We start from the raw sequence: 60,948 nt of genomic DNA on the forward strand, positions 1-60,948 counted from the left end.
TCACTGGGCGAATAACTTAACCTGTGTTTTAAGTTAGGGATGTACAGTTAGGGATACAGTACTTGCTTAGCATGTGCAAAGCCTTAGGTCTAATCCACAGCATAACCAATCACTAAATAATGTGTATTTATACACAAAGAATCACATTTCAGTGTGGTTGTGGGTACACATGTGCATGCTAGTGTGCACACTTACATGAGGAAGTGAGAGGAGGGTGTCAGGTCTCCCTGTTCCATTGACTCAGGGCCTCCCTGAGCCTGGAGCTCTTTCTTTCTTTCTTTCTTTCTTTCTTTCTTTCTTTCTTTCTTTCTTTATTTATTTATTTATTTATTTATTTTATGCCGGCTGTGGTAGCGCATGCCTTTAATCCCAGCACTTGGGAGACAGCTGTATCGCAGTGAGTTCGAGGTCAGCCTGGTCTACACAGCAAGTCCAGGACAGCCAAGGCTACACAGAGAAACCCTATCTCGAGCGTGCCCCCCCTCAATTTTTATTGTGTGTATATGAGTGCTGTATCTGCTTGTATACCTGCATGTCAGAAGAGGGCATCAGATCCCAGTATAGATGCTTATGCACCACCATGTGGTTGCCTGGATTTGAACTCAGGACCTCTGGAAGAACAGACCACGCTTTAACGACTGGGCTATTTCTCCAGCCCTGGAGCTCTTGTTTTTCTGCTATATTAGTAGCCAGCAAGCCCCAGTAATCCATTTGTCTCCATCACTTTTATTGTTGGAGCTGCAGGCATGCATGGAGCCGTATCTATCTTGTTAACCCTGACTTCATGCTTAGCCAGCTCTTAATTAATTGCTGATCCGGCTCTCTAGCCCTCAGTTATGTGTTCTTTAGTGCAAGTAGTCACTGACGTCCAGTAGCTTGTTTTCTTATCTAAATTTGTGTTATGCTATGTGTCGTATAGATTCCTCTTGACCAAGCTCATTTCTGACATTCATTCTTGTGACCCTTTTCTCTGAAATGCAAGTGGGTGCTTCCTATTTTTCATCCCTGCAGAGAAATGCTGGTGCTAGGAACCAAGTGAAGTAGTGGAGGGGACAGGGATCCATAGCAAGCTGTCTTCTGACCACTTGGTTCTCTGTAAGGAAGGAACATGAAGAGTTGGGAGAGAAGAGGGGTGTTTTGTGGCTGTAGTGGGGCAAGCAATAGTTACAGACTGCTGTGGGCATGGGCGTAATAGATAAGGAGGCGGGCTGAGGTGTTGGAGTAGCATGGACCCTGGAGAATAACGTCAGTAGTGGGCTAAGCTTGTGAGCCAGCATAGGAGCAGGCAGGAGACACCATCCATGGGCTTCGGAAGCCAGCTGGAAGCGGTAAGGCTGGTAGGAGTTGGGAAGCGATTGCACCGGGTGTTGACAAGGCTAATAAGACTATTTCTTTTCATGTAGGTGGCTATTATCATGGAAAACTAATTTTTCCCAGAGAATTTCCATTTAAGCCTCCTAGTATTTACATGATAACCCCCAATGGAAGATTTAAGTGCAACACAAGGTAAGCTTCCAGGGCAACACTTTGAGTTGTCTCTGGTCATGGGAAATGTGCATTCTTGCTCACAAAATCGCTTTTCTTTCAGGCTGTGTCTCTCCATCACAGATTTCCACCCAGACACATGGAATCCAGCGTGGTCTGTCTCCACCATTCTAACAGGGCTCCTGAGCTTCATGGTGGAGAAGGGCCCCACCCTAGGCAGCATAGAGACGTCAGACTTCACGGTGAGGTGTGGCAGCGCCTCGCCTGGGGCTTTGTGGCACCGCAGCCTCCAACCTTTCATCCTGGGCTCATTCTGTCCTGAGACATGAGACAGCTTTTCTCTTGAGCAGGTGGAGGCTGTGTGGGTCTCCCACCAACCAGTTCCCTGTCCCTGGCCACATTGTAGAACTCTCTCTGCTTCGGCCGCCTCAGAACATGGCTCTTGGCCTCACTGTCCACCTCTGTCTCCAGCTCTGCTCCTGTCCTTGCCAAGCATCACTGACACCCCTGTACTCATCCTGACACCCTGTACTCATCCTGACACCCCTGTACTCATCCTGACACCCCTGTACTCATCCTGACACCCCTGTACTCGTGACACCCCTGTACTCACCGTGACACCCCTGTACTCATCCTGACACCCCTGTACTCATCCTGACACCCCTGTACTCATCCTGACACCCCTGTACTCATCGTGACACCCCTGTACTCATCCTGACACCCTGTACTCATCCTGACACCCTGTACTCATCCTGACACCCCTGTACTCATCCTGACACCCCTGTACTCATCCTGACACCCCTGTACTCATCCTGACACCCCTGTACTCATCCTGACACCCCTGTACTCACCGTGACACCCCTGTACTCATCCTGACACCCCTGTACTCATCCTGACACCCCTGTACTCATCGTGACACCCTGTACTCATCCTGACACCCTGTACTCATCCTGACACCCCTGTACTCACCGTGACACCCCTGTACTCATCCTGACACCCCTGTACTCATCCTGACACCCCTGTACTCATCCTGACACCCCTGTACTCATCCTGACACCCTGTACTCATCCTGACACCCCTGTACTCACCGTGACACCCCTGTACTCACCGTGACACCCCTGTACTCACCGTGACACCCCTGTACTCATCCTGACACCCCTGTACTCACCGTGACACCCCTGTACTCATCCTGACACCCCTGTACTCATCCTGACACCCCTGTACTCATCATGACACCCCTGTACTCATCCTGACACCCCTGTACTCACCGTGACACCCCTGTACTCATCCTGACACCCCTGTACTCATCCTGACACCCCTGTGTACTCATCCTGACACCCTGTACTCATCCTGACACCCTGTACTCATCCGTGACACCCCTGTACTCATCCTGACACCCCTGTTACTCATCCTGACACCCCTGTACTCATCCTACACCCCTGATCATCCTGGAACCCCTTGTACTCATCCTGACACCCCTGTACTCATCCTGACACCCCTGTACTCACCGTGACACCCCTGTACTCATCCTGACACCCCTGTACTCATCCTGACACCCCTGTACTCATCGTGACACCCCTGTACTCATCGTGACACCCTGTACTCATCGTGACACCCCTGTACTCATCCTGACACCCCTGTACTCATCCTGACACCCCTGTACTCATCCTGACACCCCTGTACTCATCCTGACACCCCTGTACTCATCCTGACACCCTGTACTCATCCTGACACCCCTGTACTCATCCTGACACCCCTGTACTCACCGTGACACCCCTGTACTCATCCTGACACCCCTGTACTCATCCTGACACCCCTGTACTCATCCTGACACCCCTGTACTCATCCTGACACCCCTGTACTCATCCTGACACCCTGTACTCATCCTGACACCCCTGTACTCATCCTGACACCCCTGTACTCATCCTGACACCCCTGTACTCATCCTGACACCCCTGTACTCATCCTGACACCCCTGTACTCATCCTGACACCCCTGTACTCATCCTGACACCCTGTACTCATCCTGACACCCTGTACTCATCCTGACACCCCTGTACTCATCCTGACACCCCTGTACTCACCGTGACACCCCTGTACTCATCCTGACACCCCTGTACTCATCCTGACACCCCTGTACTCATCCTGACACCCTGTACTCATCCTGACACCCTGTACTCATCGTGACACCCTGTACTCATCCTGACACCCCTGTACTCACCGTGACACCCCTGTACTCACCGTGACACCCCTGTACTCATCCTGACACCCCTGTACTCATCGTGACACCCCTGTACTCATCCTGACACCCCTGTACTCATCCTGACACCCCTGTACTCATCCTGACACCCCTGTACTCGTGACACCCCTGTACTCACCGTGACACCCCTGTACTCATCCTGACACCCCTGTACTCGTGACACCCCTGTACTCATCCTGACACCCTGTACTCATCCTGACACCCCTGTACTCATCCTGACACCCCTGTACTCACCGTGACACCCCTGTACTCACCGTGACACCCCTGTACTCATCCTGACACCCTGTACTCACCGTGAGACCTTGAAAGGACACCAACACCTGGTCCCTGCTTGTTTTATTTTTCTGGCATTTAGCCAGCAGTCGTGTTTGATAACAAAAACGTGAATAAGCCCTCATAAGACTAATTTTTGAGAAGAGGAAGCATTTTAGGTGCTTTCTATGATCATTGACTTCATAGTAGTCTGTTTTGAGATTTTGTTTTGCCATTAGGATCTCATTATTAGCATAGAGTAGTCTGGAACTCACTATGTAGGGTGGGCTGACATTGAATCCCACCTCAGCCTCCTGCCTGCTGGGATTACAGTTGTGTTGATCACCATATCTAGCTTTTTTTTTTTTTTAAGTTTTTCGAGACAAGGTCTCTCTGTGTTAGTCTTGGCTGTCCTCGAACTCACAGCGATCCGCCTGCCTCTGCCTCCCGAGTGCTGGGATTACAGAAAAAAAAAATTTTTTTTAAATTAAAATTAGCCAGGCGGTTGTGGCATATTCTTTTAATCCCAGCACCCAGGAGGCAGAGGCAGGCGGATCTCTGAGGCCAGCCTGGTGTACAGAGTGAGTTCCAGGGCAGCTAGGAATACACAGAGAAACCCTGTCTCAAAAAACAAAACAAAACAAAACAAAAATTAAAGTTAGCTTTCTGGCTGATACCTCCCTTTTCTTTCTTCCTAGAAAAGACAGCTGGCAGCACAGAGCTTAGTGTTTAATTTAAAAGATAAAGTCTTTTGTGAATTATTCCCTGAAGTTGTGGAGGTAAGAAAGCAAAAGTCGGAACTTAGTTTTTGTCTTCCCTTATGTTAATACACTTTCAAATCTGATTGTTTCCAAGGAGAAACTGTGTATGCGTGCGTGCGTGCGTGCGTGCGTGCGTGCGCGCACCTCCTACTGTGTTCTGTGGGTGTTGTAGAGGGATTGCCAGCCCTCCTGGTTGTTGCAGGACATAGAGGGGTCTGTGCTGAGCATGCCTCTACGTGCACACACACTGATGTTGGGTGGCAGAGATGGCTCTTCTTCAGGAGCCTACAGTGCAGGAAAGACAGAGCCCAGGGGTGGGGGAGACCCTGGGAACATATGCACACATGAGGGACCGAGACTGTTCCCTCAGAGGCATGAAGCTTGCCAATCCCTGGCCATCCCTCAAGGGATCCACCAGCAGTGGCCTCCTACGGCAAGAGGTGGGCGCATACTGTGCCACAAATGTTCCCTCCTCTGGCTGGAGTTGAGGCCATGACAGCAGCAGCTGGACAGTGGTGTCCTGCATGGCTAATCGCTGCTCAGCATAGCCGCCTCGAGGCGCAGGCACAGCATAGTGACCCTGATGTCTTGCTTGGTTCTTCGCCTGTCAAGTGGGATGAAGAGCTATTGGACTAGGGTCTGACGCAGGGGAGTGGAGAGCTGTGTTCTGGGTGGTAGCTCTGCAGTTATAAAATCTTGAGTTCTGCTCCCAAAGGAACAGGTTTATTAAGACAACTGAGGGTTTTTGTGTTTCTCTCTCAGGAAATTAAACAGAAACAGAAAGCACAAGATGAACTAAGTAACAGGCCCCAGAATCTTCCCTTGCCAGACGTGGTTCCTGATGGGGAGATGCACCGTGGCCAGCATGGAATCCAGCTCCTCAATGGGCACGCACCTGCTGCCGGCCCAAACCTTGCTGGGCTCCCACAGGCCAACAGGCATCATGGACTCCTGGGCGGCGCTTTGGCGAACTTGTTTGTTATAGTTGGGTTTGCGGCCTTTGCCTACACGGTCAAGTACGTGCTGAGAAGCATAGCGCAGGAGTGAGGCTCAGGAGCCACAGCCTACGGCTGCTGCTGAGGGACGCAGGGGCCAGAGCACGGTGCAGGCACGATGGACACGCTGCTGACCGCTGGGTGGCCTGCCGGACTCCTAGGCTTCGCTTTTTAAAAACCTTAAAAAGAAAGCAAAAACCAAAATGTGGTTTGGAGAAGATTAGAGGTTCTTGTCCACGTCAGCCTCAAGACGGAGTTAAGGCCACTCACACTTTGGTTTTATTGCTTATCTCCTGTGTTGTCTTTTCGACCTGTTTAGTAAACCTTCCCCCACCCCCCTTTTTTTTTTCCATTTTATTAGATTTGGTCACTTAAAAATATAAAACTTTAATCCCTATCAAATACTCTGTGTGTGTTCTTAGTGGAGGAGCTGAAGGCCTCATGGTGGGGGGGGGTGGCCAGTGCTGTAGACCTCTAGTGGGGCGAACAGAGCTGGGTGGCTGGTTAACACCTGTAGATGGGGCATCTGGAAGAGGACTGCTTTGGCCTCGTTGTAAACCTGCTTATGAATGAGAGAAAATACTTAGAGAAAGTGCTTGGTTTTTTGTTCGAGTAGAAAAGTGAACTTGCTCCCTGACCACAAGGTGTCACACTTAGAACAGGGCTGAGGACTGCAGTGAGGGCTGCGGGCGTTGGCTCTGGAGTTGCTGTCACTCTTAATGTTTCTTCCTTCTTTCTGCTCCCTTGAGTGATGGAGAAGTAGGACCCCTGGGTGCCTTACATCTAGATGGCCAGAAGCCTGTAGTCATCCTATATTGGTGGACAGTGGAGAACTCAAGTCCCTGTGGACTGGGTCTGTGTGTTTGGGGGTTTCTCCAACTTCTTTGGTTTATCTTAAGGTAGACTACACCATTCTTCCCGGGGGACCTATGTTAGGTGTTGATTTCTACAGATTATGGAAAAGGCAGTTGCCCAGAAAACACATCAGGCTTAAGAGTCTGAGCTGGCAAGTTCTCAGTCTTTACATGCTCCTAACCCTTAGGCCATCATCTTACCTTGTAGTATTTGTGTTTAATGGGATCTGCAGTAGTTGTTTGTCGTTGTCTGGGTTGGGCAAGAGGCTAAACTAGCCTCCTCACTTCAGAGCCCAATGGGAAAGCTGTAGTGCAGTGTGTGGTCATCTTTCGTTTAGCTCTGTGATTGACAACTAGTAAATACCGTGTAGCCTCTCCTGAAAAGTCTTTAGCTGCATACACCTTTGTTCTTAAATGGTATGCAGTCTATGTTAGTGTCCTTCCCTGGTAGGCTGTGCTTGCTTGGGGGTAGGAAATGCTGCTGACGAGGTCGGTTGACAGCCCCTAGCTGGGCCTGGGCCTGTGCATGGTCCTAGTGATGGAGCCCTGCAGACTTGTGCTTCCCCCTAGCACCACACGTTAGTTCTTCCCTGGTCCTGAGCGCTCTACTGCACTTAGGTAAGTAACTTTCTTGTTCCCTGGCGTTCTTATAAGACAGACAGTTGGCAGATGTGCACAAGTCTGTAATCCCAGCACTCAGGCAGAGGCAGAAGATTGCAGTGAGTTTGATGTCAGCCTGGTCTACAGAGTGAGTCCAGAACAGCCAAGGTTAAGTAGAGACCCTGTCTCGAAAAACAAAAAATAAATAATAAATAGAATGTTACCACATTTAGAGTGCTCTCTGTATGTGAAATTTCAGCTCATCTCCCTCTCCCTACTTTGGGGGAAGTTGGGGGTTTCAAGACAGGGTTTCTCCATGTAGCCTTGGCTGTCCTGGACCTGCTTTGTAGACCAGGCTGGCCTGGAACTCAGATCCGCCGGCGTCTGCCTCCCCTAAGTGCTGGCATCACAGGTGTGAAATCTCAACTCCTACAGCCCAGAATGAAAATCTTAGAAAGTAAAAATCTTAGAAAGAAAATCTTAGAAACCTGCACTCTGACCACACACTGTCAGACTTGGTGGTGTAGTTGGAGACTGCTGAGAAGGCTCCCTTCTTGCAGCTCCTTTGAGTGCTACAGGACCCTGTAGTGTCCCCTGTGTGTTGCTTGCACTGACCCCAAATAAAAGGTGACCTTTTTTTGATCAAGCATGTCTGACTTTGTGTGTTTCCCTTCTTGGGAGAAGTCACTGACAGGCAGTTGGCACCCTGGACTGGCCTCCGTTAGACCTCCCTTCCCAAAGCTTACATCCTATTGTTACCTGTTTGTTTTGGTTTTGCAAGACAGGGTTTCTCTGTGTAGTCCTGGCTGTCCTGGAACTTGCTCTGTAGACCAGGCTGGCCTCAAACTCCATCTGCCTCTGCCTCTGCCTCTGGAGTGTTGGGATTAAAGGTGTACGCCACCACCGCCTGGTTTCTACTGTTATTTAAAAAGAGGAGTCCCTTGGAAGGAAATGTCCCTATCTCTGCCAACTCTTGTTCCTCCCCTGAGACAAAACAACTCCCAGGCAGCCTTTGGGAATTTCTCTTTTAATAGCCTCATGTAGCTCAGGCTGGCCTGAACTTACTATGTACCTGAGGCTGGCCTTGAATTCTCCTCTGTCTGCTTCCTAGGTGCTGGGATTTTAGGCCTGACTGGCCTTTGGGAATTTGATTCTTAAGGAGTGAGAGGAAGGGTCTTCCTTGCATAGTGAGCCAATACAGTCCTGCAGAGCTGTTTTCTCCAGGGTGTGGGGTCTGAGAGCCAGAAGCTGGACCTGATCCTTCTGGAGGTTAGCCTGGTCAGGGTTCTTGTGAACCAGAGTAGGGTCCTTTTGGTTATTTCCCAAGTTTTTTGTGACAGGGAGATGTTGAAGCTGGAAAACTGGTAACTTGAGTCCATCTCTAGCCAAACAAGGTGCCCCACTGTGCTGTCTCTGTGGCAGGCTGAGACTAGCCTCCTACTCTGCTTGCTTAAATAAAACTGCCTGCAAGACAGAGCTGGGAAATCCCATTACCAATAAGGTCAGGCCACCAGGATATAGGTGGACTGCATCTGCAAGAGGAGGTCTTTGGGCTGAGGTACTTGGCCCTCCCCCAACCCTGAGCCTTGAACTTGCGGCATAGACGTTGTCTGTCTTGACCTATCTGCGCTGGGTACAGGTCACCACCACACATCAAATGCTGGTGCCCCCTCATCCAGTGTGGCGTCCCCAGTAACATAAGGACCAAAGACACTTGAGGCTCTGCTGTTCCTGGAGCTGACAGTGCCTGGGAGCCAGGAACAGGAGAGATGGGCACTTTCCTTACATTCTCCCCCACTCCAGCTTTGTTAGGCTTCTGATTGGGTGTGGCCTGGAGCTGGGATGGCTTGCTTGGTGTGGGAGTTTAGGGGGCTCCATTCTAGAACACTCTGTTTATCAAAGACCCACACTCACTGGAGCTGGTGTGTGTCGGGGATGCTGCTCTAGTTGGAGGTCATCTGGCTATTGGGAATCTTGGCCTTGTCTTACAAAGGCCCCCCGTCTTATAGTCGCTGAGCCCCAGGCACTCAAAGGCTTGGCTGGGAGGGGCAAGCAACCAGATGATGGAGATGTTCTAGGATGGGGGCTGTTTCTGGGCTTCTGGGCCTGAATGAGGTGTGTGGGAAGGTCTGGGAGATTTGTACACAGCTTCCTAAAGTGAACTAATCACATGGGACTCTGTCCTGAAGGTGTGGGTATGAAAGATGCCACAGAGTTGATGTTAACAGCCCCCCACCCCCACCTCCAGCTTAACTAAATAGAAATCCTGCTGCAAAGAGGCCAGGGACTGTTTGGACAGGGGAGATGCAGTCCAGCTCCTCCCTACTCCTTAGAAAGAGGTGATGGAATCATAGGGGTCCCGCCCCCGTCCCGCCCCACCCCGCCCCGCCCCACCTCACCTCGCCGTGGAAGGTCTCTGGAGCCCTAGGAGCCTCACAGGCCTGGGAAGGAGGGAGGGCTCATTTGGTGGTGGGGACGCCTGCATGGGCACTGAGCAGGAGGGGAGGCCGCCAAGACATTAGCTCTCTGCCGCGCTCTGGCTCGTCCTGTAGACAAGCACCAGCGGCAGCTGGGCTCACCCCTGAGCCTCACCCTGCGCAGGGGCTCTGAATGTCGCCGCCCCCATGAGAACACTGGCCTGGCCTCCTATCCTTGAGCCTCTGCTTGCGGAGACTGAGCCATGTGGGTCTGGGCCTGGGCTGCTGGAGCCCTGCTCTGGCTACAGACCGCAGGAGTCCGGGCGCGGCAGGAACCCAAGAAGCCTCGGCAGCTGGCTGTGCGTGTGGAGTCCCCCAATATTACCACATCCAACCACGAGGGATTGCCAGGCTCCTTCAAGGTAGGCGCCAGCGGGGAAGCATGCGGCTCCACCCAGACAGCTCTGCTCCCCCATTTCCAGGCTGCACTGCCGGAGACCTTGACCACTTATGGGTTTGCTTCAGGCAGGACAGGGCCTGACCTGTGGGGGAGCCTCCCTCTGCCTATGCCTAGTGGGGCAACAGTTTACCGTTCGAGGCCTCAGTGTGCCTTTCAGCAGCCTGGTGCCATTAGGTTTAATTGCTGTTTCAGGTGAGGGTCGGGAAGGACTTCGGGCAGGCTAATGAATATGTCATTTTACTTACCGTAACTCCTGAAGTAGGCAGTAGACTGACTGGCCTGCCCCTGTGCTTTCCAGGGGTCTCAAAGCTCCAGCTGCTGCCATCCTAGGTGCCCCCAGGGCAGGAAGGGAAACAACCGTTACCCACACATAAGCCCCCTGCCTCTCTCCTTCGTAGGGTGTCTCTGTGTCAGCCAGCTTGGCTGCCTCTCAGCCATATCAGTCTACATCAAGCCTGAGGCCCCATTTCCTGACAGGCAGGCTGAGGCAGTGTAAGCTGTGGGCTGCATTCTGAGTGACCCTCATTAGGTGCTAGGGAAGGGAGGATGGTGGTGGCAGTGCTCTCTGCCCTGCCCAGGGTGGCCTTTTCAGAGATAAGGCAGTGGAAAGTTTAAGGAGATGTTGTCAGGCGTGGGGCCTCCCTGCCCTTTACGCCGGAGGTGGTCTTGGCGTACAGCTCTCTGCAGCCTTTGCCCTCGGCTCAGCTGTGTCTGATGCCCTCGGCGCCAAGGGATCTAACAGATACCAATAGAGAACTTTGGTGCTTTCAGACGGATTTGCATCCGTTCCTAGGACCCAAGGGGGAAACGGTGTTTGTCTGTCCTTCCTAGCTCACTGACCTGTCTGGAGAAGAACATTTTCTATCTCTGGTTAGGATCTCCAGGACCCATTCTGCTCTTACTCAGGACTGGCCTTGTGCTATGCCAGGGCCCTTGGCTTACTCTGGTCAGTGAAGGCAGGATCATCCTGAAACAACTAGACTGTCATAACGAGGCTAGTGACTGCCACCCTCCTGCCCATTACACACACACACACACACACACACACACACACACACACACACACACACACACACAAATTGTCCCCAGAGATGGGCTTGGCTGTTACTAGGCATACTCTACCCAGCCATATCCATTATTTAAGGCCAAACTTTGTCAGAGGCACATGAGAGTTGCCCCATGTGAGCCCATATGGCCTTCATGGGAGCGGGGCCAGGGGAGTCATCATTTTCACAGAGGCCCCAGACCTCACCTTGCCTATTCTCTCTCCATCCCTAACACACACCCAGGGGACATAAAGGTTCTGATTACCAGGGGATAGTCCCTTTGGGCCATGACCTGAGCTATGCCCGCGCCTTCTTCGGAGGTACCTGAATCCCTCACAGATATATCTGTGAGGTATATTAGGACAGAGGTCAGGGGCCAGGTGTTCAGTGGACTAGCCTTGCTTCTCTGGCTTTTCAGCCACCAGAAGCCTCTGGGCCTGAGCTCTCAGATGCCCACATGACGTGGCTGAACTTTGTCCGCCGGCCAGATGATGGGGCCTCTCGGAAACGGTGCCGTGGCCGGGACAAGAAGTCGGTAAGGCCCTGAGCTGTGTGGCACCAGCCATTATGAGTTCCTTTCAGCTTCTGAGCCCAGGGAAGGGGATGACTGGGGCTCCTACTCAGATTCACTTTATTTTACCTCTTCCAGCGAGGTTTCTCGGGTCTCCCAGGGCCCCCGGGACCCCCTGGCCCTCCTGGTCCCCCTGGCTCCCCTCGTGTGGAATTCACCCCAGAGGCCTTGCTGCAAGAATTTCAAGAGATGCTAAAAGGTAAGACTACGCTTTGTCCAGCCTCTTTCAGAAGCCCAGAAAGCTCTTTCAGGGCTAGTAGGGGCCTGACCCAAAGTGGCCCTCCCCACAGAGGCCGCGGAACTTCGATTCTCAGGGCTACCAGACACATTGTTACCCCAGAAACCCAGCCAGCAGCTGGTGGTTGAAGCCTTCCACTGCCGCTTGAAAGGCCCTGTGCTGGTGGACAAGAAGACGCTGGTGGAGCTAAAAGGATTCCAGGCCGTGAGTGGGGACACAAGCCAAAATAATTCTTCTATCCTTTGTGCTTATATATGAAGGGGACAGGGGACAGGGGTGGTCCCCTATTGGCAAGATGGTCCCACAGATACCACTAGACAGTTGCCAGACACATGCCTACAGTGGGCCCTAGAGATGCTACTACAGAGGGTCAGGGTCAGCCTTTGTGAAAGTTAGAAGTTCCAGTGTGTCTTATACTAAGGCAAAAGTGGAGCCAAGTATCACCATCCTCCAAGATAGCTCTTGGGGGTCCCACTGGATCCTGGAACCTTTGCTCTAAGGCTCACATGGGTGTAAAGACACAGGTCAGCCTTGTCCTCTCCACAAAGAAAATGAGGTTCAGGAAAGACCTTTTTTGGGGTTGTGCTGTAGGTACCTTGCTTGGCTAGAGTATACATGGTGAGGGTCCAGGCGCTGAATCCAGCCAGTCACCTCTTACTCTCCACAGCCTACTACCCAGGGTGCCTTCCTGCGAGGATCTGGCCTGAGCCTGGCCTTGGGCCGATTCACAGCCCCAGTCTCTGCCATCTTCCAGTTTTCTGCCAGCCTGCACGTGGGTGAGCCAGCATGGTGTGCAGTATGGGCAGTGGGTAGGTTATCCCTCGAGGGTGGTACCTCAGAGATGCCGTCTGTTGTTCTTGAGGCCAGCCACCCTCAGCCCCGGCAGACACTTGAGCCTGTTCTGGGCAGTGTCCGGAAGCACCTTCTACCTGCTGCTCTCTCCATAGACCACAGTGAACTGCAGGGCAGAGGCCGGTTGCGTACCCGGGACATGATCCGTGTCCTCATCTGTATTGAGTCCCTGTGTCATCGCCACACGTGAGTGAGTCCTGCTGCCCACCATAATCCTCTGGTGTCTGTCCTTGGACTGGGATCACAAGTTGCCACCTTGAGGGGTGTCTGGGTACCATGGGCCAGTGGCCTCAACACTGTTGCCCTGTGGTGCTATGCCCAGGTCCCTGGAGGCTGTATCAGGCCTGGAGAGCAACAGCAGGGTCTTCACGGTGCAGGTTCAGGGACTGCTGCAGCTGCAGGTAAGGACATTACAGGCTCAGGCAATAGGAGGGTGGGTCTCTCTAGCCTGGGGGTTGGGGGAGGGGAGGCGGCTTACAGCCTAGTGTAAGTAGTTGCTCAGGACCTTTGACCCCTTGTATCCAGGAGGGTGATGTTTGGTCAGGATGTTTTTAGCTCTGTATGTACAGTGGCTCAACTTTTGGGGAGTATTGGCTCCAAATGCTATCCCAGTGGGTGGGTAGGCTTCTAGGTTGGGGCCACCCACCAATGACGATGCCCACTGTGTGATGTCTTTAGTCTGGACAGTATGTCTCTGTGTTCGTGGACAACAGTTCTGGGGCAGTCCTCACCGTCCAGAACAGCTCCAGCTTCTCCGGACTACTTTTGGGGACATAGGGGAGCTGAAGAGACAACTGAGGAGCCAACACCTTGCTTCCTAGAGGAGCTGAAAAGGACTGCTTTCCAGTTAATAGCCTTCATAGCAATAAAGAACTCCAGACTTTTTCATCTCTCTTGGGTGCTGTCTGGTTATTGTGTTGGTAGAAGTGGTGACCAAGTGGCCAAGATATGAACGGGAGATACACATCAAGCACAAGACTGTCCACATGGGATCCCAGAGCAGAGTGTAGCCACCAAGAGGGACCAGAGCTCCCTGGCAGTTTCTCTACATGCTGGGGTCTGAGCTGACCCTCAGGCAGAGGCAGGCAGATCTCTGAGTTTGAGGCCAGCCTGGTCTACAGAGTGAGTTCCAGTACAGCCAACACAAACCCTTCCTCAAAAATAAAATAAAAAACCAAAGTCCCAAGCCGGGTGTGGTGGCACACACCTTTAATCCCAGCACTCGGGAGGCAAAGGCAGGTGGATCTCTGTGAGTTCAAGGCCAGCCTGGTCTACAAAGTGAGTCTGGGACAGCCAAGGCTACACAGGCTCTCTTGGGGGAAAAAAATCCAAAGTCTCTTTTAAAGTTTGAAATTTCTCTAAAATAGCCAAGACCTCATAACTGTGAATTTCTGTAAAATCAAAAAACAAGTTAAATACTTCATTATTTCAAGAGAAAAGAACCAACAAACAGTCAACAATCAAAGCAAAGCCAAAGTCCAAGAGTGTAAAAAGTTCTGTGCTTCCATCTGGGATCAGTCCCACTTCTGGTCTTGCCATCCGTGTTCAGCTTCTTTCTGAGGCTCAGGATGGCGCCCACACCTGTTGCTGTCCTCAGTGATCACCTTGTGGTGCTGGCATCGCCAAAATGCTGGGCTCTAATCCTCACCACAACCCTATCAGTCCTGGAGCTTTTTACTGCAACTCACTCTGTACTTTCATCAGTGGCCTCCCTGGCCTCTCAAAGTGCTGTTTTCCATGCCCCTTCATGCCTTCAAAATCAGTACTGCCTGGGGAAAGCTCTTACATGTTACCAAGTACAGCTGGCAGCACAAGGTACAGCCTTGGCTGCTTCTAGGTCACAGCTTCTAGGAATTGAGGATTTTCCCTCAAATTTTGTCTTTCTTTCTTGCTATCACTTTACAGCCCAGTCCTAGCCCCCTCCCATTGTTAAGGGACCCACATGGTGACTATGCTGCAATCTGGACCCCCCATGTGTAGGGAGGGTCCAGATCTGGCCCATGCAAGCTCTTAGGTTGGTGGTTCAGTCTTTGTGAGCCTCCATGGGGGGGGAGGGTGTCTCTTCTTAATCACAGCTGATTCTTCATTCCCAGCTAACCTGCATCAATTATCCCAACAAGCAAAGATTTCAATTTAGTGGCTCTAGTCTCTTGGTAATGGTAATAGCCAAGTCTTCAGCCCTAGATGACCAGAACCACAGATTTTGTTGTTGTTGTTTTCCAGACAAGAGTTTCTCTGTGTAGCCTTAGCTGTCCTAGACTTGCTTTGTAGATCAGGTTGGCCTCAAACTCACATCAATCCACCTGCCTCTGCCTCCCGAGTACTGGCATTAAAGGCATGCACCACAAACCCCGGCTGAACCACAGATTCTTAATTCAAAATAGCAAATAGCCCTGATAATAATAGTCTTTAAGAGACCCTCAAAAGTCCCTCTGAAACTTCACAACCCAGGCCCCTGTTCTGTTCTCCACACTATCCTCTAAGTTATCACGGCAGCTCATTAAGCTCTGAGCACTCAATGGCTCAACAGCCCCAAGTTCCACAGTCCTTTCACACTTCTCCCCAAAACACATGGTCTGGGTCTGTAGGCATGTTGTGTAAACTCTGCTCCCCAATTGTCCCCTGTTATGTCAATAAAACAGCTTACAGCCAATCAATGAGCAGGGGTGAGAATAGGGCTGGACTTGGGGGCCAGCCAGGATGAGGAGGAAGTTCCGGATTCAGCCAGGGGATTGAGCTCTCAGGGGAGCTCAAGGAAGATAGAGAGGAAGGAGCTGGAGCCGAGGAAAGCCAGAAAGTGCAAGTATCACTGAGAGGTTTGCTGGGAGTAAGACAGGATGACATAGACGCCTAAGAACAGACTTAAACTGCTCAAGATTGTTGTTGTGAAGCCTTGTATTATAAAAGAGTCTCAGCCAGGTGTGGTGGCGCACGCCTTCAATCCCAGCACTCGGGAGGCAGAGGCAGGTGGATCGCTGTGAGTTGGAGGCCAGCCTGGTCTACCAAGCGAGTCCAAGACAGCCAAGGCTACACAGAGAAACCCTGTCTCAGAAAAAAAAAAAAGTCTCAATTATTTGTGATAGTAAGGTTAAGAAATAAGCTAAGAGAAACAAATACTGTTTTATAAGAATAACTTCAACACAGGTCTGTCACAGTAATATCCCACTTCTGGTACAAATTTCTGCATCAGGGCTTCTATTGCCATGATAAAACACCACAATCAAAAGAAACTGGAGGAGGAAATGGTTTGTTTCAGCTTACAATTCTCAAATCACATTCTATCAGGGCAAGAACTCAAGGCAGAAACCTGGAGACAAGCAGGATGTCTCTTTGTAATCCTGTCTTACTGTCCTAGAATTCTCTATGTAGACCAACCTGGCCTTGACCTCAGAGAGATCTGCCTGCCTCTGCCTCCTGAGTGCTGGAATTAAGAGGTATGCGCCACAATGCCAGGCTCAGCGCACTTTCTTATGCAGCCCAGAAACACTTCCCCGGGAAGGTACTGTCCGTGGTGAGCTGGGCCCTCGCCTATCAATCACTAATCAAGAGAATACTCCACAGATTTGTTTCCAGGCCTTTGGTTTGGTTGGTTTTGGTTGTTTGAAACAGGGTCTCATTATGCACACTGGCTGTCCTGGCACTCATTATGTAGACTAGGCAGGCCACAAACTCACAGAGACCCACCTGCCTCTGCCTCCCAAGTGTTGAAATTAAAGGCGTGCACCACCATACATGGACAGGCCACATCTATGGAGGCATTTTCTCAATTGAGGTTCTCGCCTTTCAGATAACTCTAGCTTGTGCCAAGTTGACAAATAAGCAAATAAAACTAGTCAGCACAGGGGCCCTGTGAGGTGGGGTCCACACACTGGTGGGTGGGGGATGCAGAAGGGAGCATAAGCAATATGCTTGAGTGCCCACTCTTAGGCAACTATGTGCTAAGCTGGAGAAGACCTGCAGGCCCAAGTGTGGTAGACAAAATTTCGTCTAGGGAACCCTGTCCAGGCTGGGGCAGGAGTTCCCCTTCTTGCCACCTTCCCTAGTAATGGCTACCGCTCCCCAAAGATCAGAAGGTGTGTGGGGTGGCCCTGGCCACCCATCCACTGTAGTTCTCAAGGTAGGAGCAGTGACTATTTTGGCTCTGACAAACTTGGGTCAAAGAATATAAATTAGCTTCAGGATGTCCCAGCTGGCTGAGCTTCCAAGACTCCATCTCTGGTTGGCACCTGGGCCATCAAAAGGTGATGGTAAGGTCTCAGCCTCTGACTTCTCTCAGAATTCTGTCTTCAAGACTGAGCAGAGCTTGGGAGGCAGAGGCAGGAGGATCAATGTGAGTTCGAGGCCAGCCTGGTCTACGAAGGGACAGCCAAGGCTACACAGAGGAGGGAAAGAAAAAGTCTGAGCAGGAGAGATTTTCCTTTGGCCTGGAATTATCTCCCACAGGGAAATACGCAGCAGAGGTAAGGGGTCTGCTCGTAGGCCCGAGGGCAGCGTGTAAGGTGAGGCAGTAGAACTGGGAGAGGCCAAAGTGTGTGGTTTATCTTTCACCCAAGACCTTGACCCTCCTTCAAGTGCTACAGGAGGGCCCCTTGGATCTTGCTGGACAATGAGGCAGGTCAACCAGGCCAGTCACTGAGGTGGCGTGGGTGGCGCCAGTCTGTGTGGCAGTAAGCTCGGCCACTGACCCATTTTTCACCTTTCTTCTGTAACCCTACCCCCACCACTCAATGTGGCGTCAAGGGCTGGGGCTGTCTGGAGAGGTCTGTGTTTCACTTGACTGCGGCTTCAGTGTCAGCTGCTTTGATGGGGGATGGTGCAAAGCCTTCTAGGGTCCATACGGAGCATACCGTGGTCCCTACTGAGTAAACAGAAGGGGGCCCAAAGGAGTAACTGGCCTCCCACTTGCCAATTACTGAGGTCCTGACCCACAGGGAGCCCTCTTTCCTTTCTGCCCTTGTTGGGCAGCCTACCTGCTGGATCAAGATCTGGAGCAATCAAGTCTTTTTTTCTAGAGCCCCAGGCCCTCAGGCTGTGGCATCAATGTGTTCTCCTCCACCCACAAGAGCAGGGAAACTAGTCTACATACAGAGAGAATTTTTTCAGGGCCTATCAGTGGGGATATTAAGGGTCAGGGTTCTATGAGAAAGCAGAGCAGGGATGTGGAAGAGGCTGGCACAGAAGTGTGGTCTGAATATCTGTATACCCGCAGATCCGTAAACACCTCACTTACACTAGGAACCTCAGGGGCTGCTTCTCTGCATGGCCAGGCCTGTAATTTCTTCGCTCTACTAGTAAACAGCATTACTCTGTGCAGATTGGCTGAGGCTGGAAGCCAGCCACCCAGTATGGTGGGCAGCATCCGCCACACTCTCCTGAGCCACATATAGCGCATTCCCTGCCCAGGGTAAGGGCCTCTCAGCTTTGTCCTTTGGTCTTGTTGGCTGCCGAAGGGGCTGTAATCCCCAAGATGGAGACTCAAGAATGGGACTTAGAGCTCCACAAAGAGACAGATGGAGATGAGGAGATGAAAGATGAGGAGACACCGTGATCAGGGGCCAGCTCTGCACAGCAGTGCCTGGGCAGGTGGCCAGGACCAGGGTGGGCCTTGTCTGGGCGCCTGACTCTACCTGCGTCTGTCTGTCTCCTCTTCCTCCCCATTCCTGCCCCTAATCGGAGGTCATTAGCCACTTAGCTGTAATTTCCTTGGAATGTGCTGTCTCCAGATGAGCCCTAGTGGCTGGGGGCCCAGGAGCAAGGGAGTGGGTGTCTAGGTTGGAGTGGAAAACTCTAACAGAGGGTCCAGGTCACAGATATGGAAAAATCCATGCGGCCTGCCCAAAAGACAAGCATCCAGGCTTTTTGCATGTACCCAGCTGTACCATGTGATTTTTCTCAAGTCTCCCACGGTCATAGGCTTTGATATCCTACGGTTCATATCATGAGGTTCATAGGAGACACCTGGCATGGCTACCCAGCCTGAGCATGGCATGCTATGGAAGGCAGACAGGCTGGAGCTGCTAATGTTCAGGTGGGGGCTAGCTTGAAGGTCCCAAGAGTGGGAAGAGCTCAGGGGAAGGTAATTTTCTTCATATCCCCCCCCCCCCATTTTGAAGCTTTATGAAGTGGCCGAAATGTCTAGGTACTTGCCATCCTTGGCTGGGGACAGTGAGAGCAAGGCCAGTGCTGTGCTATATAGCCTTTGTTTGGCTCCTGATCCCAAGCCCTTGTGTTTGGGCAGCTGGAGGTGCCTTGCTATAATCCTTTTGCTAGGCCAGCTTCCCGGAACCTCAGTCTGACCCTTCTGCCTGCCAGGCTAGGCTGTCGAGGTGTATAACCATGACCTGGAGCTCTTGACTGTCCTGGGAGGCCATTTCCAACATGAAAACACTTGATTGGAAACCCCTCCTGAGTCTGGTTTTAGGCCATAACCTGGTCAGCCTCTTCTAGGAGCAATGTCCACCTTGGTGCTGTAGAGTTCAGTGAGAGCCTGATCCCCTGGTACCCTTGGCACCCTGTCCTGGCCTTGCGCACAAACAAGAGCAGGATCCTCATGCCCTGAGGTGCATCTCAAGCTAGGAGTTGGACGGAGCAGGCAGGGACGGGGCAAGGCTGAGCCTCCAAGAGCTACATTTTAGGTGTTTGTGGCTTTGCCAGTGCTGGTGCCCACAACTACCCACCCTGTGCTCCCCTTTGGGAGTTCAACATACAGAAGAGGCCAGTTCATACATCGGGCCTCAGAATATAGCCAGGTAGTAGGGCGTGGTGGCGCACGCCTTTAATCCCAGCAATCTGGAGGCAAAGGCAGGCAGATCTCTGTGAGTTCAAGGCCAGCCTGGTCTACAAAGAGAGTTCCAGGACAGCCAGGGCTACACAGAGAGACCCTGTCTCGAAAGACAACGATGATGACAACAACACAACAGACATAGCCAGGTAAAAAAATCTTGACTTTTTGTTTTGTTTTAAATATTTATTATGTATACAGCGCTTTGCCTGTAGGCCAGAAGAGGACATCAGATCTCATTATGGATGGTTGTGAGCCACCATGTGGTTGCTGGGAATTGAACTCAGGACCTTTGGAAGAGCAGGCAGCAGAAGCTACTTTTAACCTCTGAGCCATCTCTCCAGCCCTTTGTTTTGTTTTTCAACTTAATATCTATATTGGTGATGTGAAGAACCCGTGGGTGTGTCCGTAAGGTCCCCAGAGGCACCCTGAGTGTGCACATGATTTGTTTGTAGTAGAGGGAAAAGAGTATCTGTGTCTCCAGGGATCTCTGCTCCGGACCCAGGAAGAACTATGGGGCAGGTGTCCAGCTGACAGGAGCTCTCCACAAGGACGGGGTCAAACTCAGGAGTGGACATAATTCTTGCCCTTGGGGATGGAAAGGCCCAGTGGCAATAGTCTTGCTGAATTCAGCAAGTAACTTCAGAATGGGGCATGTGGCTGTTCATGGCCTCACAGTAGCGTCCTGTGAGTACATGCCTGGCATCTGAGGGTCCCTGCGGGGGGTGGGGGGAGTGGGTAAACAAGCCAAGGGAGAGGAGTTTCTTGGCCCAAAGGGGGCTCCTGGCCTGGGACGAGAGGCCTATGCTGCAGTGGAAGCCTTGTGTGGACTCTGTCTCCCTCTGTCCCCACCACCGTGGTGCTGGCTTCAGACAAGCTGAAGAACCCATGGCCAGCTGCAGCTTAGAGCGGAACTCAGGCTTGTGAGACCTGGGGCTCACTGACTGGCCTTGGCCAATCTGCCCCTGGGCTACCAATTGAGGCCTCTGTGGGCTGCAAGACCTCATGGCCCTACTCCCTCCAAGACATTATATCTGGGGCCTCCCGCAGCCAGCCCCAGATCTCTCATAGCCTAGTTCTGAGAGCTGAGGCAGGTGGGCCGAGAAACACACTCGGGTGTGGAAAATAGCCTTGATTCTACCTGTGCTGGCTGCCTCCATTGGCATGCCTGTCTGCCTGTGTGTCTGGTGGTGGTTCATGTGGGCCCTGACGGGAGGATTTAGGAACAAAGGGTCTTTGTTTGGAAGGATTTAAGGCACAGCCCCTTGCTCTGGGGGCAGTGACTCACAGGTTCTTCTAGGAGATAACATCAGTTTTGCAACAGCCAGCATGCACACATGTAGCCCAGCCCCAGCAAGAATCCAGCTTCTGCACCCAACACCCCTAAAACAACCCAACTGAGACCTGGTGATACTCGGTGGCGGTGGCAGCCCAAACTGGAGTAAACAAACAGGAAGCAAAGGGTTGGAGCTATGTAAGCTTCATTTTCTGCCACTGAAGTATCCCAAACAACTGTTCAGCCCCAAGCCTCAGCCATCTCTCCGCCTTTCCAGATGCCTGGCTCTCCAAAGCATTTACAGGGGATTATTATTCAGGGCTGACAGGGCTGGAGGGCCCATCTAGTATACAGGGAGGTGGCGGGCGGGTAGAGGGGGCTAAGACTGACCTGCCACCACCTCAGGGACCACACGGATGTTCACTGACCATCACTTCCTCCCAGGATCATAAGTAAGAGGCTGTGAAGGTGGACCAAAGTAAAGACTGGGTCAGCCAAGACCCCCAGAAACCATAGAAGGGAGTAGCTGGGTCTCAGGTTTCCTTTTCCTTGGGTCACTGAGCACGGTCAGGTCCTGGCCTAGAGGAGAGGCAGGGTTTGATGCAGGCTCCCATGGCCTGCTGTCACAGCCGGCCTGGCCTCAGAGAGGCAGTTGCTACCTAGGGTATCTACAGTATGAAGCTGATGTGACCACACATGAAAACCGGGAGCAGCATTTTCCACGAAAGCCAGCTTGGCTGAGCTGAGCTACACGGTGTTGTTGGAAAGCCCCAAGACAGTGAGAAGGGAGCTACAGTCCATGGGAATACTGCTGGGGACACACTGCGAGTCTTGTTGGTGGCCATGCCTTGTGCAGCGGACCTGAGTCTAACTAGGAGCTGAGATGTGGGTGAGGCTCAGGTGGACCAGGTCTAGGTGTCTTGGCACTTGCCACCTCTCCCTTGTTTCACCCCAAGTCTCTTTGGTTCTCCCCACTGATTTTCATGGCTCCCTTATCTGCCATGGGGAATCTCAGGGAGTGAGGAGTGGAGACCCGCAGAAGCCACCCCAGAGCACGGCAGGGGATAAGCATGCCTGTGATGGGACAATGTGCTGGCTCGTTTTATGTCAACTTGGCACAAAACAAGAGTCACTGGCAAAGAATAAACCTCAGTTGAGAAAAATGCCTCCTTAAGATCTGGCTGTAGGGCCGGACAGTGGTGGCGCACGTCTTTAATCCCAGCACTCGGGAGGCAGAGGCAGGTGGATCGCTGTGAGTTCGAGGCCAGCCTGGTCTACAAAGCAAGTCCAGGACAGCCAAGGCTAACAGAGACCTTGTCTCGAAAAACAAACAAACAAACAAAAAAAAGAGTAACAGGTGCATTCAGTCTGGAGTAAATGGTACTCGTGGGGCAGAACAAGGGGCATCTGGCCATGATGGCTGAGAGGTGCCAAGACATCCAGGGTAATGTAGTCAGCGTGGGAAAGGAAAACATTGGGCTAAGGATTGTCAATCTAAAAGTGATGTGCAAGGTAATATCTTGTCGTCGTCGCCATCATCATCATCATCGTTGGGAAATGCCCGGAGGGGCCCATTGGCTCAGGGCCCCACCAACAATACCAGCCAGATTACCCTGCCCAGTCCAGAAGTAATGGAATCATAGGAAAATGGGAATTAGGTATTACTGATCTAATGCATGTTACTGATGGCAGCACAGCCTTGGATCTGGCCTCAGGCACAACGATTACATTATCTTCACAGGCTGACTGTTACAAACTAAGTACTGGTGTTTACGGCCCTTTGCCTCCAGGGGCAGTGGGAATAATTCTGGGAAGAAGTGGATTGACTTCTCAAGGTCTTATTGTACATCCTGGTATTATGGATGGGGATTGTAAAGAGGAAATAAAAATCATGGCATATTTAAAAAAGGAGATGCAGATTAATGCAGGGGATAGAACTGCTCAGCTGTTACTATTTCCTTACATTAAGGGCAAAGCCGCTTTCAGATGCATTCAGAAGTACAGGGAAACATGTGTTCTGGCAAACAATGGTTAATGATCAGAGACCTAAATTAATAATACAAATGAATGGTGTTGAATTACAAGGTCTGGTCGATACCGATGCCGACATCACAATTATCTCAAGCAACGTATTCCATTCTTTAGTCTCCTTCTCCTATTGTTTGCGTTAGTCGGATTGTAAGGGAGGTAGGCTTCTTTAGTAAGTTCATAATAAAATATAGTTAAGAAAATTGAGCCTGCTGGGCATGGTGGCGCACGCCTTTAATCCCAGCACTCAGAAGGCAGAGGCAGGCAGATCTCTGTGAGTTCGAGGCCAGCCTGGTCTACAAAGTGAGTCTAGGACATCCAAGGCTACACAGAGAAACCCTGTCTCAAAAAACAAAAACAGAAACAAAACAAAACCAAAAAAAGGAAAGAAAGAAAATTGAGCCTACAGGTGGCACCCAACGTGCTTTGGGCATCATGGGTAACTTAGCTTCTGGTGCTGCAGAAGAAGATACAGGCTTTCAAGATAAAGCAATGCTCTTTCAGGGTGTCAGCAAAGTCCCAGCTGCTGTTACCCAGTGCTTTCCTGCTTTATATCCAGAGGGAAGTTTTTGGTTTTTTTCTGGTCCTTTTACTGTATTACATCTTTAAAAAGATTGGAAGAGAGACTGATAAGATATGAAAACTGGAAAGGTCAGTAAATTCTATCCTTCTGGAAAGGATTGCAGAGTTGGCTGTACAACTATTTACTGTATATGAGTGTTTTATCTGCAGAAGAGAGCATCAGATCACATTATAGATGGCTGTGAGCCGCCACGTGATTGCTGGGAATTGAACTTAGGACCCCTGGAAGAGCAGGCGCCCTTAACCACTCAGCCATCTCTCCAGCCCTGGGGCCATTCTTATTCAAACCACAACACCCACTATTTTGCTGTCTTGAGGGGTTGTGCACAATAGGACAATAGTGTTCCAACTGACAGAACACAGTTTTTGTTTTTTGTTTGTTTGTTTTTTAAACTGGGGCCTCCAATGACATCACCTAAAGTAACCACAACTACAGAGACCTGATTTCTGGATAAAGCTTCTTTTATAGGATCAGAAGTCAGGCTTGAACCTGTCTCCTGTGGTGCTTTCTGCTGACAGGTGATGCTTCCATACAGTACACTCAGGGGTCTCTCTACACATTTAAAACATTACATCTTCAAAGGAAGCTTTTTGTTGTTGTTGTTTCTGAAGACAGGGTTTCTCAGCGTAGCCTCGGCTGTCCTGGACTCGCTTTGTAGACCAGGCTGGCCTCGAACTCACAGTGATCCGCCTGCCTCTGCCTCCCGAGTGCTGGGATTAAAGGCGTGCGCCACCAGGCTGGTTAAAGAAGTCTTTCTAACTGACCAGATTTACTACATCCCTCCTCCCCCAAGTGTATGTCAGGTGTAAAGACCTGCTGAAAAACATTCTCAAACAAGTGGAGCCCCTAGAAGAGATAAAGCGGCAAAGAACAAATGAGCTGGTGGTTGGGGGAGTGAGTGGCCCTCAGACCAATTTAACAATGTGCACAAGACTCTCCAACCCGTTGAACTGCCTCCAACTTTTGCAACGTGCTTCAGATTTTCAGCTTTCATGAGCTGTCCCCCATGCTGTGGTGAGCTGTTCGTGATGCAGCTGTTTTTGAGAGATTCTTTTTGTTTGCTTGTTTGCTTTCGAGACAGGGTTTGTGTTATAGCCTTGGCTGGCGTGGAACTCTCTTGAGATCCACCTGCCTCTGCCTCCAGAGTTCTGGGACTACAGGCGTGTGCCATGGTGCTCAGCTTTGAGTGATTTCTTATTCTGTAACTAACCCTTCACCCACATTCCTGTTAAGTAACCCCAGTAACTCATTGGTTTACCAAACTGGATTTTGGTGCTATCTTACACTTTGGTCTGTCACTGGTTGTTTTCTGGGTTGAGTAGATTTCTCCCTAGGAATCACACACCTCAAATAGTTAGCAAAAATAAGCTCACCACTTTTAATCCCACACAGGGAGGCAGAGGCTAGCTTAGTCTACAAAGCAAGTCCAAGACAGCCAAGGCAGGCTGGAGAGATGGCTCAGCCATTAAAGGCTAGGCTCACAAGCAAAAATAAGAGTTCGGTTCTCAGCACCCATGGCTGTCTATCCAGACACACACACACACACACACACACACACACACACACACACACACACACACACACACACACACACACACACACACACACACACAGAGACAGCCAAGGCTACACAGAGAAACCCTGTCTCAAAAAACAAACAAACATAATGCCTCACTGCCATATCTGGGTTTTTTCATGGGTACCAGGGAGAGAGATCAAACTCCAGTCCTCCTGATTACAGGGAGAGCGCTTTCCTGACTGAATCCTGATCCATGTTGTTCATTCGGAAGGACAGAGGCCTACCTATTCCTTAAGCAAGTCCAAGGTTAAGGTGAAGCACCAGGTGAAAGCGATTGGCATGAATCTCAGCCTTTCTATCAGCACCCCTAGAAAGCCACCGGCCCTGTGAGGACATGGCCCCTTTAAGCCCCACTGGATCTCACAAACTCTTACCTAGGAGCAACATACACACAGGGCAGTTCATCCTCTTGTCAGGAGCCCAGCAGAAAGTGTCCTGGGCCTCCTAGTCTGATCCTTACAGGCCTCAAGACTTGACTACCTCACATTATGAAGATAAGAATCACAGTTAAGGACAAGAACACCCTTCTTTCAGATGCAGGGCTTTACCCTCCAGTCCTGAATAGTCTACTTTAAAGGAATAACCCAGCGGGGCATGGTTTTAAAGAAGGGGCAGGAGGAAACAAAAGATAGGAAGACTCCAAACATTTTAGTTTACAAACTAAAAACTTAAAAGGCAAGTTGATGACAGTTAGGGCATGTCTCTCCCCACCCACAGTACCACAAATGGAGCAGTCAAGGCTATCTCAGATTGTCCATTTATCCTCGAAGCACTTTACTTTTGTTTGTTTTTCCAAGACAGGTTCTCTCTATGTAGCTATGGCTGGTCTCAAACTCAGAGATGCTCTGCCTCCCAAGTGCTGGGATCAAACGCGTGTGCCACCAGGCCCAGCTCTATTTTTCTAAGTATACTATCATTTCTTCTTAACATTCAAAAGGGGGTATGTAATATTGTTAGTTTTTGTGCCTGGAGTGCTAGGAATAGCAAATACTGTTTCCTTAAGTGAAAATTTGGTAAGTCTTAACTCAGACTCTTGGAACTTTGTTGAGTGAGAAACAGGGAACACGAAGGCGTTTGTGGAAGCTTATATTCACCACAGCATAAAAACCATGTTGTGTAACTCAAAAGCCTTTTTGTGTGACTTGAAATAATATGCTTGAGTTTGCTACTAGGCAGCTTTGATAAGAGCAAGGCCTTAGAAACAAGCCCACTGGCAGCTCAAATATGAGCCTAGCCCAGGACTGGCCTAGCTATGCCAATGAACTAACTCCAAGGTGGACCTGGTATGGCAGTCCAAAGCTGCTGCCCAGTGAAATACAAACAGAATATTGGGGATGGCCTCTAGAATCGAACTGCCAGTGCTCCCGTGACAAGGCTTCTATAGCCTGTGTTGAGACTCTTTGTGGACCTGGCCTCAGTGACCCCTGAACTGCTGGCACTGATGCTATGCCCCCTTAACCCTGCCTGTCAGTGCTGGGCATTGGCTTATGCTCTCAAGGGCTGTCCTTCCATCCAGTCTCCCACAGTTGAAGGACTTCACAGTGAACAGTGGCTGAACCTGCAAGCTTGAAATGTATTCACTGGAGATTACCCAGTGGAACCCAGCAGCAGCACCGCTGCCCCCAAAAAACTGTTCCCCGCTTGGTGAGACATCTGTTTAACTTTTATATTAGCATGATACTGTAAGGAATGTTTGTGTGAATAAACCATTTTGAAAGAGAAACTTTGTGTGGACAAAGTGCCTTACAGTCCATAGGCTCATGACCTCCGAAAGCTTTTACGTCTGTTCAGAAAACAAAAGGAAGGGGACTGACTTATGTGTAAACCTGAAAGAGAAATGGACAGTTTAAACATTCTATGTTTTAAACACACCCAGCAGTGGGGTTGGCCACTCAGCCTGTTGACAGATTAATCCACAGTTACAAGTTCTGACACAAATATTTTTCTTAAATAGCTAAGAAGTAATAATTTAAGACTTGCACTCTTTTTTTTGAGACATGGTTTCTCTGTGTAGCCCTGGCTGTCCTGGACTCACTATGTAGACCAGGCTGGCCTCGAACCCAGAGATTTTCCTGCTCTACACAAGCTTGCAATATTTATAAATAAGTTCCAAGCAAACAGAATTATACTTACTAAATTCTATCCACAGAGACAAAAATACTACTTCTAAGCTAGTTGACTTGGAAAATCAAGTCTCAGACTTGTATATGACAAAGGGTAAAAACAGGAGACACGACAGAATGGAACTTTGTCCAAATACAGTGACAATTTTGGCAAATGGCATTTTGATGGTAATATACAAATGAGCCCAACAGTCTGCAGGTTGGTCTGTGAACATTCAAGATGGGCAGTGAGCTGTAGAGCCCAGTAGGGGCAGAATGAGGGCACTACAAGCTCATCAAGAGAACGGCCCTGCCCTCACACTCCAAATAGCTCATAGGTGGCATTACACGGGCCAGGGAGTGTGTGTGTGTGGTGCAGATGCAATCTCCAAACCCATAACCAGATGCCCTTACACAGGCCTTACACAAGACCAAGAATGACGGGCACACGTGGCGGATAGCTAGCTGTCTCTGGCCTCAACGCTAATTGGATAAGCCAGGCTCACCCCAGATAATTGGCCAGATTGTCCAGGCAGCGTGGCCTGTTTCGGGAGAGGCCACGGCATCTGCAATGACATCAGGGAATGCCCTCCTTGCGCTGGCAGCACTGGGAGGGTGGCGCTGACCAGTCGTAGACATAGGAGAGGCGCGACTGCACCTCCTGCTTGCACAACTGGCCCCTGTGCAGCAACATCTGTTGCTTCTCCAGCATGTCCTCCGGGCTCTGTTTGTGTGTCACCAGGTACTGATTGCTGCAGCCTCGAGATTTGTATTCCGTGTCGAAGCGTGGGTCATGCTCCCGCTGCACATCCACCGGTGCCAGCCAGGCGCCCAGCGATACGTCTTCACTGTGCCACAAGCGCAGGTACTCGCGGTTGAGGCGCAGGTAATGCACCAGGTCCGCAGAGAGGACGTACCCACCGCCCAGAGCGTAGGGCAGGTAGTAGTCGCAGAGTTGCCAGGCAGCTTCTCGCCAGCGACCTCCGGGCTTGACGCGCCCGCGCCCAGAAAAGAAGCCCCAGTAGAGGCGCCGGCGGCGGGCAGGCTCGCGTGCGCGTAGCTCCACCAGCAGAGCGTCCAGGCGCGCAAAGGAGTCATCGTCCGCCTTGAGCACGAACTCGAAGTCCACGTGCTCATCCAGCCAGGTCAGCATGGCCAGCACCTTGGCCGTGAGGTTCTCGTAGGCGTCGCGCAAGCCGGGCAGCAGCAGCAGGTCCCCGTGCTGTGCTTGCTCCAGCTCCAGAGCGCGCCGCTCCTCCGAGCCCAGGCCGCCGGTGCCCACGGCGAAGCGCGCCCACACGTCCACGGGGCCGCCGCGCCTCGCCTGGGACAGCCACGTGTTGCGCACCGCGCTGCGGCGCTCGATCGCGCGGGGCGCGCTGGCCACGAGCACCGCCAGGAAGGCCTCAGCGCGGGGCCGAGCGGCGCCGGCGGCAGCGGCGGGCGCGTCGCCCTCGGCAGCGCAGCGCGCCAAGTACAGCAGAGCGGTGCTGCAAAACGCCAGGCAGCCTAGGCCCAGCACCGCCCGGCGCCGCCAAGCGCGCCGGAGCACCTTCATGGCGCGGGCGGGCCGGCGGGAGGTCGCCGAGCGCGCAGGCGCGACGGGCTGGGCCTGGTAGGATCTGACGTCCAGGGCGTGACCTCACGCGCCGCTCTCATTGGTTGGCTCTCGGAGGTTGCTTCCGCCCACAGGAAAGATGGCGGCGCCGAGGATCGCGCCCGAGCCAGTGACAGCTCTCATGGTTCCCGGTCGTCTTACCCTTTTCCCGGAAGAAAGATGGCGGCGGCCTGAGCCGAGGTCGGCGTAGGACTTCGCGGGCGCCCAGCACCGCTCCTCAGGCCCGGCGCGTCTGGAAGCCGGGGGTGAGTGAGGAAGGCCACCCGGTCCACCGTGTGGGACCCCTGGGCCGCCCTTTCTACAGTGCGCCCGCCCTCTTGTCCGGCTGCCTCTGCTGGAACTCACTCTGCCGTGGGGGACCGAGGCTCGGGGCTCTGTTAAACCGGGTGGCGTTGTGACCTGGACTTGTGGGGTCCAGCGTCTCTACCTCGGTTCCTTCTTCGGTAAAATGTGCGCCATGAAATCTAGAAGTACGAGCTGGAAATTGAAGGCCTGTGTAAACAAACAACAAAACCCTTTGTAGCTGACCCGGCTTTGGTGACAGTTCTCTTGGATACTATTTACTGTAGTTCCTAAGTTGACAGAGCTTGTATTAATTTTATTAATTTTTGGTTTTTCGAGACAAGGCCGCTCTGTGTAAGAGCCTGGCTGGCCTGGAACTCACTCTGTAGTCCAGGCTGGCCTCGAACTCACAGAGATCCACCTGCCTCTCCTCCCAAGTGCTAGGGTTAAAGGCGTGCGCCACCACTGCCTGTCTTAATTTTTGTGCTGCTGGAGGAGATCGAGGCCAGCACCTTATAAACGCTGGGCAAATGCTCTACCACGGGACTAAGAAGGCACCAGACCCGTAACAGCTTTTGAACTGTCTTAAACAGTGTTTTTTAGAATGTGATGATTTTTTTTTTTTTAATTTTATCTTCTCCTTTTGTTGTTGTTATTGTCAGACAGGGTTTCATGAAGCCCAGATTGGCTTGAACACTTCCTACATAGCTGAGGCCGGCCTTGAACTATTGATCTTCCTGTCTGTGATTGCCATACTTTCAAGGGGCCAGGCTGGTCTGCTAGGCAAGTTCCTGGCCAAGTAAGGCTATATAGCGAGACCCTGTTTCAAAACAAAAACCAAAAGCGAGCAAACAAAAAGAAATAGTCTGGTCTCATCAGAATTGTGATGTAAGGATGGCAGAGACGTACAGGCATCTCTCAGCCACCCTGTGTGGCTGAGCCCTGGGTGGGCTGTTTATTCCTAAGCAAAGTCCAGCTTATAAATTAGAACAGCTGTGACTCACTTTGACAGATACAATGGCAGCTGTGGATGGCAGGTCACTTCACTGCAGGGTGACTAGCTTCTTTGTTGACCGCTTGTCGGGGACTGATGTGTGTAGGAGCTGTGACAAGGTGACTCCCTGGAACCCTAACCCTAGGGGCGCAGGCAGCTGCTCCGCTTGTGTAGGCGTGCAGCAAACTAGCATCATGATAAATGACTCCCCTGGCCTAGTAGTGGGCCATGTAGCTCTGCGACAGAGTGCTTGTCTAGCAAGAGAAAGAAAAAAAAAAAACCAAAAAACCTGAACCAAAAAGGAGGTCAGTTGATGGACTCCTGGTTGTTTGGGGTTGCTCCCCCTCCACCCCCCAAAAAACCAGGTTTCTCTGTGTAGTCCTGGCTGTCCTGGACTTGCTTTGTAGACCAGGCTGGCTTCAAACTCACAGCGATCCGCCTGCCTCTGCCTCCTGAGTGCTGGGATCACAGGCGTGCGCCATCATGCCTTGCTAACTTGGGGCTGCTTTCTACATAAGATGTGGGAGTGACTGCTCCCTGTGTTTTATCAAAAATAGAATTGAGAACCTTGTTATTTCAAGGAGCAGAGTAGAGCTTTTTGCCTTGGGTGGCCACAGACTCCCTTAGCTCCTGGCTCTGGTAGGGCGTGCTCTCTAGGGCACCTTAAGTTCCAGGGGCTTCACTGGCCTCCGAGTGTTAGCGCCCCTGGAAACAGCGCTGGCTGAGTGTCTTTTAGATTCTGATAGCATGGCAATGTTGGGGTAACGTAGCTAAGTCAGGCAGGGTCTGTTCCAGGGGAGACAAGGCTGCTCCTGGAAGCCCAGCGATTGTCAGGAAGATAGATTTTGGGAAGAAGCAAGCGTGCTTTCCGTGTTGTGTGTACAAATAGACTTCCTGGGCACTTCACGTTTCCTCGTGTCCTTGGTGAGCATGAGTGAAGTGCATGTGTGCGTGTGGTCTTGCTAGGTTGCCTCAAGGGTTGGCTGCTGACCATAATCTACACCTATTCCCCACACAGTGCACGTAGGCCCCGAGTCCACACAGAATTCTGAGGTGGAAAGTAGGGGCCACTTAGTAAGAAACAGACACCACAAAGGTCAGATGACTTAACCAAGGTCACAGAGCTCAGTGTTCAAGTTGGGATCTGGAGAGTCACACAGCCATGTGCTAACCCTGGAATAGTGATGAGGGAGGGGTAGGGTCATATTTACTTTGTTGTGTTGTTGGCAGGCTATACTGTTGGTATGTGGGATAGATCAGCACCTGGCAGTGGTGACAGCTCCGAGCTGGAACTTTAGCCTGGCCAACTGAACACCTCCAGTTTCTTTTCTTTTCTTTTTTTTCATTTTTTCATTTTAAAAATTTCAGTTTCTTTTTAAAGAATAAAAACATCATTTGTTGTTGTCTTCCTCCCCTCCCCCCGCCCCTTTATTTTCTTCCTGTGGTACTCGGAACCAACCCCCAGGACTTGAGCGTGCCAGATAAATGTTTTATGCCTGAGCTATAGCCAGCCCTGTACATGTGGCTTTTGTTTGTTTTTTGAGACAGGACCTTACTGTTTACTCATGGCTGGCCTGGAGCTCACAATGTAGACCATAGAGATTCACCTATGTCTGGAGGAACTCATAGAGATCCTCCCATGTGCTGGGATCAAAGGTGAATGCCACCTTACCCTGCTTGAACATAGGGTTGTTCTGATTATTTAATCATGTTATAAAATGAATGTGTTTAGTGAAACATGTACTGGATTCCACTTACCTATGGTGATCTGTCCTTTTTCTTTTTCCTTTTTTTTCCCCCCCTCCTAAGACAATGTTTCTCTTTGTAGCTCTGATTGACCTTAAACTGGATCTGTAAGCCAGGCTGGCCTGGAACTTGCCGAGGTTCATCCTGAGTGCTGGGATTCAAGGCGTGTGCGGTCACCACCTGGCCTGGTCTGTCTTCTCTGTAGACTTGTCAGGTCCTGGAGCCTGCCGTCAGCCTTTCAGCTTTCGTGGCAGTGCCGGTAACGCAGAACCTCTGTGGTATCCAGGGCTCTGGTTTGACTTGTGATTTCCATCTCTTCCTTGCTGCCACCTCTGACTCCAGCTTGCAGGAGTCCGCGGCCTGGCTGGGGAGATGACGTCCAGGCAGACTTCCCTCTGTGGTCTGGCTGCGCATGGCTTCTGGTTCCTGGGCCTTGTCCTTGTGATGCATGCATGTGCTAGACCTGCCAACCACTCATCCATTCGGGAAAGAGCGGCCAACAGGGAGGAAAATGAAATCATACCCCCAGACCACTTGAACGGGGTGAAGCTGGAGATGGACGGGCACCTCAACAAGGACTTCCACCAGGAAGTTTTCCTGGGAAAGGACATGGATGGGTTTGATGAGGACTCAGAGCCACGGAGAAGCCGGAGGAAGCTGATGGTCATCTTTTCCAAGTAGGTGCCTCATGTGTCGCATGGCAAGGGGTGCAGCGTTGGAGGTGGAAGTCCAGTGGCCATAAGCTAGTCTTTCAGCCCAGCAGTCCTGTGGGTCACACCCTCTATCCCAGGGGCCGCCTAAGACCATTGGAAAACATAGAATATCTGCATTGTGATTGGGGTCACCAGTGAGGAACTGTATTAAAGGGTGTCAGCATTAGGAAGGTTGAGGGTCACATATCTAGTACCTTGTACTTTGATGGGACTTGGAGGGCCCTCGCGGTCAGGAAGACCTCAGGGTAGACTGCCCCCACCTCACCTGGAAGGACCTTGTACATGACTGTTCCAACTGTCAGCTTGAAAAACAAAAAGTCCCTGGGCAGCGGTGGTGGCGCACACCTTAAACCCAGCACTTGGAGGCAGAGGCAGGTGGATCAGTGTGAGTTCAAGGCCACCCAGGTCTACAAAGTGAGTCCAGCACAGCCAGGGTTACACAGAGACCCTCTCTGGTGGGAGTGGGGAAGGAAAATGAAGTGGTCCCAGCAGGTTGTAATTCCAGATAGAGGGAGGCTGTCTAGGAAACACGTCAATAGGTCAAGAGCTAGTGATGGAGGGGGACAGGATTGCTCTTGCACCTTTCCTCCCTCCCTCCCCTCCCCTCCCCTCCCCTCCCCTCCTCCTTCCTTCCTTCCTTCCTTCCTTCCTTCCTTCCTTCCTTTCTGAGGTAAAATCTCACTGTGTAGCCATGGCTGGCCTTGGACTCACAAGTAATCCACTTGCTTCTGCTTGTTTGCTTGCTTGCCTTGTGGCAAGAGACTTGCTGTCTCTAATATATAGCTCTGGCTGTCCTATCCTAGAACTTACTCCGTAGATCAGGCTGGCCTCTGCCTCCCAAATCCTGGGATTAAAATTGTGAGCCATCACACCTGGCTCTGTCCTGCTTTCTCAGTGCTAGGATAAAGATTTCTACAGCCACGTCTGCCTTTTTTTTTTTTTCTTATTAAATTTTACATTTAGTTAGTTTTTTGAAGCTCAAGGACAGTTTTATTAGAGTTTAAAAGAAAAAGAACTCAGGGAAGGCAAGCTGTAAGTCTCAGCAGTTGCCCGGCCCTGACCCTGAGGAGGAGAAGGAAGAGCCGTGAGGGTTCCTGGCATGGAGGTCCAGCACAGGGCAGGGCGGGAAGAGGGAAGGGAAGGAGTGAGGAGGCCGAGGGAAACAGCGTCCAAAAGAAAGAGACAAAAACAGGAAGTTGCATGTTTCTGAGTTAGGATTTAGGTGGGCAGACTGAACTAAACTTCATGGTAGCTCAGTTCATAAGGACTGCCCATTCATTCATTCACTCACTGTGGGGTGGGTGGGTGTGCACTTGCGTGTGCGTGAGTACGAGTGAGATGTGTGTAAGTAGAGGGCAGCTTGCATGGGCTGCCTGTCTTCTTCTGCCATGTCAGTTCCTGGCATAAAACGCATGGTGAGGCTTGGTGGCACGTGACTTTTCTAACTGGGCCATTTACTAGCCCTGATGCGGATTCTTTCCGACATTCCCTCTACTGTGTTTAGGGGTTCTTGTAATGTATCCCCAAGTCCCAAGATCTCTGACACTAAGATCTTGGTTCTATTCTTGGACAAAATATTAGGTTTCGAAGGAGACTTTGCTCTACCTTTGTTGCATGTGAAGGTGTTTGTGTGGTTTAGCAAAGTATGTAAACAGTGCCATGATTAGAAGGTTTGTGAGCCACGTATGCCTTAATCCCAGCGCTCAGGAGGCAGAGGCAGGTGGGTCCCAGAGCTCAAGGCCAGTTTACTGTACAGCATGAGCTACAGGACAGCCAGGGCTACACAGAGAAACAAAACAAAACAAAACAACAACCCCCCCCCCCAAAACCCAAAATAGACATGAATGAATGAATGATTATGATTCTGCCCACTGTACCTTAAATGGGAGCGAGTCTGTTCCCAGTGACGGTCTATTCTGTCTTCAGACAGCAGCCCCTGACTAAGCCGCTCCCCTACAGCCTTTTGGACAGCCCCTGGTCCTCTCCAGTGGTCCTAGAGAGTGCCCAGACCCTAGGTTTTCTATAACACTTCCGAATGGAATGTGCTGCTGCTTGTGCCCGGTTCACCTGCCTGTGCAGTTCCTGGGCCAGGAGCGTTTGCCTTTCTGTTGAGGTCCGCAGAGCCTGCTCTGATGCTTGCCGTTTTCCTGCTTGTAGGGTGGATGTGAACACTGACCGGAGGATCAGCGCCAAGGAGATGCAGCACTGGATTATGGAGAAGACAGCAGAGCACTTCCAGGAGGCTGTTAAGGAGAACAAACTGCACTTTAGGGCTGTGGACCCTGATGGTGATGGTACAGTGAGCCCAATTGGCAGAGCTAGGTGAAGGGGGTGAAGTCAGGCAGGGTACCCTAGCCTTACAGGTAGGACTTGATGTCCCCATGCCAAGAGACAGAAAAGTGCAAGAGGGCACAGTAGGGGTGAGGCACTCAAGGTGTAAGTTAGCTTCTGATGGTAGCTGTGTGTGTGTTGAAAGTAAAGGACACAGCAAGCACCACATTGTCATAAGTGTTTTTTTGTAAAATTCCATGTATATGTGTTTTTGTGTGGGGGGGGCACATGTGTGCACATGCCTGTAATTCCATGTATATGTGTATTTGTGTGGGTGCACTCCCCTGTGGAGGTGTCTAGTGCTCGCTGAGTTCATTACTCTAACCAGCTGTGCCAGGCATCCCTGTCTCTGTCTCTCAGTGCTGGGATTAGAGATGGGCCCCCCCACATCTACCCAGCTTTTACACAGATGTTGGGGTTCAGATTCCAGTCCTCATGCTTGCATGGCAACTCTTCTCCGCTGTGACTCAAGTATTTTAATTGAAAAGTAGTACTTGGAGCTGAGCAGTGGTGACCCACGCCTTTAGTCCCAGCAGAGGCAGATGGATCTCCGAATTCCAGGCCAGCCTGGTCTACAAAGCAAGTCTAGGACAGCCAAGTCTACACAGAGAAACCCTGTCTCGAAAAACCAAAAAAAGAAAACAAAGTAATTCTAGATCCAAGTTTGCAATCTTAGTGTTCAGGAGACTGAAACAAGAATCTAAGAGTTAGCCAGGCAGTGATGGCACACTCGGGAGGCAGAGGCAGGTGGATTGCTATGAGTTCAAGGTCAGCCTGGTCTACAAAGCAAATCCAGGAAAGCCAAGGGTACACAGAAAAACCCTGTCTTGGAAAAAAAAAAATCTTAAGAGTTCAGTGCCAGCCTGGACTATATTCTAAGACTACTTCTCAACAAACCAAAAAAAAAAAAAAAAACAATCCCTCTGGTGTTTATCACCATATGCTGCCAGCTAGTATCTGTCTTGTCCCTGAAGGATGAGTCCCAGCTGACTCCACAGTTGAGTGAATTAGTGCAGGATATTGGCCAAAGCTGTGGGTGGGTGCTGGTTGCTCTCCCCCTGTATTCCATCATGCCAAGATACCTGGAGCTGCAGATACCCTCGGCCTCCCCTAGTACTAGGCTGTCCACACAGAGGAGTTTGTACCCTCTGCCCTGGGTGCCTGCAACCCGAGGATTTCTAGCAGATGCCCTAAACTGTCTTTTTCAAGACCTTTCCTGCTAAGTATTTTTGACAGAGTCACAATCTCTTTTCAGGCCGTGTGTCCTGGGATGAGTATAAAGTGAAATTTTTGGCAAGCAAAGGCCACAATGAGAGGGAGATTGCGGAAGCCATCAAGAACCATGAGGAGCTGAAAGTGGATGAAGAGAGTGAGTGCTGGGGACCAGCCCACTGCACTGGCCCAGGGCGGGCTGCTCAGGGCGGAGGGCTGACACTGTCCTGCCCTGACACCAGGGAGGACCTGGACCCAGTGAGAGAGATGGTTAGTAGAGGGAGCAGCCTTTGTCAAGACCTGATGTCACTTCTGGGTGGAGGAATGACAGTCTGGTTTGGAGGTAACATGATGGTGTTTGGGACGTAGAGCCGGACTCAGAACTGGGAGCAACAGGAAGCCTCGGGGGTTGTCAGGGAGGAAGGCCTGGATAGCTGGTTCGTAAAGCGTGACTGAAGGACCTTACTTGTCACGGCCTCCAGGCTAGACCCCTTCCCCCTTGCCTCATCCCTTGGCCATATTTGTCTGGCTCTGTGGAGGGTCAGGACCTGTGGTGTCCTGTTATTCCCCACATGTCACTCACATTATATATAGTTCTTGGCAGATGTACACGCTGTGCTCCACCACCTCAGTCTGCCTGTGCCGCTGATCTCAGTAGAGGCCACAGCACAAAGCACCACCTCAGCTTCCTACACACATTTTACTTTGGTGTCTACCCTGTGTGAGACATGTCATTCCTGTGTCTTGAGCCTCGGGTGTCTCTGGGAAGCTGTCTGCTGTCAGGACTTGGCGATGTTTAGAACTGATACCATCCTGGCTGGATTTGTGTCAATATGACACAAGCTAGAGTCATCAGGAAGGAGCCTCAGTTGATGAAATGCCTCCATGAGATCCAGCTATGAGACATTTTCTTAATTAGTGATCAGTGGGGGCTGGGGCAGCACACTGTAGGTGGTGCCATCCCTGGGCTGGGCGTTTTATATAAGAAGGCGGGCTGAGCAAGCCAGTAAGCAGCATTTCTCCATGGCCTCTCTATCAGCTCCTGCCTCCAGGTTCCTGCCCTGCTTGAATTCCATGAACAGTGATGTGGGAATAAACCCTTATAAACTTTCATCCCCAACTTCCTGTTCAGTCATGGTGTTCATTGCAGCAATAGAAACCTAACAAGTAACTATGGAAGGCCTTCATGCCGAGCCTCGGCCATGTCTGATCTTCTTGAAGCTGTGCGTTAGTTAATTTGTCTGGTGTGATAAACCATTACCAAAGGCAGCTGAGAAAGACCTTAGGGCTAGAGTCCAGCGTGGCAGCGTGCAGTAAGCATGGTGGCAGGAGCAGGAAGCTGAGAACTCACATTGTGAACCACAAACAGGCAGGAGTGAATACTGAAAACCCTCTCCCAGCGGCTTACTCCCGGCAAGGCTTTACCTCCTAACCCTCCCCCAAGCAGTGTCGTCACTGCTTAGACCTGGGAGTGCGAGCATTTCTCTTTAAAACCACGACAGTCTCCTTCCTGGCCCCCACAGTCTCATAACCATGCCGTAATGCTGTATGGTTAGGGTTAAAAAGAGGGAACACGAAGGCTTTTCAGGAAAACAGTTTTAATGTACACGCAGAGGTTCAAACAAACTATGTTCATGAAAAACTCAGTGCTCAAGGACAGTAAAACAGCTTTTGTTATGATTTTTGTTTCTTTATCTCCCATGTATGCTAACTTACAATTTCATTTGTTATTTAAAAACCTTAAGGTGATAAGGGCTGGTGGTAAGGAGTTGGCTCAGGAGTTAAGAGGATTTTCTTGGTTTTGCAAAGGATTAGGTTCAATTCCCAACACCCACATGGTGACTCAAGGAATCTGATACCAGTGATACCAGGCTCATGTGTCACACGCACATAAATGTGGGTAAAACATTCATACACATAAAATAAATAAATCTAAAACAGTAAAACCCACTTAGGGTGGGATTCCAAAGATGTCCTGAATGTGGAGGAGGGGCAGGTACTCAGGGGACGTAGCAAGGTTTCTCTGTTTCTTTGTTTGGTTTGGTTTCCCAGACAGGGTTTCTCTTTGTGGCCTTGGCTGTCATGGGAACTCTCCCTGTAGACCAGACTTCACAAAGATCTGCTGCTTCTGCCTCCTGGGTGTTGGGGTTAATGGTGTACGCCGCCACCGCCTGGCTTTTTGAGTCCAGAGTTCCTAGATCGTCCACATTCTTCCCAAAGAACAGCAGGTCAGGTTCTTCAGAGCAACCACCCCACTCTCTGCCCACAACTTGTCTATTGGTTTCTTGTTTGTTTTGTTTTTTTTAAGGCAGGGTTTCTCTGTGTAGCCTTGGCTGTCCTGGACTCGCTTTGTAGACCAGGCTGGCCTCAAACTCACAGCGATCCCCCTGCCTCTGCCTCCCTAGTACTGGGATTAAAGGTGTGTGCCACCACACCTGGCTGTCTATTAGTTTCTTTTCTGTTGCTATGATAAAGTACCATGACCAAGGCAATGTGTAGAAAGGACTTTCTTTGGGCTTATGGCTCCAGAGGGTTAGCGTCCATGATGACAGTGACAGAATGGTGGCAGGAACAGGAAGCTGCGTGCTTTCATATTGAACCACAAGCATGAGACAGAACATAAACTGGAAATGAGTGAGACTATTAGACACTCACAGCCTGCCCCAGTGATGTGCTCTTCCAGCAAGGCCTCACCTCCTAACCTTCCCCACACAGTATTACGGGGTCATGTGTTTAAATGTCCTAGGCCATAAGGGACATTTACCACTAAACAGTCACAGCCCTGGTGTCTGCACAGTGAAGGCTCTGCTTGTCTAGGGTGACTTGAGCGGTTGGTAGGACCGGGAGGGGAAGCCTGTGCTCTGTACCCCGTTGTATAGCACTGAGGCGCTCTGTCAGCATGTGGTAGGCTTGAAGTCTGCCTTATATTGTCACTTTTTAATTTAATTTTTATTTTTTTGTTTTTCGAGTCAGGGTTTCTCTGTATAGCTCTGGCTGTCCTGGACTCACTCTGTAGACCAGGCTGGCCTTGAACTCAGAGATCCTCCTGTCACTGTTGAACACCAATTGTCTCTGGACTGTCTTCACCTGCCAGCTGCCCAAGTGATGCCATGGAGACTTTACTAGTGTAAAAGCTTGGCCTGTTCCCAACCCGCTCATATAACTTAACTTAAGCCACTTTTGCTAATCGACATTCTGTCACTTGGCACGTTACTTCTCCTTAGCACCGGCATGTGTTTCTTCCTCCATGTCGGCTGGCAAATCTTCCATAGCCGATCTTTTCCAGAGTTCCTATCTCTGGCCTTTGAAAACTCCTCCTATCCTCTCCTGTCTGCTACAGGCCGTTCAGCTCTTTATTAAACCAATCAGAAAAGGTGATGGAGAAGATGTTTACAATACACTGAGACTAGTGATGCTTAAAGATCTCTGCCGTACAGAAGTCAGCATTTTAATAACACAAAGACAACCTTACACCATGCACAGGAGGTCACCCCAACACCCACCCTTTCAGGCAGTCATTCTAATGATCTGCCTGCTGCAGCCTCCCAAGCAGCTGAGACTGCAGGGTTGTGCCCATGTACCCTATTCTCATTATCTTTTAACTGAGTCCTGTTATTCAGGTTAGTTTAACCCAGGAAATATTATGCATGAAGGCCACTTGGTCTGTCTATGGTGATCAGGTACCTGATGGGTCATAGAGGGGCCACTACAGTCAGGATGTGGCCACAGGCAGACTCAGGACATACAGGGTAAGGCTATGAAGGCAAGCAGAGACTTTTTTTTTTTTTTCATTTACTTATTTATTTTTTGGTTTTTCGAGACAGGGTTTCTCTGTGTAGCCTTGGCTGTCCTGGACTCACTCTGTAGACCAGGCTGGCCTCGAACTCACAGCGACCGGCCACCTCTGCCTCCCAAGGGCTGAGATTAAAGGTGTGCGCCACCATACCCAGCTACGCAGAGATTCTTAAGGTTCCTGGAGCTACACAACCTGGAAGCCTAGACGCTGGGACTTAGTGACTGTGAGTGCCAGACAGAGAAAGGCTCCTTTCCGCCCTAGGAACGTGGGAGACATCAGAGGGTGCATAGGCAGCAGTTGTTTGGAATAAAAAGGGAAGTCCTTGGGAAGATTTACACACTGCCTCAGTCATTTCTAGAAACTGGGTTTTCTGCAGTCTTTGCTCTCCGAGTGATAATACATATGAAAAATGTATAGAGGAAAAGAAGTGACACCTTTGTTCCTACAGACGTTGATAAGGTGAGTCAACCGCAGTCAGGGGAAATTTCCATCACTGCTGAGGAATAAACAGCTTGGAGCGTGCACGGAAGGCGGCTGGACAGTGTTTAGGGGTGCTGTGTGGCCCTCCTGAGTTGAAGCAAAGCTTGTAGAACCCGTGGGTGCTTGCCTGGGTACTCACAGGTGTGCCTCTTGCAGCTCAGGAAGTCCTTGGGAACCTCAGGGACCGCTGGTATCAGGCGGACAACCCTCCCGCAGACCTGCTCCTGACTGAGGATGAGTTCCTTTCGTTCCTTCATCCCGAGCACAGCCGGGGCATGCTCAAATTCATGGTCAAGGAGATCGTTCGGGACTTGGGTAAGGCCTGTCCACATTATAACACTATTCTAGGATTGAGGGTGACCAGTGGGCTGAGAGCACTACACTGCTGAAAAGGGTTCCAAGCCCCAGGGTAGGTGGGCCTGGCCTATTTGGTTTCTAAGGAGGCTCTTGAGTGGTACTCGGTGAGTTTTAGGTAAAGCTGAACGCTACCTCCCTCAACCGTCTTCCTACAGACCAGGATGGTGATAAGCAGTTGTCTCTGCCTGAGTTCATCTCCCTGCCCGTGGGCACTGTTGAGAACCAGCAAGGCCAAGACATTGATGACAACTGGGTGAAAGACAGGAAAAAAGAGTTTCAGGAACTGATTGATTCTAACCATGATGGGATTGTGACCATGGAGGAGCTAGAGGTGAGCAAAGTTGCTTGTGAGTCTTGTCGTGTCCCAGGAATGGCTCTGGGTTTGAAGGGTGGGGGCTAATCTCTTAGTAAGGCCCCACAGGACAGGGGCTTGCCTGCGTGATGACCTAGTCCGTGGGCATTGGCATCACTACTCAGATTAAAGAGATGGTCCTGTCAGACTATTGACTGTAGAAAGCAACTCCATAGACTGTGGAAGGCGTCTGGGAGTTTGTTTTGGTACTTAGGATGAAGCCAGGGCCATTAGACATCCTAAACAACTGTTCTGTCTCAGAGCCACATCCCAGTCCCGTGTTAAGGGATTCTGAAGGCTCCTTCTGTTTGGGACCAGAGGAAAAGCACATACTAACCCCACTTCTGAAGTGACCTTTGGGCTGCATGTAGGTGGGCACGGGGCCTCCCCATTGACATGGTGTCAGGTATGCCTCACTGACTTACGCCTGGGTCTCACAGAACTACATGGACCCCATGAACGAATACAATGCCCTCAATGAAGCTAAACAGATGATCGCCATTGCTGATGAGAACCAGAACCATCACCTGGAGCCTGAGGAAATCCTCAAGTACAGCGAGTTCTTCACTGGCAGCAAGCTGATGGACTATGCCCGCAATGTGCACGAGGAGTTCTGAGCATGCCCTCACCTGGGGCCAGGGTGCCAGTGCCTGTATGACCCTGCCCATCTCTTGAGGAGGCTGTGGTCCAGGGAGACCTGTGGTTGACTGGGTCTGCATTGGGTCTGAAATGCTACCTGCCCTGTGTCTGCGGCTACCATAGGCCCTAAAAGTGCTGTCCCAGAACCTTCCTTTTTCTGCTGTGTCCATATGCTCTGGCTCAGCTCCTGCCACAGCATGGCCCAGGTTTATTAAAGATACGCTTACTAGGCTATGTGTCCTCTCCAGCACGTGTCTTGAGGCAGCAGCTCGTCTGTTCCAGTCACGAGCTGAACTGCATCTGCTCTACCAATGTCTCTCTTGCTACACTTGCTTCTGAGAACCGATTGGAGTGGTTGTTCTGGTGAGGGTGCTGCCTGCATCAGGGCCAGGAGCTCTGGGCCCCTCCATGTGCTTACCACACTGTGGAAATAATGCGTCTCTTGCAGTTTCCTTGAAAACTGAAAGAATAAGATAAAATTAGATCATATTTCTCTGGAAGTGACCAGCTTCTGGTAAAGGGTGGCAGACCGTTGGGGTAGGGTCTTCCTCAAACTCCCCCAAATCATGCAGGACACCTGACTGCCCTGTGAGAAAGTGCAGGTGTTTGTTGTCACAAGAATCGTTACTTTAAAATAGAATTGCCTTTTCTTCACATTTTCTTTTTTCTCTCTTTGTTTTTGTTGTGTTTTGTTTTCCAAACAGGGTTTCTCTGTGTAGCCCTGGCCATTCTGGAACTCAGAGATCCGCCTGTCTCTGCCTCCCAAGGGCTGGGATTATTAAAGGTGTACACTGCCTCTGCCCAACAACACATTGTTTTATTTTGGGGGAGGGGGTTTGGTTTTTCGAGACAGGGTTTCTCTGTAGCCCTGGCTGCCCTGGCCTCACTTTGTAGACCAGGCTGGCCTCGAACTCACAGAGATCCCCCTGCCTCTGCCTCCCGAGTGCTGGGATTAAAGGCGTGCGCCACCATGCCCGGCCTCACATTGTTATTTTTTAGATTAAAAGAAGAGAAAGAAAACATTGTGACTAGGGGGCTTACACTAGAAGTGTTTGAGGTGGACACTGGTTAAAGGGGTTTGTAGCTTCCAATGAACATTGATTCTCATGATAGAAGTGAAAGTAGGGCCGGGCATGGTGGCGCACGCCTTTGATCCCAGCACTCGGGAGGCAAGGGTAGGTGGATCACTGTGAGTTCAAGGCCAGCCTTGTCTACAAAGCGAGTTTGGGACAGCCAGGGCTACACAGAGAGACCCTGTCTCAAAAACAAAAACAACAAAAGAAGTGAAAGCAGGACCTGAAGGCAAGACGAGAAAAGAGGATGGGATTTAAAGCGTGAGAAAGCTCATTCGGGATCAAGCTGGGGTGAGAGTCTACAGCAGAGTCTGACCTGGTCGAGGTCCTGGGGTCAGTGTTCTCGGAGGTTTGTTTCGGTGTTCAGGACCACTGCCTAGGCGTGTTAGGACAGCTGCTGCCTCGTCGCAGTGCTCGGCCTGCTCTGGATGCCTACATGGCCCAGTTTTCCCCACTGGAACCTTCTGTGTGTTGTATTGGGGGTGTGGAGTGTGAAGCGTGGATCCTCATAGTCATTAGAGTGTGGTGGCATCTGAGCTGGTTCCCTTGCAAAGATGAGGCTTGAGAACTCAGAATGACAATGTGGACAGGAAGGTCTCAGCAGGTCCCAGCCTCTGGCCATCCTAGGGTGGTAGGGCCCTGGGTTGCAATATAGACCTTTTAACAGACAGACTTGACCACCATGCCCATCCTGCTCCAGCTCATGCCTTGGCCTAGAGCTGAAACGGCCTCCAAGTGAAGGTGCTGTGCAGCCCTGGAAGCTAGCTACATGCCTGGCAAAGACTCCTGTGGCTTCCAGTCTGATGCTCGGGGCGGCAGCCTATGGGAACCACTTTAGGTCCCTCTGCTGTGGAACTAAAGTGATGCGTGGGGCTCAGAGCTGTTGTCTCCCCGCAGTTTCTAGGAGCTTCAGCTCAGTGGGTGCAGTAATGCCAGCTACTGCCAGTGATCTTTGCAGTGCCGTGAAAGCTGTTCAGTTTCAGTGTGGTCCTGGATGAAAGCCGCTGGAAGCAGTGGGGCCGTCTGTCCTGTTGAGGTCCTCTGCAGGGAGCCCCTAGGAATGGGGGACACATCCGGGCCTCTCTGCATCCTGTTCACCTGTGTGCAGATGCTAAGCTACTTGGCCAGGTGTGACAGCCAAGTATAGCAGTTCCGAGAGGAGGAGGAGGGCACCTTAGAGTGGATTGCTAACCATCAGTACTTCTGAGCTACCTGACCTCAAAGAATTAGGTATCCAATGTGAGCTTTACCTTCCTGCTCTCTGGGACTAGAGAAGCTCCCCAGGATGCTGCGAGGATCTGTTCCCAGACCCCCACTGTGCATGGGGAGGGCAGCCTCTGTAACCCTTGGTCCACTTTGGGTTTTTCCACCTGCTTCCTAGCCCACCCTGACCTCCCAGGGTAGGGGTTTCCACATGCCGGCCGGGGACTTCTGCTTTCACACGTGACTTTGGGTGGGGGATTTCCAGCCCCAGTCCTGTATCTCGCCCTGCAGCTTCACTAACCCTGTACCTTCTCTCTCTCTCTCTCTCTCTCTCTCTCTCTCTCTCTCTCTCTCTCTCTCTCTCTCTGTCTGTCTCTCTCTCTCTCTTTCTTTCTTTCTTTCTAACAGACTCTCCATCTTTAACTCAGGCTAGCCTGGAATTCTCAGTGATAGTGACTTTGTCTCCTGAAAACTGGGATTGTGAGTGTGCACAACTCGCATGTAAATTTCCAATCAATTTGGGAATTGATAATTATGTCACAATTTAAATGTGTAATAAGGACACCGCCTCCCTGCTAACTCATTTCCTCCTTCAGTGCAGTGATCTCCATGTAAGAAGAAAAAGCCTGTGTTGAGCCCAGTGACAAACCTGGAGCTGGAAGCATTTGGGAGCTAGAAGCAGGAGGATGGGGGGTTCAGGGTCATCAAGATGGCTCACCAGTTAAAAGCACTTGCCAGAACCCAAATTTGGTTCTCAATGTCCACATCAGGCAGCTCGCAGCTTCTGGCCTCTTAGGGCACCTGTACCACACACACACACACACACACACACACACTGTTAAAAATAAGTGAGCCTTGCTGGGCAGTGGTGGCGCACGCCTTTAATCCCAGCACTTGGGAGGCAGAGGCAAGTGGATCTCTGTGAGTTTGAGACCAGCCTGGGCTACAGTGTGAGTTCCAGGACAGCCAGAGCTGTTACACAGAGAAATCCTGTCTCGAAAAACAAAAAAAAAAAACCAAAAAACAAAAAGGCTGGAGAGATGGCTCAGAGGTTAAGAGCACTGGCTGCTTTTCCAAAGGTCCTGAGTTCAATTTCCAGCAACGACATGGTGGCTCACAACCATCTATAATGAGATCTGCTGCTCTCTTCTGTGTACATGCAGGCAAAACACTGTGTATGTATCATAAATAAAGTAAACCTTTAAAAAAAATTGAGGCATAGGCTATAGGGTTAGTTCAGATATCAGCCTGGGCAGCTCAGTGAAACTGTTCAAAATAATCCTTGATGAGAACTAGGGGTGTAGCTCAGTGGTTAGGACTCTTGTCTAGCATGTAAAAGAACTCAGGGGTTTTTTTTTGTTTGTTTGTTTGCTTGTTTGTTTGTTTCTCTGTGTAGCCTTGGATGTCCTGGACTAACTTTGTAGACCAGGCTGGCCTCGAACTTAACAGCGATCTGCCTGTCTCTGCCTCCCGAGTGTTGGGATTAAAGGCGTGCGCCACCAGGCAGAACTTAGGTTCTTAAAGAAAGGGAGGAAAGGTCTTTTGACAGTGGAGAGATGGCTTAGTAGTTAGATTTGTACTGTCCTTTTTGGGTGTTTAGGTCTCTCTGTCCTGAAATTTACTGTGTAGATTAGGCAGAGCTGCCTGCTTCTGTCTCCTAAGTACTGGGATTAAAGAAGTGTACTTCCCTGCCCAGTGGAAAGAGCCTGTGTTTTTGCAGAAGACCTTCGCCCAGTTTCTAGCAGTCATCATGATGGCTCACAACTACCTGCAACTCTAGCTCTTCTGCCTTCTTTGGGCATTATATTTACCATACACAGTCACACACACCAAATTAATTAAAAATAAAAATTTTAAATGCCCGTGTGCATGTTTGTGTTTCCCTGTGCTTTTCATATGCATTTTGTATACATGCCCCGTGGCCAAAAGTGCTTCCTAGCTTGTTGTGGGACTTTGCACATGCCTGTGCCATATACACAGTCACACAGGTATAAAACATGTTCACATACCTTCCTGCCCCTCCGCCTACTCTTCCTGCCCCTCCTCCATAGCTCTTATAGCCACATCCTGCAAGGAAAAACCCCAGACTCCTGTGAGGGCAAAACCCAGACAAGGATGTACATGTGGGTTCAGCAGCCCACAGCACTTCTGCTCCTGGGACTCACACTTGGAGTTACAGCCAGGCTCAACTGTGTTGAAGATACCTACCCCAGTGGTCACAAGTGCTGTCATGAATGCCAGCCAGGTGAGTGGCCTGGCTTTGGGATGCAGTGGCAGGGTGGGAAGGGGTGATTCTTAGCGGACAGTGATGGAGACAGATACAAAGATCCTGGGGGTAAACGTCAGAGATCATTGTCACAGATGTGACAGTGTCACAGAGCGCCAACCAAGAAGCTGGTCCCGGAGGAGCCAGGGAGTTGTGTCTTCACAGGCCTGGGCCTTAGTTGACCTGTCTGACTTTGGCTCCACCACAGGCAGTGGTATGCTGAGCCGCTGTGATGACACGAGGGATACTGTGTGCCTTCCGTGTGAACCTGGCTTCTACAATGAGGCGGTCAATTATGATGCCTGCAAGCAGTGTACACAATGCAACCAACGTGAGTTCCTCCTGCCCTGACTCATGTCCAGCCCAGTGAGAGAGCAGCCACAGCAGTGGGTGCCCATATTTCCTATATGATTGCAAAACTTATTCCAAGCCATGTTGACTCCTGTTCACTAAAGGGTCCTTAGTAGCCAGGGCATTTCTGAGGGGCACTACTCTGTCCTCTGGGATGAAGACTCAGTCAGGGCCTTATGGACCTGGGTGGAGCACATGTTGGCCACGTGGCCTTGCCCAAGCTGTCCTAGTGGATAGGCCTGGTGTGGAAGTGGCGGGTGTCTGAGCACTCTGACTCACGTGCTGTAGGCTGGAGACAGACTGCGGGGAGGATGAAAAAGGGAGGCCACAGCCACCCTGTGCCATCTCAGTAGCTTTCTCCAGGGCTACCTGATGAGGAGGAACAGAGTTGCCAGGGAGAGGGTCTCAGGAGAGGAGAGGCCTGAGGCCAGGCTACCATAGCTCCCTCAGCTTCAGCCTCATTCCTGTGCCATTGAGGGGAGGCAAGTCCACTCTGCCCTGCCCTGTCCGTAGGTCAGGGCTACGGGTTAGCCTCATCCATAGCCTCCCTGATCTTTTCTAGGAAGTGGGAGTGAGCCCAAGCAGAATTGCACACCTATTCAGGATACTGTCTGCCAATGCAGGCCAGGCACCCAGCCCCGGGAAGACAGCAGCCACAAGCTTGGAGTCGGTAAGCCTCAGGGTGGCCCCCTACACCGGGCAGGTGCATGTCTGTCCATGGCCAGTATGTGCAAGGTGGTTAGGATCCATGTGTGCTGGCCTCCGTAAATCAAGGACCATGATAATGGTATAAGTGAGCCATGTTCCCACTGCATACATTGACACTCTAACCAAGCTTGGCTGAAAGCCCCTCCACGCCAAGACTTAGAGTTCTGGTCAGTGCCAGTAGGAGACATGTGGACGGAAGGAGCCAAGCTTCGCATCCACTGCACTGGGAGTGAGCATTAACCCCCCTTCGGGCCCTACCTCCAACAGCCTCGGCATCTAGAGCCTACCCAGCAGTATCAGAAAGCTGACTTATGTCTCTGCTGCAGACTGTGTTCCCTGCCCTCCTGGCCACTTTTCTCCAGGCAACAACCAGGCCTGCAAACCCTGGACCAAGTGAGTATTGTAGCTGGCTAGGACACTGAGGACTGGCAGTGTGGAGGGGACAGAACCTTTAAAACATGGTGTCTAGGTGACTATGGGATGGACCAATTCAGGGAGCAGAAATCCATGGACCAGGGGATTTTCTGACCTCTGACGCCAACACAGCCCCTGGTGTGCAGAGCAGCCGTGCAGCGGGAGGAGGGCATGTGAGACCCTGGCCCAGGCCCCAGGAACATGTTTGCTCTCAACTTGTGGTTCTTCTCCAGGGGGCTAGAGAAGGGGTTGAAAGTACAGAATCCCAGCTAGGAGCAGCATAGGAATGAAAACAGAATGAAGACAGAAGCAGAGATAGGCATGTGCCTTGGGGTGGAGGTCTTGGCAGAGCTTAGAATGACCCATTGCAACTTCCACCACTGTCTCTGGCTAATGGACACCCTCGCCCCACAGTTGTACCTTATCTGGGAAGCAGATCAGGCACCCTGCCAGTACCAGCTTGGACACAGTCTGTGAGGACAAAAGCCTCCTGGCCACACTGCTCTGGGAGACCCAAAGCCCTACGTTCAGGCCAACCACTGACCAGTCCACCACATTCCCGCCTAGGACTTCTTGGATGCCCTCTATACCCACCTTGGTGGCTCCAAGGGGTAAGGGAAACTGGCCCAGCGGAGGATAGGGGAGAGAGGGCCAGGGTGGGTGAGTTCACTTAGTTGGCCTCTCCTCGTAGGCCCTGCATTTGCTGTTGCCCTAGGCATAGGCCTGGGTCTGCTGGCTCCCTTTACTCTTCTGCTGGTCTTGTACTTGCTCCGAAAGGCTTGGAGGTTGCCTAACACGCCCAAACCCTACTGTGAGTACCCACTTTGGGCTCAATAAAGCTTCCTTTCTTGAGGGATAAGGCATACTGCCCTACTGCTTTACTGCCTCACTGCTTTTTTCTTCTCCTAGGGGGTAACAGCGTAAGGATCCCTATCCAGGAGGAACAGGCTGACACACACGTTACTCTGGCCAAGATCTGAACAGAACCTCGAGAGTGGATTTTATGGGGCATGGGCAGGCAACTCATGTCTTGACGCCTGCCAGTCTTCTCCAGTGTTCTAGGTGCTGGGCTGGCTCTGGGCTTGTATGCTGTGCATACTGCCTACCTGGTGGTACTCCTAATAAACATGCTAACAACTGTGAGTTTGTGACTGGCACTAGGAGGCTGAGGTTGCATCCCCATCAGAAGATGGGGGTGGGGATCTAGGCCAGAGTGGAGGTCCACTCAGAGACCCACACTTAGTCACATGTACTCCAGTTTGAATGGAGGTATGGCGTTCAGGAGGCCTGAAGTGTCAAGTGAAACCAGAAGCCAAGAGAGCCCAATTACAGCCGGGCGTGGTGGCACATGCCTATAATCCCAGCACTCTGGGAGGCGGAGGCAGGTAGATCTCTGTGAGTTTGAAGACAGCCTAGTCTACAAAGCGAGTCCGGGACAGCCAAGGCTACTCAGAGAAATGCAACAACAAAAAAGAGTCACCGGGTGGCGGCAGCTCATGCCTTTTAATTCCAGCCCTTGGAAGATGGAGGCAGGCAGATCGCAGAGTTCAAGGCCAGCCTGGTCTACAGAGGGAGTTCCAGGACAGCCAAGGCTACACAGAGAAACCTGTTTTGAAAAACAAAAACAAAAACAAACAAACAAAAAAAGTCAATAGATGGCCAAGTGTGGTGGACAGAGGCAGGTGGATCTCTGTGAATTCAAGGCCAGCCTGACCCGCATATCAAGTTCCAGCTTGGCCAGGGCTACTTAGTGAGATCCTGTCTCAAAAACAAAACAACAACAACAACAGTTATTAAACACTCTGCAATGGGCACTACGCCGTGTCAGCTGTACTTTGAGGAGGCTCATGGGCATAAAGAGCTGTCGGGATACTTGGTCGACTTGTGGCCAGATACGATGCTCTCAAGCCACCACTTCTGCATTCTGGGGCATCCAAATCACTGTGACCCGCATGGGGTGGCTGGGTCAAACTGTCCATGATCCAGGTTCCCCTCCCAACTCTTTTCCTCTCTAACAACATCCAGCTGCCCCCAACCAAAGAAAACACCCACTGGACCACTAAATGCTCTGCGTCGGGTGCCTGTATCCAGCCACGCCTTAAGCCTGAGGCGTGGAGTAATAGACTGATCAGTAGCGCCCACCATGGACAAGTCTATGCCTAGAAAGGCCAACAGGAAGCTGGGGAGGGTTGGAAGAAGAGTGCTGTGGGGTTTAGGGGGTTAGAGATTGCAGGAAAAAAGTTCCATCCCCAAAGCAGGCTGGTCACACCTATGCCTCCTCTCTACTGGACAGGTCTCCAGTCTTCTGCTACGTCCTGCTCACTGTGGGCTGCTGGGCCTCTTCCCAGGTTGGACACCCATGACCCTGCCTTCACAGACAATGGTGCTGTCCCAAAGTAGATTCTCTAGACCCTGCTCATCTCAAAAACTCCCTAACTGCCTCCACCGAGTCCCCATGTCAGCCTGGGAATTCCCCACAGGGTCAAGCTGCCGGGACCCTCTCCTGCCTGGAACATGCGTATTTAGTCCTGTGAAACAAACCACGTGGAAATGCACAGAGCTGCTTATAAAACAAAGGAGATAGCATTTCGCTCACCACCGAGTTTTGGAAGCTGTTTGCTCTTGGGAGTCCCTTGCAGTGCATACTGGGGGTGGGGGTGGGGACAGGAAGTCTGAGACAGGTGGTGACGTTTGCTGGTGTCATCTGCTTGAAAACATCTCCGCAGGTATGTGACCTGTGTCTTCTTATCTTTGTGGTCTGTGTGTGGCTGTAGGACTCACTAGCAGGCTGCACTTCAGAATCTGAGTTACCTTGTAAGTCTATATCAAGCGGACCCTGCCCAGGGCTGAGCTAGGGCACAGCACCAGCCCAAAACTCCAATGGGACACCCCCAGGGTACACTGCATGGCAGTGTTTTAAGGATGAGTCAACGCTTTGTTATCTTTACTCTGTTAAGAGTAGGGATCACCAATGTGAGCGTATTATGGTTGGCAGGAGATTCTATGTGTGTACGCCCTCGCCGGGGGGGATGATACTTTGAAGGCATGGTTCTGGATGACATCTTAGATTTTTGTTTTTGTTTGTTTCTTTGAGATCCAATCGTACGTTAAAAGAAATGCTCATCAAACAAAGAGGGGCATCAAAGACGCCCAGAGATAGATTACATAATGCCTTATTGACTTTGAATTTCTTGAATGTTAATGAACAAAAAACAACAGCTGAAGAGAAACAATGGAGTTTAGAAAAATCTGCTGAATTACATCAGCCTGTCTACTTCAAGGACACCCTGACCTCAGAATGGAGAGCAGGAAGTGTGCTACGATGGGATAGAGGTTTTGCATCTGTTCATACAGGAAAGGAGAAATTGTGGGTTTCATCAAAACTGATAAAAAATACATACGACAGAGGAAAACCCCCTGAAAATTGTACATACACCCTTAATCCTAACACTATGGAGACAAAGACAGGCAGATATCTGTGAGTTCTAGACCAGCCTGGTCTCCACAGTAAGTCAGAGGATGACCCCTGCTGATAAAATAAGTTACTTACAGAGACAGCCTAGGATTTAAACTAATTTTCTTTCTTTCTTTCTTTCTTTTTCCAGACAGGGTTTCTCTGTGTAGCCTTGGCTGTCCTAGACTCACTTTGTAGATCAGGCTGGCCTCGAACTCACAGCAATCCTCCTGCCTCTGCCTCCCAAGTGCTGAGATTAAAGGCATGTGCCACCATGCCTGGCTAAGTTCCTTTTTCTTAATAATACATTATATGTCCTTACTGATCTAAAGGATGGCTACATCAGTCTTAGGTTTATGTAAGGAAAATATCACTGCTCTAAAAAGGCCAGCCAATCTCCTTTAAAGTGGAGCTTCCATTGGGAGAATTGGTGCCACAGGGTAATTGGCCTAAGAAATATGTTCTGTTGGTCTATGTAAGGACCAAGGTTTGGCAGGGAGACAAACATGCAAGCAGCATGCCTCCCACATCGAAAAGCCTTGACGCTGAGTTGAGGTGTCACTGCTCTGGCAGCAAGCTTATCTCCCTAAAGGCAAGCTATTTTCATGGGGGACAGGTGGTGGTCACACCAGATGCAAAAAGACACAGAGGACTTACAGGTGACAAAGTACACGTCAGTTTAGTTAGGTTCCCCAAAACTCAAAGGCTACAATTCATATGCATAAAAGGGTTAGCTTAATGCCTTTTCTTTTGCTCAGGGCAACCGGCTTGTCTCTAAAATGGGTTACATTTTCTTGGGAGACAGGTAGCAGCCTGGCCTATACATCAGGCAGTGTAGAGCCTAGAAAAGGAAATTTAGAACTATACAATCTTGTTTTGATGTCAATTAAATAATGATTATATGTTCTTTGGCAATGGTAATATTATACCTCCTCTTTGAAAGAGGCCAAAATAAAACAGCCCTGGATGAGAGGGAGACTGCTGACTTAAGTCAGTCTGTACGTACATGAATTCAAACTACAGAACCAGCCTCAGTTGTTCTGTGCATCCTGCACGCATCATGCATTTATGGTTTTAGAACTGTATAATGCTTGTGAGATATTATATATTGTCGGAACAAAAGAACCGGACACTGATGCTGGGTCAGACCCGACAGGATGCGTCCTCCAGCAGGCTGAGACGCTGACGTCCTGCGTTCCCCGTGTTCCAGCCACAAGTGCTTCGCTTGCTGTTCGTCATCAGGACCGAGCAGCTCCCGGGACAGCTTTGAGGAGAGCGCATCATTCTAATTGGTCCAGCATTTCAGACCATCCCACACAGGACTTTTGGGGTTTTTTTTTTTTTTGTTTGTTTTGAAAGACAGGGTCTCTCTGTGTTATCCTTGGCTGTCCTGGACTTGCTTTATAGACCAGGCTGGCCTCAAACTCACAGCAATCCGCCTGTCTCCACCTCCTGAGTGCTGGGATTAAAGGTGTGTGCCACCACACGTGGCAACACAGGACTTTTATTAAGCCTAGAATTTCTTAACATTTGGAGACTGGATCATGAATGCTATCTCTAGCTTGTTTAACCATTTTCCCATTAAAAAAAAAAAGATTCATTTATTTGCTATATATATATATATATATATATATATATATATATATATATATATATATATATATAGTGTTTTGCCTGCATGTACACCTGAACACCAGAAGAGGGCACCAGATCACATTATAGATGGTTGTGAGCCTCCATGTGGTTGCTGGGAATTGAACTCAGGACCTTTAGAAGAGCAGACAGTGCTCATAGCCTCTGAGCCATCTCTCCAGTCCCATTTTCCCATTTTTACTTGGGCCCCTACATAGTATTATTCATCCCAAATCAGCTGGAACAAGCCTTAAAAAGAGAAAGACGTGGGCTGTAGAGATGGCTCAGAGGTTAAGACCACTGGCTGTTCTTCCAGAGGTCCTAAGTTCAATTTCCCAGCAACCACATGGTGGCTCACAACCATCTGTAATGAGATCTGGTATCCTCTTCTGGCATGCAGGCAGAATATTGAATAAATAATAAATAAATAATTTTTTCAAAAAGACAGAAAGATGTCCCATTTCCCTTAAGGGGGTTGGGTAAGGTTTATTTTCATTGGGAGTTGGTTATGCTATTATTGGTCTTATTCAAAGAGAAAATGAAATGGAACGCAGGGATTTTTCTTTGATAATATAGAAATATATAGGGATGAGAAGACAAAACGTAGATTACTGAATCTACTCTTCAACTTAAGGCCTTATTTGTTACTCATAGGGTTTTTTTTTTTCCAAGACAGGGTTTCTCTGTGCAGCCTTGGCTGTCCTGGACTTGCTTTGTAGACCAGGCTGGCCTGGAATTCACAGTGATTCGCCTGTCTCTGCCTCCCTAGTGCTGGGATTAAAGGCGTGTGCCACCATTCCTGGCTATAAAGTTATTTTTTAATTCATTGGTATAGAATTTGTATATTGATGTAAAATAAGCTTAATTTTAATTCATTGTATTATTCAATTTTATCTCAAGACTATACATCCTAGGTTCAATAGATAGGTAAGGTAAAATGTTTAGATAAGGTCTTCAAGAACCTCAGAGACCTACAGAATATGGCATTTAAAGATTTTTGTTTTGTTTTGTTTTTTGAGACAGGGTTTCTCTGTGTAGCCTTGGCTGTCCTGGACTCGCTTTGTAGACCAGGCTGGCCTCGAACTCACAGAGATCCACCTGCCTCTGCCTCCTAAGTGCTGGGATTAAAGGTGTGCGCCACCACGATTTTTTTTTTTTTTTTCGAGACAGGGTTTCTCTGTGTAGCCTTGCCTGTCCTGGACTCACTTTGTAGTCCAGGCTGGCCTCGAACTCACAGCGATCTGCCTGCCTCTGCTTCCTGAGTACTGGGATTAAGGCGTGTGCCACCACGCCCGGCTTGCTACCACGATTTTTTAAAAATTGTTTTGAGGATTCTTTGACAGTAAGACAGGTTGACTCCTGGCAACACCAAGTCTGCCTCAAAGAAGATAATAAGCATCGAGGAACCTCCTTATGGACATGGTTTCAGATGTGGCTTCCTAGGCCAAACAGATACAATTTATTGTAACACCAGGATGTCCTTGAACTTAGAAATGCCCCTACCTCTTCCTCCCAAGGGCTGATTAAAGGTGTGTACTACTGTGTTCAGCACCAAATCTGGAGTGCTTCATGAATTTTTGTGTTATCTGTGCACAGAGGCCATACTAATCTTTGTAATGTTCCAATTTTTATATATATGCTACCAAAGTGAGCATCCCCTTAGGTTTTTAAAAAAGATTTCTCTATTTAGTATTTGAGTACCCTATCTGCATGTACCCCTGCACACCGGAAGAGGGCATCAGATCACATTATATATGGTTGTGAGCCTCCATGTGGTTGCTAGGAATTGAACTCAAGACCTCTGGAAGAGCAGACAGTGCTCTTAACCTCTGAGACATTTCTCCAGCCCATCTCTTAGATTTTTTTGGTTTGGTTTGGTTTGGTTTGTTTGTTTTTTGAGCCAGGGTTTTTCTGTGTAACAGCCCTGGCTGTCCTGGATTCACTTTGTAGACCAAGCTGGCCTCAAACTTACAGTGATCCGCCTGCCTCAGCTTCCTGAGTGCTGGGATTAAAAGTGTGGGCCACCACACCCTGCCCTGCTTAGATATTTTTAAATGGTCAGAAACAATATTGCCCTCAACACATGCATGTGGAGTCAAGGCATGTGGTTTCCCTTATGTCCTTTTACTCAGACACAGTTTCTTGGTCAGAAGCTGCACAAGTTTCTGAAAGAAGAAGTTTTGCTGAGGTTGGCCTGGAGTGGAGTCCCCAGAGCCCCCTCCCTTCCCTGCTGTGGCCAGCCCTGCCTCTCAGGAGGCTTACATACCTGACACCAGAGAACAAAAGGATTTGCACAGCTGCTGTCAAACATCTGAAAGTCCTAATTCCTCAGCTTCCTCCAGCTGCAGCTTAAAAGGGTGTCAGACCAGGTTTCCAGGGTCTTCCATAGTCTCATGGTCTCTGTCTGTGCCATAGTTATATCCAAGATGACCGTGCCCATGCCCACCCTAGGACTGCCCAAAGTCCTCACCATGGTTCCCTGTATTTAGCATCAGCTGGAAAATGTGAGAAGAAAGGCAGAATCATACAGAGAGGCTTCCTGGTAGAGGCAAACTTCCAGAACCTGCTAATGACCACATGAAGAAACTGAGGCTCAGAAAGACAGCACAGTCCACCAGTAGAGGCCTGAAGGGACTCCTTTCTTGTGTGAGGAGGTGAACAAAGTGGATCCAGAGAAAGCCAAGGATCCAAGCTGGAACTGCCAGGGCTGGATCTGGGCAGGCCATATTGCTCTTGGCTTCATGTACCTGCTAGGAATGCCCAGTTTATGATGACCTTCTCAGAAAGGCGCGATACGTGTTCTGGACTCCCCCCAGTGGCTCTCCTAGTTTCCCAGGCCATGGGGAGCTCCCTGAGGTGAAAGAAGAGGGAAGTTTTATACAACAACTCAGGGTTCCCATAGCCGGCGGCGGCATGTGTGAACAGCCATCTTTTCCTCTGCAGTCTAGCCAGGGTGGCCATGCCGAAGCTGGAAAAAGCTTGTTGGAGCTCAGGAGACATCGAGAAAGATGGTGGCTTTGTTCTACACTTTACAAGCACCACAGACACCGGAAACAGGAGGTGGACTTGGCCTGGAGCCCATTCTGAGGGGTGGGGCCAGAGGCAGAGGCGGGGACAAGGCTTGTTGGAGCAGGCTGGGGACTCCTAAAATCAGCCAACAGCGAGAAGACTCAAGAGAAGCACTATGGGAGCGTGGGCCGTGCTGTGTGGAGTCTCACTGATCTGTGTGCTGGACCTAGGTCAGCAGAGTGTGGACGAGGAGCCCAGCTGTGGCCCTGACAGCTTCCAGCATGGGACTGGCACCAACACACGCTGCTGCAGCCTGTGTGCTCCAGGTAAGGCAAGGAGGGGGCGGCGCAGGAGCCAGGATGTACAGCAGCACCTTTCCCCACACTTACGCAAGGAGAGTGGGCACAGGGACACGGGAGTGCATAGACAAACTTTCTGGGTCTAGAGCCTTGTGTCTGGAGCTCTGAGAAGGAGGCAGAAGGTGTCTATCCTAGCTAGTTGTCCAAGATCAGAAATGTGGAAACAGGGGCACCAGAAGCTGGAAACTTCTCCCTTAAGAGGGATCTGGAGGGGCTGGAGAGATGGCTCAGCAGTTGAGAGCACTGACTGCTCTTCCAAAGGACCCAGGTTCAATTCCCAGCACCCACATGGCAGCTTACGACTGTCTATAACTCCAAGATCTGACACCCTCATACAGACATACATGCAGGCAAGACACCAATGCACATAAAATAAAAAATAAATAAATTTAAAAAAAAAAAAGAAAGAAAGAGGGATCTGGAGTCCAAGGTGAAAGAGGACCAACCCAGGGACTGTCAGGTGGGTCAAACCTTAGCCATCACTGAAGCTAAGGGTCTGTCTGGGCTGGTATTCCAACACTCTCCTCTGCCCTGTCCACTGTCTGTGACTTATAGTTGTAGATTGTAGGGCATTCTGGGGACCCATCAAAGAACAATATCTCAGCACTTAACCTGCCACGCCTCCAGTGTAGAAAGGGGCAGCTCTGAGGGCCCACATCTCTGTGATGGGGGTGTAGACAGCAGCTTCTGAGGTGTTCCTAGTGCCTTGAGGGACAATGTAGGGTGGAAATGGGGCAGCATGGGCCCAGGGACCTTAGGGAGCCCCCAGTGACTACCTCATATAATGGGACTTATGAAGCCACAAGTTCGGAGCATGCGTATTAGCAATCAGCCCTCTGAGATAGAACCCGGCGCTGGACAAAGCCTAGGGTCTTGCCCTGGGGTTGACTGAGAGTGGAGGCATAGCTCCCTAACCATCCGAAGGACCAGAGGGGCTCTGCCTAGCAGCTGAGGCTCGTTCTTGCCTAGGCGAGGAGGCCTGTCCTAAAGGAGACTGCGTGTGTGCCAAGCCAGAGTACCACTGTGAAGACCCTCAGTGTAAGACCTGCAAGCACTACCCCTGCCAACCAGGCCAGAAGGTGCAGCCTCATGGTATGTCCCTGGGAGACGGCTGAAGGCCACAGACCTTGACAAGCTAACCGTGAGTTTGATGTAGATGCCCAGGGAGCACGTGTAGACGTGAAAGAAAGCTTGCAAATATAGGGCTCATGGGCGTGTCTTCTGGGTAGGTAAGGACCTGTGTCCTAGATCCCAGAAGGGATAGATGGGCCGAGTGTTCTCAGGGAACAACAGAGCACATCTTCCTGTTTTCCTGCTCTCCATCAGAATGAGGCTACTGAAGTCTCTTCAGGGCTGGCTGTGAGAGGTGATGGGGACGGCCCAGGTGCTGGTCTGCTCTCAGACTATTATTCTGACTATGGCTAGTAGGTCTTAGCACTAATTCTGTCCATCTTCATAGGGACCAGTGATTCACGCCAGTTCCAGGATAAGCATGTATGGTACCGCCTATCCAGGCCTTAGTGTTGTGGACCTGGTGAACGGATAGACCCTAGTCTGACTCCCTCCTCACTAACCCTAGTGGCCTAGAGTCTATCTGTCTATCTACAGGGAATATTAAGTTTGGCTTCGAGTGTGTTGACTGTGCCACGGGCACCTTCTCAGCAGGTCGCGAGGGCCACTGCAGACCTTGGGCCAAGTAAGTCTTGGATAAGTGGTATCGGCCTATTCTGAGGGAGCCTCTCTTATCCATCCCTCGTAGTTACCCCTAGGAGCTCCCATTCATCTACCAAACAGCTGCCCTCCTAATGTGGCTACTTGGTAACCTAGTCTGATGGTATCTGCGTCTGTGTCCCAGTTGTGCCCAGTTTGGATTTCTCACCATGTTCCCTGGAAACAAGACCCACAATGCTGTGTGCATCCCGGAGCCACTGGCTACTGAGAAATTTGGCCATTTGATTGTCATCTTCCTGGCCATGGCAGGGTGCATCCTCTTCGTAACCACAGTCCATCTCGGCCTGCACATTTGGCAGCTGAGGAAGCAGCACATATGTTCCCGAGGTCAGTTCTGTCCCAGGGAAAGGGGGAAATGTGTCTTTTTTTTTTTTTTTTCCCTGAGACAGGGTTTCTCTGTGTAGCCTTGGCTGTCCTGGACTCACTTTGTAGACCAGGCTAGCCTCAAACTCACAGAGACCCACCTGTCTCTGCCTCCCTAGTGCTGGCATTAAATGTGTGTTCTACCACACCCGGCTAGGAAAAATGTGTCTTAGGCCACTTGCTGACCAGAGTTTCACTGCAGAGACCCAGCCACTCCTGGAAGTGCAGCTACCAGCAGCTGAGGATGTTTCCAGCTTCCAGTTCCCTGAGGAGGAGCGTGGAGAGCAGATGGAGGAAAAGTGTCATCTGGGGGACCGGTGGCCATGAGGACTATTCTCCCTCTGTACCCCATGCCTGACCCTCCAAGACTTGGCCAGATCTACCCTTGGTGAGAACGAGGGTTATGCTGTGTGTCTCCCCTGGGCCTGGCCCTGCTCCCTTCTGTGATGGTGGAGGTGGGTGTAAGAGGCCAATAGTGGAGAGTTACACGCGGTGCTGTAAAGAGCAGTGACTATAAGTGGGCCCTATGGCTGCCTTCCTCTTCTGCCACCGTTGTTGGGGTCGGATCTTTGGACCCTCTGAGAGCATCATGTGTTCAGCATAAGATCTTCTACAGATGGTTTTTTAAATAAATACTTGTCTAGTAACCTGAGTGGCTGTGTTCTAGGGACAGAGGAAAACAAGGAGCCCAGGGCTGCATTTAGGGGCATCCCTTGTCATCCTATGCCTATAGTCATTCCCAGGTATAAAATGGAGCGGTCAGTCGGGTGAAAAAGGCCCCTGCCTGTAAAACCTGATGACCTGAGTACAGTCCCTGGGACCACGTGGTAGGAGGAGACGCTGTTAACCCCAACAAGTTGTTCTCAGACTTCCCACATGCACACACACACAAAACGCACAGAAACTTTAAGAATAATTTTAATCAGCACTCGGGAGGCAGAGTCAGGTGAATCCCTGTGAGTTTGAGGCCAACCTGGTCTACAATGCAAGTCTAGGACAGCCAAGGCTATACAGAGAAACCCTGTCTCAGAAAAAAAAATTTTTTAATGGGAGGGGCATCTGTGGCTGTCTTCAGAGCTCCCTCTTGGTGATAGTGGTAGGAGCACAAGTCAAGGTTAATCTTGGCCACAAACCCTCAGTAGGGACTATTAAGCTAAGGAGGTTTTTAGAAAGTAATAATCTACACTGAATACCTGCCTTGTGTGTGTGTGTGTGTGTGTGTGTGTTCATGCCTTTGTGTGTTTCTGTGCATCATGTGTAACTCTTTAGAGCAGGAATCATGGACAGCCGTTAGCCACCAGGTGGGTGCTGGGAACTGAACGCAGATCTTCTGAGAGCGCAGCAGATGCCCCTAACTGCTGAGACCGCTCCCCAAGTCCTTCTCTTGGCTTCTGGTCCAAATTGCTCCCCTCACCTCTGTCTGGTCCACATTAGGCAGCCATGTGTTGAGTGTGAAGCTTTTGGGATGCCTGTGGAGACTGGGTTTTGATGGCACCTTATGACATTTACCCTGGCCAGGTACAGTGAGTGGCACATGCCTGTGATCCCAGCACTCAGGGAGGCAGAGGCAGACAGATCTCTGTGAGTTTGAGGCCAGTCTGGTCTACAAAGCGAGTCCAGGACAGGCAGTGCCACACAGAAAAACCCTGTCTTGGAAAAACAAAACAAAACCAAGAGCCAGCCGTAATAGTATACGCCTTTAATCCCAGCACTTGAGAGGCAGAGGTGGGCAGATCTCAGGAGTTTGAGGCCACCCTGGTCTCTATAGTAAATTCCAGGACAGCCAGGGCTACATAGTGAGACCTTATCTCAAAGGAAAAAAGAAAAAGAGATCCAAGAAGGTCTATTTGGCATGGAAGTCCAGGGAGTGACAGGCCAGAGGGAAGAAATCTTAGTGGCACCCTGGAGGCATCTGCACACTGGGCACTTACTCAGCCCGGCTTGCCCTTAGTGCCTCTTGTCTTATCATTACCTCATAGCAGGCAAATGGGGACCAAAGGGTGTATCTGCAACTTCCGATGCTAACAGCCCCGTCTACACACAGGCTCCTGGGAGAGACTGGAGGAAAAGATGGAAAAATTACCATGGAAGTGGAGGACATTGGGATCAGAACATGAAGAGCTCAGGGCCACACGAAGTCCCTTGGGGATGTCCAGCATCCTGAGTGCCTGGAGCTGCCTCTTCTGTCCCTACTGGGTGGGTGAGGAGTCAGGCACAAGCTGCAAAGGCTTGAGTCAGCCTGGAAAGGGAGGTGGGGTCGGGGGCATCTCCCAGCTTGCCTACCACACCACACCTCTAGGTTCTGAGCCACAGGCAGTTTGCACTGGAACTGCCACAGGTGGGGCATCCCCAAATAGCGTGACGTGTGCAGATACCCACAGGCTGCATCTGCTGGAAACTCCTCCTGTGGGCGACTGATGGGTGTGATACAGAGATGGCGGGAGATTGTGCCGGTAGGGTGAAGGGTGCTGTCGTCTCTGTGTACCCTTGCCTTGAAGCCAGTGACCTCCCCCGCCCCACCCCCACCCATTCCACTCATGTCCACCTCAGGGGTATGGGATGAGCTGTGCCAGCCTGTTAGATCTGGGGATTTCCACTGAGCGCTGTGAGCTGTGCAGGGCCTGCTCAGGTCCCACGGACTGAGGCTGAGGCTGAGGGCCTGTAGTTGAGGGGCAGGAACGTGAAGTCCAGGGGTGCTAGACTGTGGGGAAGAGGACCTGCAGGAA

At 50.6% G+C, this 60,948-nt stretch overlaps 6 protein-coding genes and 1 non-coding gene across 11 annotated transcripts in view; 5 read left to right on the forward strand and 2 right to left on the reverse strand.

Moving 5' to 3' along the window:
• Positions 1-5,978, forward strand: part of Ube2j2 (ubiquitin conjugating enzyme E2 J2) — a 17,388-nt gene extending 11,410 nt beyond the window's left edge. For 3 of the 4 annotated variants that reach the window (XM_051171047.1, XM_051171048.1, XM_051171046.1), the window contains 4 exons: positions 1,404-1,506; positions 1,589-1,727; positions 4,695-4,775; positions 5,520-5,978. In XM_051171047.1, coding sequence (XP_051027004.1) covers positions 1,404-1,506; positions 1,589-1,727; positions 4,695-4,775; positions 5,520-5,804 — 608 coding nt within the window. In that variant the 3' untranslated portion in view covers positions 5,805-5,978. The remainder of the gene's footprint in view (positions 1-1,403; positions 1,507-1,588; positions 1,728-4,694; positions 4,776-5,519) is intronic. The other variant, XM_051171049.1, reaches the window with a different exon arrangement.
• A 3,639-nt stretch (positions 5,979-9,617) lies between these two features.
• Positions 9,618-13,675, forward strand: C1qtnf12 (C1q and TNF related 12). The gene is made up of 8 exons (XM_051171044.1): positions 9,618-10,045; positions 11,548-11,664; positions 11,779-11,899; positions 11,991-12,142; positions 12,606-12,714; positions 12,886-12,976; positions 13,113-13,191; positions 13,469-13,675. Exons 1-8 carry the CDS (start codon positions 9,887-9,889, stop codon positions 13,565-13,567), a joined length of 927 nt encoding a protein of 308 aa, XP_051027001.1. The 5' UTR covers positions 9,618-9,886; the 3' UTR covers positions 13,568-13,675.
• A 12,870-nt stretch (positions 13,676-26,545) lies between these two features.
• Positions 26,546-28,714, reverse strand: B3galt6 (beta-1,3-galactosyltransferase 6). The gene has a single exon (XM_051171022.1). The coding sequence runs from the start codon at positions 28,695-28,697 to the stop codon at positions 27,717-27,719; it is 981 nt and encodes a 326-aa protein (XP_051026979.1). The 5' UTR covers positions 28,698-28,714; the 3' UTR covers positions 26,546-27,716.
• Positions 28,715-31,974: 3,260 nt separating this feature from the next.
• Positions 31,975-42,315, forward strand: Sdf4 (stromal cell derived factor 4). Its single transcript, XM_051171021.1, has 6 exons — positions 31,975-32,456; positions 34,650-34,786; positions 36,079-36,192; positions 40,468-40,626; positions 40,824-40,999; positions 41,461-42,315. Exons 1-6 carry the CDS (start codon positions 32,152-32,154, stop codon positions 41,635-41,637), a joined length of 1,068 nt encoding a protein of 355 aa, XP_051026978.1. The 5' UTR covers positions 31,975-32,151; the 3' UTR covers positions 41,638-42,315.
• A 3,540-nt stretch (positions 42,316-45,855) lies between these two features.
• Tnfrsf4 (TNF receptor superfamily member 4) lies at positions 45,856-48,812 on the forward strand. Its single transcript, XM_051171287.1, has 7 exons — positions 45,856-46,180; positions 46,410-46,532; positions 47,115-47,222; positions 47,587-47,653; positions 48,089-48,285; positions 48,366-48,485; positions 48,584-48,812. The coding sequence occupies exons 1-7, from the start codon at positions 45,895-45,897 to the stop codon at positions 48,652-48,654; spliced, it is 972 nt and encodes a 323-aa protein (XP_051027244.1). The 5' UTR covers positions 45,856-45,894; the 3' UTR covers positions 48,655-48,812.
• Positions 48,813-54,311: 5,499 nt separating this feature from the next.
• On the reverse strand, positions 54,312-54,415 carry LOC127212142 (U6 spliceosomal RNA). The gene has a single exon (XR_007833520.1). It is a non-coding gene; the product is annotated as a U6 spliceosomal RNA (small nuclear RNA).
• A 1,471-nt stretch (positions 54,416-55,886) lies between these two features.
• On the forward strand, positions 55,887-60,681 carry Tnfrsf18 (TNF receptor superfamily member 18). 2 transcript variants are annotated; one of them, XR_007833423.1, is made up of 6 exons: positions 55,887-56,095; positions 57,098-57,220; positions 57,737-57,824; positions 57,984-58,186; positions 58,425-58,610; positions 60,267-60,681. XR_007833423.1 is itself a non-coding variant. In XM_051171265.1 (5 exons), exons 1-5 carry the CDS (start codon positions 55,945-55,947, stop codon positions 58,547-58,549), a joined length of 690 nt encoding a protein of 229 aa, XP_051027222.1. In that variant the 5' UTR covers positions 55,887-55,944; the 3' UTR covers positions 58,550-58,704. The 2 variants fall into 2 exon arrangements, 1 of the variants encoding a protein (XP_051027222.1); XM_051171265.1 differs by lacking the exon at positions 60,267-60,681 and having other exon boundaries at positions 58,425-58,704.
• Positions 60,682-60,948: the final 267 nt, after the last annotated feature.

Source organism: Acomys russatus, chromosome 29, assembly GCF_903995435.1.
Source record: "Acomys russatus chromosome 29, mAcoRus1.1, whole genome shotgun sequence".
Classification (NCBI taxonomy): domain Eukaryota; kingdom Metazoa; phylum Chordata; class Mammalia; order Rodentia; family Muridae; genus Acomys; species Acomys russatus.

What these genes read in the sequence shown, in the direction of transcription:
- C1qtnf12 (XM_051171044.1), top strand. Translation starts at nt 9,887, where the DNA reads ATGTGGGTCTGGGCCTGGGCTGCTGGAGCCCTGCTCTGGCTACAGACC. An exon ending in TTCTGCCAGCCTGCACGTGG is followed by an intron (nt 12,715 to 12,885) that starts GTGAGCCAGCAT and finishes CTCTCTCCATAG; the next exon opens with ACCACAGTGAACTGCAGGGC. An exon ending in TCCCTGTGTCATCGCCACAC is followed by an intron (nt 12,977 to 13,112) that starts GTGAGTGAGTCC and finishes TGCTATGCCCAG; the next exon opens with GTCCCTGGAGGCTGTATCAG.
- B3galt6 (XM_051171022.1), bottom strand. Translation starts at nt 28,697, where the DNA reads ATGAAGGTGCTCCGGCGCGCTTGGCGGCGCCGGGCGGTGCTGGGCCTA.
- Sdf4 (XM_051171021.1), top strand. Translation starts at nt 32,152, where the DNA reads ATGACGTCCAGGCAGACTTCCCTCTGTGGTCTGGCTGCGCATGGCTTC. An exon ending in GGAGATCGTTCGGGACTTGG is followed by an intron (nt 40,627 to 40,823) that starts GTAAGGCCTGTC and finishes GTCTTCCTACAG; the next exon opens with ACCAGGATGGTGATAAGCAG. An exon ending in TGACCATGGAGGAGCTAGAG is followed by an intron (nt 41,000 to 41,460) that starts GTGAGCAAAGTT and finishes TGGGTCTCACAG; the next exon opens with AACTACATGGACCCCATGAA.
- Tnfrsf4 (XM_051171287.1), top strand. Translation starts at nt 45,895, where the DNA reads ATGCCTGTGCCATATACACAGTCACACAGGTATAAAACATGTTCACAT. An exon ending in CAGCCACAAGCTTGGAGTCG is followed by an intron (nt 47,223 to 47,586) that starts GTAAGCCTCAGG and finishes TCTCTGCTGCAG; the next exon opens with ACTGTGTTCCCTGCCCTCCT. An exon ending in GCCTGCAAACCCTGGACCAA is followed by an intron (nt 47,654 to 48,088) that starts GTGAGTATTGTA and finishes CTCGCCCCACAG; the next exon opens with TTGTACCTTATCTGGGAAGC.
- Tnfrsf18 (XM_051171265.1), top strand. Translation starts at nt 55,945, where the DNA reads ATGGGAGCGTGGGCCGTGCTGTGTGGAGTCTCACTGATCTGTGTGCTG. An exon ending in CCAGAAGGTGCAGCCTCATG is followed by an intron (nt 57,221 to 57,736) that starts GTATGTCCCTGG and finishes GTCTATCTACAG; the next exon opens with GGAATATTAAGTTTGGCTTC. An exon ending in CACTGCAGACCTTGGGCCAA is followed by an intron (nt 57,825 to 57,983) that starts GTAAGTCTTGGA and finishes TCTGTGTCCCAG; the next exon opens with TTGTGCCCAGTTTGGATTTC.